The sequence below is a fragment of the Marmota monax genome, unplaced genomic scaffold (assembly GCF_021218885.2).
Source record: "Marmota monax isolate L192 unplaced genomic scaffold, Marmota_monax_Labrador192_F-V1.1 WCK01_AAM20220418_F8-fsc00018, whole genome shotgun sequence".
Taxonomy (NCBI): Eukaryota; Metazoa; Chordata; class Mammalia; order Rodentia; family Sciuridae; genus Marmota; species Marmota monax.
The window spans coordinates 3,434,183-3,505,229 of record NW_026692201.1 but is presented as its reverse complement, the minus strand read 5'-3'; the positions used below and the strand labels follow the sequence as shown (position 1 = coordinate 3,505,229).

General features: G+C 44.6%; 2 protein-coding genes and 1 long non-coding RNA gene across 8 annotated transcripts; 2 read left to right on the top strand and 1 right to left on the bottom strand.

The window, feature by feature from the left end:
• Positions 1-5,725: 5,725 nt before the first annotated feature.
• Tmem171 (transmembrane protein 171) lies at positions 5,726-15,407 on the top strand. 4 transcript variants are annotated; one of them, XM_046427220.1, is made up of 4 exons: positions 5,726-5,844; positions 8,770-9,477; positions 12,671-12,812; positions 15,128-15,407. In XM_046427220.1, the coding sequence occupies exons 2-4, from the start codon at positions 8,838-8,840 to the stop codon at positions 15,324-15,326; spliced, it is 981 nt and encodes a 326-aa protein (XP_046283176.1). In that variant the 5' UTR covers positions 5,726-5,844; positions 8,770-8,837; the 3' UTR covers positions 15,327-15,407. The 4 variants fall into 4 exon arrangements, with proteins under 4 accessions (XP_046283176.1, XP_046283194.1, XP_046283172.1 ...); XM_046427238.2 differs by having other exon boundaries at positions 5,743-6,702; positions 15,131-15,407; XM_046427216.2 differs by having other exon boundaries at positions 5,743-6,702.
• A 17,830-nt stretch (positions 15,408-33,237) lies between these two features.
• LOC124081072 (uncharacterized) lies at positions 33,238-48,219 on the bottom strand. 3 transcript variants are annotated; one of them, XR_006847940.2, is made up of 6 exons: positions 48,014-48,219; positions 45,554-45,672; positions 43,878-44,002; positions 43,559-43,648; positions 43,029-43,155; positions 33,238-36,810 (listed from the first exon to the last, which is right to left on the bottom strand). It is a non-coding gene; the product is annotated as an uncharacterized LOC124081072 (long non-coding RNA). The 3 variants fall into 3 exon arrangements; XR_009225377.1 differs by having other exon boundaries at positions 33,238-43,155; positions 48,014-48,217; XR_009225378.1 differs by lacking the exon at positions 43,559-43,648 and having other exon boundaries at positions 33,238-43,155; positions 48,014-48,215.
• A 6,921-nt stretch (positions 48,220-55,140) lies between these two features.
• Positions 55,141-56,797, top strand: Tmem174 (transmembrane protein 174). The gene is made up of 2 exons (XM_046427196.2): positions 55,141-55,861; positions 56,043-56,797. The coding sequence occupies exons 1-2, from the start codon at positions 55,236-55,238 to the stop codon at positions 56,143-56,145; spliced, it is 729 nt and encodes a 242-aa protein (XP_046283152.1). The 5' UTR covers positions 55,141-55,235; the 3' UTR covers positions 56,146-56,797.
• Positions 56,798-71,047: the final 14,250 nt, after the last annotated feature.

The window sequence follows — 71,047 nt, the reverse complement described above, 5'->3', positions numbered from 1 at the left end:
CCTGCCCAGCATGTGACCAATCAGCTGTCTGAAGGAGGCAAGAAATACAATAAAACTTTCTTTTTATCATTTATTTTCATATTTACTTCAACATGCTCTGTTCTTGGAGCAGAGTAAGCTGGTTTGAGTCCCTCTTGGAATCATTGGTGGCAATCAGGAAGTGGAGGGGCCAGGGCAAAGGGCATAGCAATGAGGCTGAGACGCTGCAGACGGATCCAGAAGATGAGAGGCAGGTAGAACCCTGAACCCTGCCACCCACTAGCTGGAAAATCACCACATGTCCCTTCAGGGACACCACCAGCAGCAAAGGATGTTCTAGAAGCTTTGGGGGCTGCAGGTGTTGGTGGAATGAAGGTAGAACAACAGGACATATGATCCAGGGTGACTATGTGGATGGGCTGGTTTTGAGATCATGTGGGACACACCTTTGGACTCCTCCTTGAGACTGGGAGGGGAACAGCAGACAGAGCACAGCCAAGCTGCCATTAGGAGCCTAACCACAGCAAACTGGGCTTTAGGAATCAACACGGCCTCATTTTGCTGTCATGAAGCCTCCCAACCTCCCTCTGCTCTCATTTCACTGTCTCCGTGGATTTGTCAGCTCAGCCTTCCAGAAGGTCATGGGGGAGAAGCCACAAGTGGAAGATGAGGTGATGAGTCAGGGAGGTTATAGAGCAATATGTTTATTGGCGGACCTCCATTGGCACATAATATTCTCTTCAAGGAAGACATCCTCTGGGGTAGATCTGCTTGTCCCAATTTTATAGATGTGAACACTGAAGCATAGAGAAATTGTTGACTTACCCATTGATGCTTACTGTTTGTAAGCATCAAAGCCAAGATCTAAATTCAGTTTGACTCAATCCCTTTTTGCATTCTGGGGGAAAATAATCTATTCTTTGGGACCCAGTAAGTGGTGGATATTTGATGGGGCAATATGAGATACCAGGAAACCATCACTTTTCCTTAAAATTCTTACTATTACCACACTGGTCTCTAACCTATTGGTCAGATGCTATGGCCACTGTAGAAGGGATTCCTCTCTTTCAGATGTGGAGAAGCCTCCCGCATAAGGTTGTGGGTGCTCCAGGCAAATTCTGTCTTCCTGAAACATCTGCTTGAATTCCACACTCCTGGCTCAGGTTAGAAGCACTCAGGCTGAGCCATTGTCAACCATGCAAAATCAATAACACTATCCCAGGCCATAAAATGACTCTGCACAGGTTTGTCTTTGCACTGAGGGGCTGTTGAGGGGTTCAGTCTACACCTTCAACTCTAGCTTGCCAAGCCAGTCAGTTTCCACCCCTATTCCAGATAAGTCTCTCAGACCCCTTTGGTTTAGGTCTGACATTAGGGTCACAGAGCAAGAAAATTATCCCAGGGACTCTGGTAGCAGCTAATGGGACCAATCAGCTGTCTGAAGGAGGCAAGAAATACAATAAAACTTTGGGACCCAATAAGTTCAGAGGAGTTGCTGAGATTCCTGGGAATATCTGTTGAAATATGGACTCAAACCTGAGCCCTAGAGAGCAAATTTCTATAAGCCAGATCCCAGCAGGATCTCAGGGGACATCAAGAATTGAAAAGAGGGAATGCCTGCTTCTTGGTGCTAAGGTGAATTGGGGCAGAGACTCAAAGAGAAAAGAGAACCAGAGCTTGGCAGCCTTGCTTTCTTGTCCGATTGTCTTTCTGCAATCTTGAGAACTCTGAAACAGTAACAGTGAACTCTGGAAACCCATCCACACCACCTGCCCTGAATGTCTTCCCAGTTTTGGCACAGCCTTGGGGAGAAATGTGGGCTGTCTTGGACTGAAGGACACACATTCCTTGGTGTTCCTGAAGGCCACTCTGACAACAGAGCCCCAGAAGCCCTTGCCCAGTACACACTCAGCACTGGCTGCCATCTGTCCCAGGGGACACATGGCAGCTGCACATGTGTGGGCATCAGTCTGCCCTTGCTTTCCATATGCAGGACTGACTGTTAGACCAAGTATACACAAGCAAACTGTGCCAGAGAAGGGGCTGACTTCCTGATTTTGTCATCAACATTGCTGACAGAACACAGGATTCCTTCCAGAATTCCCGAACTCCATGTTGTATATTCCACTTGCCTGCTCAGCTTCTCCACTCCAGTGTCAAAGGGACAAAGCTAGTGTTCTCCAGCAAACCCTGCAGCTTCCCCTCCACCTTGTTCTCCTCCCAGCCTTACCCATCCTGCTTAATGCCAGAACCATCCTTCCCAAACCTCAGAATCAAAACCACATCCAGTCCATGGAAAATCCTACTGAGTCCATCTTCAAGGTACATCCACAGTCTAATCACTTTAATTGTCTTCAAACACAAGCTGCAGGCTCCTGTCTCCTGGGGCATTAGAAAGCCTCCAAACCAGGCTCCTACTAACTTTTCCTCTTCCTTGGGCTATTCTCACCCGGCCAGTCATCAATTTCTTAAAAAAAATAAATTAGTAGTTCTGGCTACGGGGGAGGCTGAGGCAGGAGAATCACTTGAGCCCAGGAGTTTGAGATCAACCTGGGCAGCGCATTGAGACACTATCTTCAAAGTTGTCGTCATCATCGTCATCGTCATATCACAACATACTCAGCTGACAAACCACCCAAAGCCCCCGCCGTGTATTCACAATATATATAACAACCTCCAAGGCCCTGCACAATCTGGTGCATTTGGCATCATATACACCTTTCCTTTCCTACTTTTTACTCCTTTGCAAACCTATACCAACCACCTGGCCTCTTGTTTTTTTGTTCTTGTCCTTCTCCTTCTTCTTCTTTTTTTTTTTTTTTTGTACCAGGGATTGAACTCAGAGGCGCTTAACCACTGAGCCACATCCCCAGCCCCTTTCAATTTTTATCTTGAGACAGGGTCTCATAAATAGCTGAGGGCCTTACTAAGTTGCTGAGGCTGGCTTGGAACTGCAATCCTCCTGCTTCAGCCTTGAGAGTTCTTGGGATTATAGCCATGTGCCACCATGCCAGGCTGGCCTCTTGTTCTTGTTCTTTGTGTGTGTGAGTATGTGTGTGTGTGTGTGTGTGTGTGTGTGTGTGTGTGGTGTGAGTTACTGGTGATTGAACCCAGCAGCACTCTACCTAAGCTACATTCCCAGCCCTTTTTATTTTTTATTTTGAGATAGGATTTTGCTAAGCAGCCAAGTCTGGCCTTGAACTTTTGCTCCTCCTACCTCGACATTCCAAGTCACTGAAGCTACAGGTGTGCAACACTATGCCTGGCCTTCTTACTCTTCTTTGAATACGCGAATACACGTGCTCCTATTTCAGGGCCTTTGCACTTGCTGTTACCTCTGCCTCAAGTACTCTTTCCGTCCCTCAAATACCACGAAACACATTCACAAATTTTTGATACTCTTTCCTCTAAAAGTGGAGCCTAATCCTTCTCCCCCTGACTTAATGGCTTAGTCCTAAGGGCTAGACTAAAGCAGACTTGTTAGTGTGGGGTTTCAGAGGCCACATCATAAAAGGTGCAGGAGCCTTGGATGGCTCACACTAGAGAAAGCCACTTACCACCTCAGAAGGAACCTTCTGGTAACTCTGTGGAGAGGTGTGTGGTGAGAAAATGAGGCCTCCTAAATCAATAGCCACCTGGAAGCAGATCGTCCAGCCCCAGTCACACCTGCACACACCTGATAAGCCACTCCCACATTCCTGACCCTCAGAAACTGTGAGAGATAATAAGTCTTTGTTGTTCTAAGCTTCTAAGTTTGGGGGTAATTTGTTACGCAGTAATAGATAATACCTTGCTTCCTCATTCCCTTCAATCTTTTGCTGTAGTGTTGTGTCAGCTCTGCAGAGATGCCTTCTGTACCTACTCTGTTTCAGCTGGAATACCACAGCCCTCCCCAGCCCTCTTCTCTGATTTAGTGCTTCCTAAAGCCTTGGAACACTCTGTACCATTTACATATTTTATTGTCTTTTCCTCATTGAAATACTCTTAAGTTCCTAAGGGCAAAGAGTTTTGTCTGTCTTCCTTATTGGTACATGATAAGCATTCAATAAATATTTGCTGAATGAATAAATGAATGCAGGTATCCACTTCATCCCCTTGTTTTCGCTAATGGAATTTGAGGCTCATCCAATTTTTAAACCTTGACCTGATGCCATTTTTCAAAGGATGGTCTGGGCTTATCTTTTCTCACTGCCACACAGGCTAGGGAAGATCTCCTGTTTGGGGGGAGTGACAAAGTCTCCCAGATTCTTTCCTAAGACTATATCTACTATGAAGACAGGCACTTTGAAGCCTGGTGGGTGTGTCTTTCATTTTTGACTGATGATCAGTTTTCAAGGAGTTTAATTTAGCCAAAATGGGCTCCACAAGACACAAGCAATTCAAGTAGCAGATATCCCAACAGGAGGCTAATCTGATTGTCCTTGGTGCCAGGACGCTGAAGTTTGTCATGGGTGGCGAGCCCGCAGTCATGTGGCACCAGAGGGGCAGCTGTATCAACAGGCTTCTTACAGGTCTGCACAGGACTTGACCACAGATTGACTTTCAAATAAGGGAGAAGGGAAGAATGAGTAGGGAAAGGGAATGGAAGCCCTCTTGTGTGATGAAGAGTTGTGAGCCAGCCTGAGACAAATCTTATAATGTGGGCCTGAGTTCTTAGAAAGCCCAGTGCCTGCTGATATTGTGCAATTGCCATTGGGGCTCTCTGCTCATTAGCTGGGTAGATCTTGCTGATCTTCAGAAGGTGGTGTATCTTGATACTTTGACCAGGATATCTCCACCCAGATATGGATGACTGCAATGTCCTTGAGATACAGTGCTTTCATTGTTATAATGATCCATATGATCCCCCACCTGGCATCACCAAACAATGTAATAAAAAACTATTTTTTGAATTCACAACATTGTTTGTCCTCTGGATACCAGGTGAACCCAGGGCGGGACACTGAAGTCAGTGCATCTGGCTCAGGTCCTTGCTCCACATCTACCAGCTGTTCAGGGGCACTTTTTTTTTCCTCCTCCTTATTTGGGCCTCTTTCCCTCAACTGGAAAATGACTGGTTTTCTAGCTTTCCCTGTTCCCTTTCTGGCTCCAACTTTCTGAGTTACTGGAGACATAATAATGCACTCTGGGCTACAGACAAAGTGCAGAACCTGCTCAGAGTCAGGAGTGTTGAATGTCAGTATTATTCATTATGCTAATATCAGTGGTGGTTGTTATTTAGTTATGGCAGGGATTCACAGTGGTCAGGACTCCCTGACTGTGACAAAGTCCACATGTGGCCCTCTAGGCAAGTGTCCCACCACTTCTGTGGCTGGAACTTGTCCAGTATTGCCTCCCCAGTGAGCCTCCATCTCACTTATCTGACCCCTGGAACCCCAAAGCCCAGGTAACCACCTTTCCCTCTGTACCCACCTCTGACCTGTTCTTCACAAGTCTCTCCTTACTCCTGGTAATTAGCTAGATCGAATTCACACTTCACCCGCAGTAATAACTTGCTGTATCAGGTAGGCAATAAAAAGGTTAATCCAATGAGCCTCAGAGCTGCATGGGATCTCAAAAAGTGGACAGGAAGCTAGAGAGAAAAAGCAAGGGTGGGGAAGTCCCTGGGCTCAGGCGCCTCGGTGTTTGGGCCGAGAACATTTGACTCACCTTCCACAGCTCTTTGACCTCTGGTGTGGAAACTAGCACAGTTGGATCCGTGTCACATGTCACTGGACAGGTTACAAATAGCACAGGGATTAGCAAACCCATCCTGAAACTCCCGGTTCAAGGGCAGGGAAAGTTACCAGATTAATTCCGGCAGTTCATTAGAGGCAGAGGACCAGGAAGGGGGCTCTATGGCAAAGAAGGGCTGTGTGCATACATGTGAGTGCCCAAGGGACAGAGGTGACCCAGCAGAGGGCCTGCCGAGAGGCTACTTGACTCTCAGAGATAGGACTTCAGGCCTGAATGGCTAAGGTCTCATTAGAATGGGGCCCTAGTATCTCCATGTCCTATTCATAGGGTTCTTGCTGCGGTTACCCAGTCAAGGTCTCAGGAGCAGCAGGAGGTCCACACGGCTACTGGGTGTAATTGCCCTAGACCGTGCGGTGGCCTCGGCTGTGGCAGCGGGAACCCGGGGGACCCATTGTGCCACGGCCGCGACCACGCCCGAGAGGGGGCTGAGGCTTTCTCTTTCGCTCTGGGATCCGCTGCACTCAGCCCTCCCAGGGATTCAGCGCCTCAGGGCTTGAAAAGGACCGGCTCCCCTTCCAGTAGCCCGCTTTTCGTCCCACGCAGCGCAGCGTGAAGATCGGGCAGACTGGGGGAGACTCAGCTCGCGGGTGCTGCAGCCTGGCGTGCTGGCCACAGGTCGTTGAGCCTTCCCATTCCCCCCGCCCCGACTTCTCCGCGTACACTGTCACACGCGCGAAAGCGGCCAAGTCTGCCAGCCCAAGCGGCACCTGGCTCTCCGCTTCCTCGCGGGGTTCTCCTTAGCCCCCGAAGGGCAGCACCTGGTGGCGGCCAGCTCCTGCCGGCCTGTCCTGCTTTGCCTCGGCCGCTGCGTCCGCCCGGCACCGCCTCCTCTCTCCAAACGGTGGCGGCCCGCCCTCAGCGCCTGGACGCGCAACGGGGTGTGCGGGTGGCCGACGCCGCGGAGACCGCGTGGGGAGGCGGACGCCGCGCCCAGCCTGGTGCCCACAGCAGCGCGTCGCGGCCGAGCGCAGCAGCACACAGCCTCAGGTAAGCTGCCCGGGCCCGCGGCGCCTGCGCTTAGGAGGCAGCGGGATGGGCGCTGGGAGGGCGGCAGCGCGGAGACGCGCGGGACTGCACTAAACCTGCGCCCCTGGGATCCGTGCGACCAGCCACTCCGGTTGTTGGTTGCGCTCCAAGCTCCCCTAAAGCTCACAAAAGTGTTTCCCACAAAAGACAGTTGCTTCTCTTTAGCTCTCTTTACGCACCAGAACTTTGGACGTGGAGAGATGCTGCTGGTTTGGAAATGTCTTCTGGAAAACCTATAGGAGTGTTGTGGGGAGGCAGATTTGGTTTGTGGGATGGGAATTTGAAATCAGGTTGGTATTTGGAAAAGGTCTAATTTTTTTTTATTAGTATGGATGCCCCTGTGTGCCCGTTTGATCTGTAGGAAAAAGTGGAGGCACTGAGACTACCCCACACTTTTGGATCAGGGAGTAACATTTATGCCAGGTATTTATTCTTCTAGTCTGGGGTAGGGGGCGGGGAATCGGTTTTGAGTTTCTTCTATTTTTTATTTTGTTAGTGTTCGGGAATTTGCCTTAATACTGTTGAAACCTTATGACTCACTGCAAAGCCGAAGATACCAAGTAGACAAGGGGTTCCTGATAGGACTTTGTAGCTGATAATCACCCTTATCTCTGAAACCAGCAAGAGGTTGTTTATAAAATAGTGTAATGCTTTCTTTAGATCTTTCTCTTGGCTTGACAGCAACTTCATAAAATAATAGTATTTCCCAGTTTGAGGTGAAAGCTTATTTCTCTCCTATATTTCCTCTTGTCTTTGACTTCCTTCTGATTCTATCACATTTTTTCCTGGAAAAGTTCTTCCTGATATGTGATCACCTGTTAGCTTTCATTACCTGAACTATCCTTTGACACAATTTTGGTTGTCAAGACCGTCTTGGGTTTAGAGCCTCAGTCTTGAACTTCATGTGGCCATGGATATGAGTGACACAAAATTATTTTGCAGGTTTTTTTTTTTGGGCAAGTGACTTCATGACTTTGTATTGTCTTTGCCAGTGTCCCACATAGTGCCCTTACTCCCATTCATTGGAGCAAGACAAGATTACTAGATGATAGAGTCAGTTCTGCATAAACTAAACAACTCTTGAACAACTACTTGGTGAAGTGAATGCAGGACTTGGGTGATTCTGTGAAAGGTGCTTCTCACTTGGTTCCATAATAGTCTTTTAAAATCAAGTTCTGTTGGACTTTAGTGCTTTGTAATGTGATTTTATCAGCCACTTATTTTTTCAGAGTCCAAACCTCTGTGGAAGTGGGTGGCACTGGGGAGGAGGGTGAGAACACCTGCCTTAGGTTACCTTGGAGATGGGGCTGCACTTGACCTGCTGTGCCAGACTCTCTGGGCTCATCCAGGCCCTTTGCAACTGTGTGTGTGTGTGTGTGTGTGTGTGTGTGTAGGGACAGTGCAGTCCTAGTAGGTGTCTCTTGAGAGCCCAAGAATCACATTTTGACAGAATTAACTTCAAAGTTCTCAACCCCAGTGTATTCCTGAGCAGTCGTTCCATTCTCTTAAAACTGCTGGACTTGGGTCTTCTGTAGATACAGTCTTAGAATAAAGCATGAAATGGAAAGCTGCCCAAGCTCGAAACAGGAAATGGAAAGTTAGTTACCAAACAAAAACTTACTGACTTGGAAATTCTCAGAGCAGCTATGATGAAATATGGGGCCTCTGTAAATCAGAAATAATCCCAGTGGTTCTTCCCTCGCTCCCCATTGTTTTTTGCTTTGAGGGAAGTGAATTTGTAAGACTCAGAACAGGAAAAGCCACACCCACTTATTTTATTTTTTTAAAAAAACATACTCTTATCTCAGATGCATGGTAATTGGATTTCCTTTTTTTGACCACCTTCATAAAATCACACATTCATGAGTTTCTGAATGCCATTCTGATTCATCAACCAACTCGATGTGGCACTGTGTAACAGTTGAATGAAGTTCTACCTCCTGTGATTTCTGGGATGGCCAGCGAAGAGCAGGGTTGGTTAGTAACACCTGGACCTACTTTAATTAAGCATTTTTTTAATGTTTGCAGAGCTCTGAAGGCACCGACGGGAAGGAAACACATCCCACGTCACCTCAGGGAAGGGGCCTTTCCTGGCCATGTCTTCAACAGCAACTGCTGAGCCAGAAGGGGACCAGCAGGACAGGCATGTCAGCAAGCTCATTTTCTTCCTCTTTGTCTTGGGCGCTGTCCTGCTATGTGTGGGAGTCTTGCTTTCCATCTTTGGGTACCAGGCCTGCCAAAATGAATCCCTCCCAGACTGCAGCATGGTACTGAAGATCGCCGGGCCTTCATGTGCTGTGATTGGGCTTGGGGCTGTGATCCTGGCCCGCTCCAGGGCACGACTTCAGTTCCTGCAAGGGCGGAGACGAGGCGACCAGGCAGACCCAAACCAAGCCTTCATCTGTGGAGAGAGCCGCCAGTTTGCCCAGTGCCTTATCTTTGGGTTTCTGTTCTTGACAAGTGGCATGCTCATCAGCATACTGGGCATTTGGGTCCCTGGATGTAGCTCAGACTGGGTGTCGGAATCACTGAACCACACAGAAACTGCCAGCATGGAGCCTCCAATCTGTGGGTTCCTTTCTCTGCAGATCATGGGGCCTTTGATTGTGCTTGTGGGATTGTGTTTTTTTGTGGTTGCCCACATCAAGAAGAGAAACAACTTGAGTGTGAGCCAGGATGCCTCTGAAAGCGAAGAGGGACACTCCCACAATATGGAGTCTGTCCAGGTCACTGTAGGTGAGTGGCTGTCATTTGGGCACTTGCTCATGCTAGAGTGGCTGTTGATTTAAGGCTTCACGGGGCTACCCTGAAGTCTGGTCTACATATTTTCTTCTTCTTTCTCACACGTTGTGTACATACATGCGTGCACACACACACACACACAAAAAAAAAAAACCCATGCAAACATACACAATGTCACTGCTGTGGTGAGCCCTGTAGGAATCCTTGTTAACATCATTTCTCCCCAATGACTGTTATTTAGCAAAAGCATTGGGAGACTAAGTAATGAACTTGACTGAGGGCACAGAGAAGATTAAGAGGAAGGTAAGAAAAACCTCTGTCTACCTTAGGGACCCACCAAGTTACCCCCATTTCCCCTGTTATTCTCCTGCTGAGACCATATAGTACTATCAACTGTGAACCGATCCTTGGGTTCTCCTCCCTGGCTGTGGCTGGCTGACTGTCCTTGGTAGGTCCTATAACCTCTCCTGCCTTAATTTGTATATCTATAAAATTAGCACCACATTTCTAAGACTCCTTCCAGCACTAACATTCTAGGAGTCCAGTTCTGTCCCAAGTATGTTAGGATGTTTTAAGGGGACTCTCTGTACTGGTTTCCATATTGTTATTTACTTTCTGTAACATCATCCTTGACTGTGAGCTTGGGGCAAGGTTTACTCATATCAGAGTGGCTGTTGATTCAAGGCTGTCAACGACAGACTGAGATGAAATATGACGGTACTTCTTTCTCCCACAATGCCTAAAAGTTCCTTTTGGGTGTCCTGGGTTTTGAAGAAGAGATGGATTACTATTTTCAGTGTCACCCCCCCCCCCGAGCAAATATCAGTACTTTTGAGCTCAGTTTCATACAACTGAGGAAAACCACATGGTTGCTCATGTGCAAATTTTTATTATTTTTGATAATCTCTTGCTTTTAAAAGGTTAAACTCTGAAGCTACAGCTTTGGCACTAGAGTTATTATATGAGAAAAGGGGTCCCCTGGTGTTATAGATGTTCTCAGCTTTTTTGAGGAACCCACTGGGGTACAAGTAAATTCATTCATTGGATGCTATAATTCCCTACTTGGGAGATTTTGAGGGGTGATCTTTGGGTTTGCAAGCAGGGGAGTTTCTAGGTCCAGGCTCCCACCTGGTGGCTAGAATTGGGTCTGTGCAAGGAACAGAGAAGTAGGTGATGCTCTCGAGTATGTGTCCTTGTCCTGAAGTCACTGCATCGATCAAGATCTTTTCTACTTAACTCTGTATGCCCCATTAAGCCTGTGAAACTGGCATCTCCACTCTGGTTTTTCTCCTTGGAGGCTAGGGAGAGAGTTTATATCTTAGCTGCTATGTCTACCATGGACACTCTCAGTGCTAGATCCTAAACTCAGGAGCGGGTTAAGAAATGGCCCTGCTTCCCTCCAGAGGTGTTTGCTGTGACCTCACAGAGGACATCAAGTTCTGAGAGCCTAGAGGAAGGCGAACCCCAAGGGCGAGGCCTCTTTCCAAGGAGCACAGGTTGCAAGGTGTGCGTGGCAGCGCTGACACTGGGATGGACGTCCTTGGAGATAATAGGCTACTCTGAGCATTTCCTTGTTTGTTTTTGACAGGTGATGGCCTGCCCCGAGGCTTGCTTCACAGGTCTTTTTTTTATTATTAGTTGTTCAAAACATTACATAGCTTCACAGGTCTTTTATTCTGCTTTGTGTAATTAAAGTGAGCCCTGAATCCCAATCCCAGTGACCCATCAAGACCTTGTAAAAAATTAAATGAGAATCCCAAGAGAACCCTGACACTTTATCAAGTTGAGATTAGCAGTATATATTTCAATTCCAATTACCATCTCCTTGCAGAAATAGAGATAGAGTTAATGCATTTTTGAAAGGGTAAATCACCTCTGGGGAAGAGATCTAGGCATCAGGGTACAGCTTGCCAGTTGGGTGTGTTTCTTCATCAGGCAAATAAGTGCCCTTGGCCTGCGAGAGGGAAGGAAGCCCTTTGCTGGGTGTCAGACCTGAGTTTGCTCTCTGCCTGGCCCTGCTGTAACCACTGGACACACATGGTCTCCTCCAGTTCTCCTTCCTGTTTTCTCAGCAGGAGGAGAGCTTGTTTAGGGCCATGTTGGGCTGGTCATTGGCAAATGGGACCCACATAGCTTTTAAAGAATCCTGTATCAATACCAGTACACACTGATTTCCTACCGGTGCAAACAAGTCTCCATCCTACAAGGAAATAAAGTTCTCCCCTTTATTTTGCTTTGGTTATGCCAGTTGACTAGAGGTCTTCATCTGACCTCTCATGGTGGTATTGCCACACATCTAGAAGGTTCTGGGTAATTCCTGTGGTGATGTGCATTGAAATTTGAAGGCATTGGAATTCAAATGCAAATTGGCACTTTCTTGGTCCCTAGTTTCTCTTTCCCAAAACATGGGATGTATGTATTCTAGAGTGAACAGTAGCCATAGGAATACAAAATACAAACTTTTCTTTGCGTTTGACCTTTATCCATACCGCTTAGATGAAATTTTGATGGATTCAGTAATGGGCAGAAAATAGCTTATTGTCATTTGTTCAAAGGCTGAAACTAAGTTTGATTTGAGGAACTTGGTCCTTTACCCAACTTTTGATTAATTAAAACGATCCATTGAAAATGAGAAAGGTTTTACCAGCAGTAGACACCCCCAGGGAGGGGAGGGAGCTTGTTAACAAATGCCTCACACAAATCTTTTAGCTCAAGTTTGCTGTGAAACAGACGCCATGTCCAACCTGCAGTGGTGAGCACTCTGGGCTCTGAAATACTGGCCCACTTTGAAAATAAAGACAAAGAAACAAAGTGTGGTAAAATGTAAAAATATTTACTCTTTTAACAGTTTTTAAATACACAATTCATTGATGTTAAGTCATTCACAGTATTGTACAACCATCATCACCGTCAATTTCCAGAACTTTGAACTTTGCCATTATCTCAAACAGAAACTCTGTACCCACTAAACAGTAACTCCAGTCCCTTTCCCTACCCAGCCCCACCCTGGCCCTGCTAACCTGTTTCACTTTATATATGGATCCCACAGGCCTACATTTTAGTTTTGGAGTAACCAGCAGGTGTTTTGATCTTTTGCTGTATATAAATGGACCAAGTATAGAATTAATTGATTTTGCTCTTGCTAACTTGTTTTCTCTGTCTTCAAACAAATATTGTGTTTCCTCAGGTGACTCTGTGATAATATTCCCACCCCCTCCGCCACCTTACTTTCCTGAGTCTTCAGCTTCTGCAGGAACTCGAAGTCCTGGGGCAAACAGCTTGCTTCCAACCGAAAGCCCGCCTTCTTATTACAGCCTTTTTAATGATGGGTAAGACTTGCCATTTGATCTTGGCGTATAACCTCACAGGCCTAGACCTGAATGGCCTAGCTTTAAGGTTTTGGCAGGAGAGTGAATAGTGTGTTGAGTATCTTTTTACTGATGGCATGTCAGTATTGTTGCCTTGGCATGAATACTGCCTTTCAGGAAATTTTGGGCAGCACCTAAGTTAAATATGTTAAAAGAGGTTAATATGACACCATCTTAGGGCATCTTCCTGTGCTCCTAGCAGGGGCTGTCCTCAAAGTGTCTAATAACTCTCCCATCCTGAGGAGAAATGAATACCAGGGACTGGGAGGGCCCTGCCCTTTTTAGTCTCCATGGTTTTAGATTGTGGGGAGGCTCAGAGGCCCTGGATTATAGGGAGGCTCAGGGGCCCTAGTGATCCCCAACAGGTACACAGTTTTAATATTCTAATGCAGGTGCTTGGGTAACTGGTTAAATCAGCCTGCACCCTGACCTGACCCAATGGTGCCCCTCCTGCTGGGTGCAGTCCTTCCCTGAGCCTCAGAGCCTTATGACTGATGGAGAGAAATGTCAGATCCACACCCTACCTCACACAGGACGGGGGAGTCCCACTCAAATAGGATGGACCTGAGGCAGCATGAGTCTGGAACAGTGTGAGAGGGATGGAAACAGGCTGACATTGAGGAGGGGGAGATAATGATCTCCAGTGTAAGACAGATCCCTGAGGGTGAAGGATATGGAGACAGGCTTCTGGATAGCCAGAGGTGGGCTGGTTGGTGGTGGGGGGATAGTGAGGAAGAGTAGACAGGGCCACGTCCCTGTAGAAAAAGGAGGTGCTAGAGAAGGAACTGCAAAGAGGTTGCTGAAACGAGGAGGCAAGGAGTCAAAGGCTAGCGGACACTGGGTGGGAGGGGAACGTGTGCCAGGAAGGGGTTCTGGGAATTCCCAGGCAGAGGAGGGCTTGTGCAGACCCCGGCTGTGCAGCATTCAGGGAGCAGGGCTGGAGAAAGCACTGGTGCTACTGTCCAAAGGGGAGGTCAGGGAGCAGGAAAGGAGGAAGGGTTGCTGGAAATGTCCAAGCCAAGTGAAAGGCTGGGGCAGGACTCAGAGATCTGTGGTCAGGAGAATGAGATGATGTACATTTTTGAGCGGGTGGAGGAGCAAGAGTCAAAGGACCTGGTGACCACGGCTGGGGACAGGTGCTGCCCTGCCTTCTCATTATGTTTAAGGCAGTGTTCTACCTCCTTGCCTTGACGGTGCATCCTGGGAAGTGAACAGCTCCCAGACCCCACCACCCAGATAGAGCAGACCCAGGTGTGTGGCCCTGGAGAGGACAGCCAGTGGACATCCGCCTTGCCTCCAGGTCCTGGAGAGAGCTAGGTTTTGTGGAGATCCTTTGTTTCACAAAAGAAGGGGGCAGGCTATCTGATGAGAAAGGGAATGAGGTGACTGGTCAGGATCTGGGAGGAAGCCTTGGAGCTTCACAGGTGGTGAGCCGGGACTGGGAGGTGAATGCAGGAGTTGCCCTGCATGGAGAAAGGCAGGTTAGGACTGGCCAGTTAGACAGTACTAATAATGAAATTTGCATTTTTTTTTCCTTCAGTGACAAACTTTCCAAAACCATAAAATCAGTATTTAGAGACTTAAAGGAAACCACTACTGGGCTGGGGATATGGCTCAGTGATAGAGTGCTTGCCTAGCAGGCACTAGGTCCTGGGCTCCATCCCCAGCACTGGCAGAAAAAAAAAAAGATAAATAAAATATTAATACTAAGCCACTGCCGCTGCTGTAATGTCTTGAGTCCCAGGGTCTGGATTTTCTTGCATTACTTCATGTGATTCTCACAACCACCCTGGGAAGAAGGCACCAATATCAACCCCAATTTACAGATAGGGTTAAATAACCAGAACATATCGGAGTGGGATTCCAGCCCAGGTCCATTAACCAGTATGCCTCTCTGATTCCCTTCAAGTCTATGGCTTCATTTATAATTTTCTATGTGCATAAGTTTGACTACTGGCTCCCACGACAAAATACCAAAGGACAGTGACTCAGAGGATCCATACCCCCAACCCTGCAGATGGTACCTCTGCCTTTCTCTTCAGGGCCTCTTCTGTGACAAGGAGGATGGCAGGAGGAAGGGGGCTGTCTGAATGTTATAGACAGTTCTAAGAAAAGTGAGGGGTTGAGGAATCCAAACAGATCTATAAAAAGTAGATGTGGGAGAAATGACTCCTTAGACCCCTGTCGCTACTGCCAAATGCATGTCATGAAACATCGACAGGAACCTAGTACTTAAGGGTGTTGCTGTTTTAGCAACATGGTCTCTTTCTTCTCAGCAGAACCCCAGCTCCTGAGAGCCAGGGCCCGGCCCCCGAGAGACCACGAGAGTTCGTGTACACCATCTCTGGGCCGCCTGCCCGCTCCGACTTCTCCCACACTCCTCATCCTTCATCGGAACCGCCTCCTAGATATGAAGAAAAAGAACACGCCCCAAACGCATCCTTGTCTCCATCTTCAGAGTCTTCCCCACCGTGAACTCAGTGCGGTTTTATATATAATGAATCATTATTTTATTTAATTTGTTTTTTTTAAATAAAAAAACAAAAAAAGACAATAGCATTGACTGTGTCCTCATTTTCCTGATATAACATCAACAGGAGTAATCAGCTTCCAGGTTAAATTCTAATTGTTGGTGCTTCAGGCAGCAGAAGAGGTGTAGTGCCCTCCCGCCAGGCACTTGAGACGGTTTTCTCATTTAGATGGACAACTCTGGGAGACAGGTGCGATTATTTTTATTGGTGGATAAAGAAGGGCTTAGAGAGGGTAACGAATTTCTTCAGGATCACACAGCTTTTAAATGGTGAGGTCAGGCTTTGAACCCATCTTGCTGGCTTCTGAAAGCCAGGCTCCTACCACTGCTCCTGTTGCCAAAGACCAACCAGAGGCAGTTGTTAATGTTTAGCTTGCTCCACAGGGTCTCCAGCATTACTTGCTTCTGGAACCGAGAAACAAAATGACTCTCCTAATTTCTTCTCCTCCTTCTCCCTTGCCTCTCCTGCTCCTCTTTCTCCTTCCCCCTCTTTTCATGCCTCCTTTCTTTAGAGAGACTTTACACAGGGCGGTCATAAGCACATTGATACCCTGGAGTTTCCAACAGTGAAATTTCTTCTACTTGGGGTAGTTTGGCAACTAGTTTCCTCGAGGGTTCCAGAAAGGATTTGGCTTTCTCCATAGTGATATCCTGGTACAAAATGGTCCGAACCATAGGCTTCTATTATAAGGACACTGCTAAACAAGACTTTTTAAAAACAGAGGTGGGTATGGGGATGTGTATTTATTTAATTCTAGATACAGTCCTTAAGAATTAATGACTCAGTATTTCTACCCGAGAGAAACTGATTTGTAGAATAAGAAATCTGTAATAATTTAACCTTTTTTTTTGGGGGGGGGGTAGTAAAATTGGATGTAGCAAAAATATCAACTTTTCAGGGATTTTCCACAATCCATAATTCCCACAAGGTAGCATGATCCAGCACATAAGTGCCTGAGAACAGAGTTCAAGGCATCAATGCTATCCCAGTTTAACTGAAGTAATGACTAGTTTCATGTAAATTGCCACAGCAATAAATCAGGATGGCCTTCTGCACCAGCAGTCCTAATCTATTTTTAAATTGGACATTTATTGGATTGAACTGCTCTTAAACTTTGCTTTTTTTTTTTCTTGCTGCTGGAAGGTTAATTATTCACATTTTAAAATTAGAACAAACAGTGGATTAGAACCACTTCCTTCTGCTGTTATTTGTTTAAAACGACCAAGCTGAAACTTCTAGGTAGAGTTACTTTTAAACATTTATGAGCTTTCTTAAATAATCAAGAGTCTTTATAATTGCTCAAAATTAAGGGCATTTTACATGACAATAAACTCAAGCAGTTAGAAATGCGTAGGAATAAATTTGACCTTCTGGTTAGAGAAGTCCATCTGCCTCCCTTAGCGGGTTGTGCTATTCAGCAAAGGGAGGCCTGAAGCCAGAGTCCATGAACTTCCCAGCAGTGAAAGGGGCCTGGGGTGTGCAGATGTTTACTGTACTGAAACCACACGTGGCACAGCTGGGTGATGCATGCCATCCCAGGAGATGTGGTCTTTGCTCACCAAGGTTCTGGTGGAGGCTGACAGCTTCTGAGAACCCACTTGCAGATGTGTTAACTTTCCTTTTAATATTGAGGTAAAACTTGCAAAACAAAATTGACCATTGTATCCTCACTCCCTGTGTGCGTGCACATTTAGTACATTCATGATGTTGTGGAACTGCCACCTCCCCTAATCCAAAACATTTTTATCCACCCTAAAAAAACCCTCCAAGCTGGTCAGTCAGTCCGCCTTCTCCCCTTTCACACCCTACCTCCAGCCTCTGGATATTTTACATCAGTGGACTCTTACAATATGTGACATATTGTAACATGTTTTCAAGGTTGTTCCATGTTGTAGCACACATCAGTACTCTGTTCCTTTTCATGGCCAAGTGATATTCCATGGTATGTATATACAACAATTTGTACATCCATTCATCCATTGATGGACATCTGGGTTGTGTCTACATTTTGGCCATTGTGAATAGTGCAGGTGTGAGCATTTGTGTGCAAGTATTGTTGGAGTGCCTATTTCCAATTCTTTGGAGGGTATGTACTTAGCAATGGAATTGCTGGGTTATTTGCCAACTTTGTATGTAGTTTTTGAGGAACCCCTAAAGGGTTTTCCACAGTGGTACACCCTTTTACATTCCTACCAGCAATGTATGAGAATTCCAGTTTTTCTTTTTCTTTTTTTTAAGAGTTGTAGATGGACAGAATACCTTTATTTTATTTTGTTTATTTTATGTGGTGCTGAGGATCGAACCCGGTGCCTCACACATGCTAGGCAAGCGCTCCACCACTGAGCCCCAGCCCCAGCCCCTCTAGTTTTTCTAATCCTTATGAACACATTTTTCTTATTTGAGATAGTATTTCACTGAGCTTCTTTTTTTGGGGGGAGGAGGGGTACCAGCGATTGAACTCAGGGGCATTCTATCACTGAGACACATCCCCAGCCCTATTTTGTGTTTTATTTAGAGACGGGGTCTCACTGAGTTGCTTAGTGCCTCGCTTTTGCTGAGGCTGGCTTTGAACTTGTGATCCTCCTACCTCAGCCTCCTGAGCCGCTGGGATTACAGGCATGTGCCACTGCGCTGGGCTTCATTGAGGTTTTAATTTACATTTTCTTAATGACTAATGGTATTGAATATCTTTTCATGTGAGATGCTTGTTTTTGAACACCAAACATTATCATCGGCACAGGAAATCTTACAGATTGTTATGGGTTTGTCCTTCTAAACTCATGCAGGAGTTTAATCCCCAAAGTCATGTGTTAATGATATTAAGTGGCTAGAAACTAATCCTACTATAGATTAGAGGTGGTTAGAGGTGGGACCTTTGGAAAGGGATTAGGTTTAATAAGGCCAGTAGGGTGGACTCCCGTGATAGAATCCCAGTGGCTTTATAAGAAGATAGAGACCAGATACATAGATACACAGAGAGACACACACACACACAGGTACCTGCTCCTGCCTGATGCGATCCAGCGGTGGGGAGGGGAATCTTGCCAGAGCTTATGCCATGCTGGTTGGACTTCCAGCCTCCAAAACTATGAGCTAAATAAATCTCTTTTCCTTACAAGTCAGCCTGCCTCAGGTATTTCATTATAGTAATGAAAAGTTGACCAATATTCAAATCTTACTCCAGATTTTCTTCTTATGGCGTTGGGAAATCTGATGTCCCCACCTTACATAAAATAGGAATGTGGTCTGCAAATTCAAGTGGGATGACCTACCTATGGTGCAAAGTACCACCATGCTACCTCTAGACACTGTAGAATTCACGTCAATTCTTTGTCCTCCTCTGGGATCAGTTAAGAGAACTAACCTGACCAGACAACTCTACTGAGGTAAAACAAATTCTCCCTAGTAAGTTCTCTTTGGTATTTCTTCATCAACATAAAAGTGAAGGAGGAATAGGGCAGATCAAGGCAAGCAGCAGTTTGGAGGATGAGAGCCCAGGGGAAAGGCAAGCAGACATTCATCCAATTTCTACCTGAGATTTTCGCCTGAGAGTGGGGTAGGGCAGGAAGCCATGACGGCTCCCTGAATCCTCACGTGGGTATGACTGTTGGGCCACTATCAGGGGTGTCGTTTTGAGGATTGAGGCGATGTGTCTACTCATCTGAAGGGGGTTATCATCCCAGGGTAGGTCTCAGGAAAGGAGTGGAACAGGCTACCGGAACTAGACCTCAGAATGCAGCCTTAGACATCAGCAGAGAAAATGGGTGGTTCCTTGGATCTTCAAGGAGCTGCCCTTGGGGCACACTGAGCACTTGGGTGGGGTCTTTGCTGGGTGGGGACAGGCCCTGCAGTGTCTCCCAAACTTTCATAATGGTAAGAATGACCTAGGAATCTTGCTGAAAACCTTCAATTCCCCAATCCAGTGAGTTCAGATGGCCATTTACTGTCAGAATCTGGTAACAGCACAAACTGCAGAGGTAGCCTGATTAATAGTTGTGCCCTCTAGGCCTTCTGGAGAGTCCTGTCTACAGCCTCAGCCAGGGCAAAGGGACCTTGAGGGAAGGGTGTGGGTAACAGCTGGTCCCAGTGCTGAGGGGGCCTTCAGAGGCTCCTCTCCCCAGTCTTCCTGGCAGCACTGCTGATGACTCACAAGAATTCCGAGGGAGTAGGGAAACAAAGTCATGCCACCGGCCTGCTCCTTTCCCACATGGGTGGTCCCCTTCTATTTCCAACCACCGAGATCTTGGAGTCATTTATTAAGGAAAATGGAGTTTTATCTTTGCTTTCTCTATCTTGGAAGAGGCCAAGGCTATGCCCTATGGGAGCACCGATGATGCTTGTCAAGACAGGCAGAGATGGAAGTTTGTTGAGTTGCAATGGAATTGCTTGAGGTTATGCAAATGGAAAGTAGCATGAAAACAGCCCCGGCCAGGGCTCCTCCCTACCCATGCCTCCCAGGCCCTGTTGAACTAGCGTGGATGAGTTTCTCTGGTCAGTATGCCCAGCTGTGTTCTGCAACTGTGCCCTGGAACAGGAAGCCCTGATCCTTGGGCCTTGGACGTAGGAGTGTCTCCAGAGGAGGGTGAAGTCAGGAAGCACACTGTGGGGGCAGGGGGCCTGCGGGGAGAAACGCCCGCTGACTGTTGGAGGGGAACCATGCATGGTCTGCCAGCCGTGGTCCACAAGCCTCCAGGGGTCTTGCATACCTGGGATTCCTGGAGTATCATGCATGCTGCCACCAGTCCAAGTACCCCAAGAGGAACAAAGTGGAGGACTGGGGTGCAGCTTTTCCTAATAAGGAGTGCTTTGTGGGGGAGATTCTGAATGGGTGTACCATGTGACTGAAAATGCTTTCTGCCCCTGTGCAGTGACCTCAGCCAGGGAGGTGCGCTGGCCCTGTGGGCCGGAGTGGGGCCAGTGCAGGAGCGTGGTGTGACCTCATCCCCGAGGAGGCAGGTGGCAGACAGAAAACTGGAAGGAGGGCCGTGGGTGGGCAGTCAGTGAACTATTGTGAGTTCTCAAGGTCGCTCAGTGGCTGAAGGGGCCAGAAGCTGGGCAGGCTGGAGGTGAGGGGGGGGAATGAACCACCGCTGCTGTCCTGGGCCAAACCTCAAGGCTTTTGAACTAGTGAGTGACTCTTGCCTACTGGCACTGGCTGGGCCCAAAGGCTTCTCAGGGGTTTTCACAGAGGAGGAAGACTGCCTCCTTTGTCCAGGACCCAGAATGGCAGCGAGGCCTGGGAGATCTTGGGTCTTCCTGTGCCCCGTGCCCCGACCAGGAAGAAGCCTTTTTCCTGGCTGTCTAGTCTCCTAGGACCCTCCATGTACAGGTAATGGTAAATTACTAGACTTCCCTCACCCTGGGTGTTAAGTTGCCTCCAAAAGTCCCCTCCTAGGCTCTGGAACTCTGTTCCTCCCTTGGGGAATGGAGGGCAGTGGAGTTGCTGGGGCTCTCAGCCTTTTCTGTGGAGCAGGAGTATAATCTAGCGGCCCTGTAGCGGGACCAGAGCTCACCTCTTACAGGTGCAAGCTAAGTGTTTTCCTGCTGGGTCTCAGGCACTCCTTCCTGCCGTTCTGGAAAGTTTACAACTCATGACAGCTCCCGCACATGGATTCAGAGACAGCACCTGCCCCAAGGCCTGCCTGACTCCAAGGCTGTGTCCTCCCTGGATGACCATGGGAAAGAGATGTCAGCACCATCATATGGGGTGGCCAGGTAACTGTCCCTCTCCCATCCTGGCCTGTTGCTCATGTCCTCCCGCATGGGTGAGGGAATGGGTATCCATTGGAGGGATGGGCTGGCTGCAAAATAAAAGCTATGAAAGTCATATATTAGAAATACAGACTAAAGGCAAGAATAGTTTTAAAGCAGGGATGTGACCAGTTGAGCCCACCAGAAGGGTCTGGCTCTAACAAAGAAGAAGCCTGTGCTTGCTTTATTTATAGCGGTACAGATCAAAGGGGATCAGTAGGAATAAGGTTTCAGTGTGGGAGGAGTCTTGTCTGGGTGCAGTAAACAGGTTGTTTGGTTCTTGACGGGTCACTCCCATTTACGGGCTGTGCTTAAACTTGAGAGGTGAGCTAAAACAGGGCGTCCATGTAAACTGAGCATTCTCCACCAATGGATTCCGCCTGGGAGTTCCTAAAACCAGGCTTCCCTGCCTAATGGCTGGAAGGTCACTCAGTTCACACAAGGCTCCTAGATGGCTTCTCGCAGTAGCCCATCCCTGGGATGCACTTTGTGTCTGGAACTGGAACTGCAGACCAGCTCCTACAAGGTCTCCCCACCTTTCTCCACAGTCGTCTGTTGGCTTTGGAAACTTCTCTCTCTGGAATCCTTCCAAGTTAAAGAGGAGCTAGAATAGTGAGGGGCCACATGTTCATCAAGATTTCAAAGGGAGACTTCGAGGTCAGAATAAGGTCAGAAGATAAAACAGAAGCAGGATGTCCTTTGCTATTGGGGAGGCAGTTTTGGTTCCCCAACCTGAAATAATTTACTTCAATACGTGATGCCCCTGTTGTAAGCACCTTGAGCAGCAGGCACTGGTAGAACTGATAAGGAAAAGCCACGGTGGATGGTGGCCGCAGGGTGTGGCCCCTTCTGCAGGGGAGGTGGGATGGGCAGATAGCCTGTGACTGCAGGATCCTGTGTGAGAAAGAGCCTTCTGTAAAATCCTGGAGTTAGCTAGGAAATCTGCAGTGACAGCTTCCCCGGGCACAGATGGTGCGAGGGGGCTTGACAGGGTTGGACTGGACACGGAGCCTGCCCACACGGAGAAAAGCTGGAAGCCCGGCCTGGCTGGCAGTGGAGCTCTAGCCAGTACCCCTGTCTCCCACCTGGCTGCCAGCATCAGGGAAGAGTTTATTTAAATAGCATTCAACTAAAAAGATTCTTTTTCCTCAAAATACTGCTGAATTTTTAAAAGACTCCGCGAATGAATATCTGTGGTATTTTATATTGGGGTAACTAATAATATATTTAATCACTCACAGATTTATGAACATTTAGATTGTTCCCCATAAACAATCAAGGGGGAGGGAGAAGCTCTGTGTTGCCACTGCTACCTGGATTCTGACAGGTTCTTCACACCTGGGAAGTCCAACTCCCTGTCCTCCAGCCTGTTCTGCTTATAGCATAAAGCAGAAAGGGCATGAGATCAGGAACCATGGAACAAGAATGAGGCACCCAAAGAAGGTTTATTGGGGGTTACTCCAGGAGAGGTTTACTAGTCCGCGAAAGGGTGAGGGCTGGGGAAGTCACAGGCAGGAAAGACAAGAATAATGCTAATTAGGGAAGCTGGAGGTAGGAGGGCCTAGGCCATCTAAATTGCAGCTACTGACAGCAGGTTGGCTGAGCAGAGTTTAGGGACATCATGTCTGTGGCTGGTTAGTCAGGGCTGATGTGAATTGATAGGGTGATTGCTTCAGACGGAGAGGAACCCGTGGTGGTTGGGGTCCGTGGCCATGTCAGCTTCTGATTGGTCATTTCGGGTCTCCTCAGCCAGGTGGCCACAGCCACCATGAAAGGGGAGGGGGAAGGGAAGCCTGTTGGCCCAACATCCGGACCTCTTTGATGTTATAGGGTGCCATTCTCATCTGGCTACTTTCTGCTGGTAGGGGAGCATTGCTAGGGAAGGTCAGGAATTGGGGGGTCATCAGGAAGGCGGCTGTAGGGGTGGAAGAGCCCGTGAGACTTCGCTGATGTGGTTTTGGATAAATCTGAGGAGACAAGGAAAAATCATTAGCAAGACACAGATCATGAGGATGGGGCCCACAATCAGACCTAACCACATAGTAAAAGGGCTGAGTTCCACCATCCCAGGAGGAGTGAATGGACTGCTGCTGCCTTCATCTCAGTTCCTCACTCAGCCTATGTAGCACATCCATGTTTTCTTCTACTAGGCCGGTCTCGTTGATGTAATAGCAACATTCTTCCCTGAGGAATAGACAAGACCACCTTTGCCAGCGGTGAGTAGGTCTAGGGCCCTCCTGTTTTGAGAGTGACCCATGCAAGTGATATTTATTTGTCTTTGGAGAGATGCCAGGGAGTTGGCAGAGGCTTCGACTGCTAGCTGTAATTTTTCTTCAAGCTCTGTAGTTGTGGTTAAGCTATAGCCCAATGCCCAGGCGCCGATGCCTGAGGCAACCAGGGACGAGGCAAGGGAAATACCCACGACCACTGGAAGAAAGGCGGCCTGCTTATATCTAGTGGGTGGAGGCAGGCTCAACGAGAGAAACTCAGCCTGCCCATAGAGTGTTAATTGGGGAACTAGGGTGACAGGGTACAGAAAGAAGTGGCAGCAGAGGAGTTGATGACTTTCATCAATATCCCATTACACCAAAGAAAAATCCTGGGGGTGCATGGACTTGAGAGGATACCATAACAGTCACGTTGTACCTGGGGGCGGCTTGAGAGGCATAGGAGATGGAACGATTTTGTTGCTGCTTCAGGGGATTGTCAAAGAGGGGGATCCCTCTCAGACGGGGAGAGGCATCACCCCCTTGGGAATTGTTAAAGGGAAAGGTCAGAGGGACTGCCATTAAGGGGGCGATCCAGAGCAGCACACAGAAAACAATCAGAAATATCATTGACCCTGGAGTAGTTTAGGAGTTGTAGCCCCTGATATACAAGGGTCAGCCATGAAAATGGGTTTCCCTTCTTTACCTCGAGTGTCCCTAGTTGGTGAGTGAGGGCAGTTTCTTTCTGGAGGATTTCTTGGTGGAGCTGAGGAATCACTGGGATGTAGGTGCAGAAAATCTTAAGAGTTCCATAGAGGTCACTGTCCCAGTACCAGGTGTATAGTTTTCCCTCCACTCCTGCTGCCCAGTGATTGTCTCAAGGATCTCTGATATTCAGGTAGGTCCTACCTCCAGAATAGGTATACAAAAATTGGATTTGGGTGGTCCCTTTGACCTTGTGCATATTGTAGGAGGAGTAAGGTCATCCTCCATAAATATCTGGTTGGGACTTACAATACTGCTTGGTTTGGTCATAAAGAAAGCAGAGGATAGGTGGCTCTCTACCAAGAAGGCAGAGGCTGGTTAATAGAATGGAGACAGTTGTTTGGCAACCAGCAGGTTGGCAATCACTGGTTCCTAATGTCTGGGTCTTACCATCCCAAGTCCCCTGTACCTGGAAACGACAGCCGTAGGGATTAGGCAGCATTGTTCAGGTGAGGAGCACCTGTAGGAACAGACTCAAGAGGAGAAGTGGGAGTTTAGTGGGTCCCACCAATTGGAATGACCAGGACTTAAGGCCTGGGGCAAGCTTGAGGCGAGAAACATGATACCAAGAGGAGTGGCCTAGTAGTTTGGCTGATGTAGGAGTGGTGAGAATCACCATATGGGATCCTGCCCAGCGTAGTTGGAGTGACCAAGGATGGAGTTCCTTTAGGAGGACAGTGTCCTGGTTGGAGTGGACCCTCAGGAGGAGCTAGTTCTATTGGGGCAAGAAGATGGCGGTTCACACGTTCCTGGAGGAGGTTTTTGAGCAAGGTGAGATAAGGTAGATATGGGGCCAGAAGGGGGGGTTGAATGGGAAGGTTGTGGTCATCAGGAAGGGGCAGCCATACAGCAGTTCGAAGGGGCTAAGCCCTGTGGGAGCTCTAGGGGCAGCTCGGATTCGGGTAAGAGCAAGGGGAACCAGATTGGGCCAGGAGATCCGAAGCTCAATTGGGAGTTTTGTAAGGTGGTCCTTGAGGATCCCCTGCCCAACCTTCCCCAATGGCCTGTAAGGAAAGTGAAGTGGTTTCCAGGAGATGTTGAGGCTTTCTGAAGCCTGTTGGATTCTTTGAGAAGTAAAGGCAGGGGCCATTGTCTGACTGGGTGGATATCGGAAGGCTGAACCTGGGTATGATCTGCTCAATGAGGACTGAGGCCACAGTTTCCACTGTTTCTCGAGAGATAGGGAAAGCCTCAATCCATCCTGAATAGGTACCAACCAGGGTGAGTAGATACAGGAACTTTTTGTGTCTGGGCATGTGAGTAAAATCTACCTGCCAATCTTTGCCTGGTTGGTTTCCTTGCATCTGATGAGTGGGGACCTTGGGTTGTAGGCCCTCTTGAGGTGTAACAGAGGAACATATCGAGCATGTGGAGTGGACCAGTTGAATGAAGTCACACATGCTGGGCAGGTAAAAGAGACGTTGGAGGAATTGAATGAGAGGATGGGGACCACTGTGAAGTGAATTGTGGATGTCGGAGAGGAGATCTCAGGCTTGGAGTTGAGGAAGGGCAATCCTGTCTCCCAGGAAGATCCAGCCCTTATCTCTGATCTGGCCCTCTCGTGCCAGGAGGTCAGTCTGTTCCTGCTGGATGTAGGCTGTTTTGGTGCGCGTAGTGAGAAGGAGAATGGGAGCCATGGGTGGCTCGCTGGTTAAGCTTCTAGCCACCACATTGGCCTTGTTATTTCCCTTGGTTATGGGATTGGAAGTGGCTTGATGACCCCAGCAGTGTATAATAGCAACTTGGGAAGGGAAGGGGAGTGCCTCAAGGAGTTTAGAGGTGAGTGAGACATTGACTATAGGGGAGCCCTTAGTAGTTAAGCATCCTCTCCTTCCAGATGGCTGTGTGAGAATGTGTAACAAGAAAGGCATATTTGGAGTCAGTATAGATGTTAACTGACTTGCCTTTTGAAAGGTGGAGAGCTCGGATGAGAGCAAAGAGCTCTGCCTTCTGAGAGGTCGTAATCAGGGAGGCAGCTGGGCTCCAGGACTGACGAAGCAGTAACCACGACATAGGCTGCTCTGCGGCGCTTGCCTGGCCCGACAGTTGAGCTTCCATCTACAAAAATTGTCGAGTCTGGTGCCAGCAAGGGGTTGCTGAAGAGGCCTTCCCTGGGTGGACGTAAGGCCTCAAGTACTTGAGGACAAGAGTGGGTAGTTGGAGAGGTAGAGCCAGACGTTGGGGAGAAGAGAAGCTGGGTTAAGGGGTGAAGAGGCACAGAGGGAAATGGCAGGGATTTTGATGAAAAGTAAATGAAAATCCTGAATTTGAGAGGGGCCAGGAGAGAGAGAGATTTATGTCCAAGGAGGTCCTGGAGCCTATGAGTGGAAGAGACAGTCAAAGGTTGAAGGAGGGTCAACTTTAGAGATGCTTTGGTAAGTTCTGCTGCCACCCTGAGGGCCCAGAGGCAGGGTAGCCATCCCCATACTGTAGAGTCGACCTGTTTAGAGAGACATGCTACAGGACGGTAGGAGGGTCCAACAGGCTGGGCCAGAAGACCAGTGGCAATCCCTGGTTTTTCATCTGTAAAGAGGTGGAAGAGACGGTTGGGGCTGGGTAGGAAGAGTGGAGGTGAGAAGATCAAAGCATCTCTGAATTTGAGGAAAAATCTAGAGACCTGGACTGGTGATGCCAACAGTCCAACAGGAGTGTCTTTGGCTGCCTGGTAAAGGGGCTTGGCAAGAAGAGCAAAATTGGAAACCCAATGTCAGAAAAATCCAGTGAGCCCCCAAAATGAGAGGATTTGATCTGCTGACTCAGGAGGCTGCAAGCTCCTAAGAGCTTGGATTCTGTCTACAGTGAGGCTTTTGGAGGTCGGGGTTAGAAGAATGCCGAGGTAGGTAACCAAGGGGACTGAGAGTCGCGCTTTGGTTGGGGAAACTCAGCCTCCTCAGGAACCTAAACAGTTGAGTAGGTGGGCAGTGTGTTCCCGAGAAGTCTCTAAAGATGAGCTGCATAAGAGAAGGTCATCTGCATATTGTAGGAGGGGACTGACTCTGAGATCACAGGTAGCTAAATCCCGGGCCAGTGCCCGTCCAAACAGGTGGGGACTATCCCTGAGGCCTTGAGGAAGAACAGTCCAGGTTAGTTGATGTGAGGTGAGGGTGTCAGGGTCCTCCCAGGTGAAAGCTAACAGGAAGTAAGAATCTGGATGAAGCAGGACAGTGAAGAAGGCATCTTTGAGATCTAGAACTGTGAAATGAGAGGTTGTGGGCAGTATGTGAGAGAGGAGGGTATAAGGTTAGGGACCACTGGATGAAGGGGAGTAACCACTTTGTTGACTAAACGGAGATCTTATACTAAACGGTATGCTCCTGACGGTTTGCACACAGGTAGGATCCGAGTGTTGCAGGGAGAGTCTATAGGAATAAGGAGGCGGACTTTAGCTGAATCTGCACTGGTTGATGGTGTGTTGCTATTACCAGTTTGGAGGTGTCCCAGACTTGGGGGTCTACGAGGCCTGAGGGAGGGGATAAGTGGTGGTGGGGAGGGTGTGTCTATAGTGGATTGAATCAAGGGGAGGAGGATTTGGGTAGTAGGGGCATGGGGTGAGAGCTGGAGAGTAGCCCCCAAGAATCGGAGAACATCTTGGAGGGGAACTGGAGGGGAACTGGATAGGAGGGGATAACTAAAAAGGAGTGGGTAAAAGGATGTCCCTCTAGGGAGCACGTCAGACTGGCCATTTTCTTTGGGAAGAACGCTGTTCTTTCTATCCTCATGACTGAGATCTGGGAAGGATATAAAGACCCAGGCAAGACAGAATAGGTGGTCCCTGTGTCCACAGGAAGGTGGTGGACCTACCCACTACCTGGAGCTTGGTGAGGGTTATGGGGGTCCTCGAGTCTGGGCTTCTTCAGTTGTCAGACAGTCACAGAAGCTAAAAAAAAAAGGGACTGCCTGTCTGGCCATACCCCCATGTTGAGGCGCCAGGGAGGGACTGGCCAGGGGACAGTCACTCTTCCAATGTCCCAGCTGCTTGCAACTGGGGCATGGCTGAGAGGGGGGCTGCAGGTTAGGGCATTGGCGGGCCCAGTGGCCTTCTTGTCTGTATTTGAAGCAGGCCCCAGGAGGGGCAGACTCCTGAGGACCCCTGGGAACCCCGGTGGGGGCCGGGGCTGGCTGCAGAGCTGCAACCAGGGCTTGTGTCTGGAGTGCCACCTTTTCTGTAAGCAGGTCTGCTGGCTAAGTTCAACTGTTTCCTCATGGACATTATAAACTTTAAAGGCCATTTTTCCAGATCTCGAATGGGGGTTTGGGGATCATCCTCAGACCGCTTTAGCTTTTTTTATAATATTGGGGGCTGACTGAGTGATAAATGAGTGACCAGAATGGTCGCCCCAGAGGGAGATCCAGGCTCTAATCTAGTATAGAGCGAGGGCCTCCATTAAGCGGTTAAGGAACATTGCAGGGTTCTCATCAGGCCCCTGAATGACTTCTGTTAGTTTATCAAAATTAACAACCTTATTAGAAACTGCCTGCATGCCTGCTAGCAGACATTGTATCATCTAGGCACAGCGGCGTCGGCCCTGTTCTCCATTTTGATAGCCCCAACCAGGATTAGTGTCGGGGACTGCGGCCGCGCCTGTAGGCATGGTGTTATCGGTCAAATGAACCTGGTCTGCATGGTACTGTGCAGCTACCTGGACTGCGTTCGTCCGAGTAAGGGTGGAGGTGAGGATGACATGGACATCATGCCAAGTAAGGTCAAAGGCTTGGGAAAGGTATTTAAATTCTTTGATATAGGTAGTGGGGTCAGCAGAAAAGGAGCCTAAGTGCTTTTGGATTTTTGAAAGGTCTTATAGAGGAAAAAGGGACATGAACCTGAATGATGCCTTCAGATCCTGCCACCTCGAGGAGAGGACAGAGAAGTTCAGGATCTTGGGTTATTTGGCGAGACCTGGTATGGGCACTCACTGGGGAAGAGACAGGGGAGGGAGGGTGGTCTAACTCAGGTGGAGTTGGTTCTGGATAAGGAGGAGGGTCAGCACAGGAGGGTCTAGAGGGTGGTAAGGAGAGTGGCTCTGGAGGTTGAGTAAGCAGAGAGGGGTCAGGGTCAGGAGCAGAGGGGGCTTGGAAGGAGAAGTTTCTTTAGCGAGGAGGACTTGGAAAGTGAAGGTGGAGCAGAAAGAGGGACGGGAGCCCAAGTCCCCAAAGGCCTGAACATAAGGAAACTCTAACCACTTTTCCATCTGTCCGCAGAAATCGTCCAAATCAGTGAGGATTTTAAAATCAAAAGTCCCCTCAGGAGGCCATTTAGAGCCATTATCTAAAGTGTATTGTGGCCAGGCCATGGTGGAATAGAAAAATAGATGTGTACAGCATAAGTCCTGAGCGAGTCCCAATTTGGAAAAATGTATGTATAAACACCCCAAGGGAGTTTGGGGGTCCAGAGTGGACTCTATATTTCCCATGATGTTTCGACACCAGGGGTGAGCAGGGAAGAAAAAGGCGTCCCAATTATCTACTCTGCTCACCAGAGAATGGAGTGGCCTGGCCAGGGACCGAGACATCTATATAGTCCCTGGGGGCCTGGACTGGTTGGGAGGGGAGTCTGACAGGACTTGAATTTATGGGTAGAGTCCTGGCAATCGGGAGGGAGTCAAAAGAGCAAAGAGAAAGGGACTTACCTCACGTTCGCTGGGTCGGATGAGGGCAAGTGGTCTAAAGATCCCTGGTCATTCTGGTGGCAGAGAGGAGTAGTGGCTTTCCCTAAGGGGAAGCTTTGAACTCCTCCCGGGTTTCAGCACCAAATGTAAAGCAGAAAGGGTGCACGAGATCAGGAACCATGGAACAAGAATGAGGCACCCAAAGAAGGTTTTTTTGGGGGGTGCTCCTGGGAGAGGTTAACAGGTCCACAAAAGGGTGAGGGCCGGGGAAGTCGCAGGCAGGAAAGGCAAGAACAATGCTAATAAGGGAAGCTGGGGGTAGGAGGGCCTAGGCCATCTAAATTGCAGCTACCGACATCAGGTTGGCCGAACAGAGTTTAGGGACATGGTGTCTGTCGTGGGTTAGTCAGGGCTGATGTGGATTGATAGGGCGATTGCTTCAGGCGAGGGAAACCCATGGTGGTTGGGGTCCATTGCCATGTCAGTTTCTGATTGGCCACTTCGGGTCTCCTCAGCCAGGTAGAAGGTCCCTGGCCACAGCCACCATGAAAGGGGAGGAAGAAGGGAAGGCTGCCGACCCAACATATAGTTGTTCTTGTTTTGCAAATCAGAAAATACATAAACATTAAGAACAAGAGATCAGCAAAATTCACTTGGTCACTAGATTTCTCCTGTCAAACACATGGATTCAAGAACTTATCACAACGACTTTATTAAGTGACATAGGGTTGGGATATCTTCAGGGGATTCTGCCCAGAAAGGAACCACATTCTTGCTCCAAGATGATCCTTTACAAGTGGGTGTACTTTCCCCCAACAGTTCCCTTTTGTTTGATACTATTTCTAATTTTTTTGTTGTGAAAAAAAAATGCTAGAATTAATGTTTTTATTTTTGTCTGGAAGATTTTACATTTTTCAATGGTGTTTATTTTGAATGTATATAATATGGTAGGATGGTTAGTTTTTATGCCAACTTTACTATGCTATGGGATGCACAGAGAACCAGCAAAACATGCTTTCTGGTTGTGTCTGTGAGGATGTTTCTGGAAGAGATTGGCATTTGAATCAGTAGATGTAAAGTGCCCTGACCAGTACAGATGGCATGGTACAATATCTGTTGAGGGCCTGGATGGAGCAAAAAGGCAATAATGGGGTGACTGCACTCTCTTCTTGAGATGGGACATGCATTTTCTGCTCTCAAACACCAGAGCTCCCTGTTCCTGGGTCTTTGGTGCAGGAGGTCTCCATATCCCTGCTGTTTCTCAGGCTTTCTGACTCAGGCTGAATTACACCACCAGTCTTTCTGCTTCTCCAGTTTGGAAATTGCACATTGTGGGACTTTTTGCCTCCATAGTTGTGTGAGCCAATTCCTACAATAAGGCTTTACTGTAGTTGATCTTCAATGTCTCCTGAAGGCCCAGGCTTTGGAGGCTTGGTCCCCAGACTGTAGCACCATTGGGAGGTGGTGGCGTGTTTGGAACGTGGGCCTAAGGGAGGAATTTAGATCACTAGGGGCAAAGAAGATCTGGAAATCTGGCCCATTCTGCTTCCCTTTCTCTCTCTGCTCCCCAGCAGCCATGAGGTGAACAAGCCCATAAGCTCCCACCATGGAGTACTGTGCTACCACACATAGTGACAGGGCCAAGCAATCATGGACTGAAACTGGGGGCCAAAATAAACATTTTCCTTTATCGAGTTGATTTTCTCAGGTATTTCATCACAGTAACACAAGACTCCATCCCTCTTTCTCTGCATACACATGCATGTGTGTGCATGCATCAACACATCTCCTATGGTTTTGTTTTTCAGGAGAGCCCTGACTAATACAATATTATTGTTTTAATATTGAACCACTTAAAAGTAAACTATTAACATAATTGTTTGTTCCCAAATACTTCAGCATTTAAAATTTTTTTTTAAAAAAATATTTATTCTAATTAGTTATACATGACAATAGAATGCATTTTGACACATCATATATATGCTTCAGCATTTAACTCCTACAAATAAGAACAGTCTCTTAAAAAAAACTGATAGTACAATAATACAACTATCAGATTAAGAAAATTTAATATTGAAAAAATATTATTACCTAATATTCAGGTCATATTGAAATTATCCTTTTTAAAAGTTTCTTTTTTTTTTCTTTTTTTAATTAATACTGACTACTACTTCAGTCAATTTTCCTTTTCATTTCACTACTGGCCAGGGGTGCTATGAGTTGCATTCCAATCCCTTCACAGTGTTGGTTAACATGGTCCACTATTGCCTGTGTTCCTGGAAACTAGAAGTTAGACTCAAAAGCTTGAGCAGATTATTCTTAAACAGTTACACTTCATCACATTTCAGGGTACCTACCAGGAGGTTGCTCCACATTTAGGGATGCTATGTTTGAACTCTAAGGTGGTGACCACCACAACTTGGGGTGATATTTTGGGACAGTGCACATCCCTGTTTGTTCCCCAGTGAAGCTTTACCTAATGGCTTCCTTATCTGGGTGATCCTTATCTTTCATGGCATCCTCCTATAAGGAAGAGCGAGGGTTCACTCATCAACCAGGAACAAGTTACAGTTGCTCCTAAAAAAAGGCAAGATGAGGGACTACTTCCTTCCCTTCAATCACCCATTTTCAGAGTGCATTGGTCTGCCAGGGATTCCACAACAAGGTCCCATAGATGGGGAGGTTTACACAAGAGAAATTCATCTTCTCACAGTTCTGGAGGCCAGAAGTTTAAGATCAAGGTGCTAATCAAAAGGGAAAATACTGGGGAATGATATGGACCAAAGTATATTGTTACATTGTGTTTGTGTACAAATATGTAACGAGTTCCACATTTATGTATAATTATAACCCATCAATTCAAAAAAAATAAGAAAAAAGAAAACGTGCCGGCAGGACTGCTCTCTGGTGAAGCCTCCCTTTGTGGCTGCAGATGCCGCTTCTCTCCATGTTCTCACATGGCTTTTGCTTTGTGCAGAACCTCCCTGTGTCTCCTTCTGTTCTTGTGAGGACACCTGACCTATTGTGTTAGGGGCCCACCCTTAGCACTTCTTTTATGCTTCATTGCCTCCTTAAAGACCCTGTCTCCAGATATAGTCACACTGAGGGTTAGGACCTCAGCCTATGAATCTGGGGATTAGAGGACCCAATTTAGTTCATAGCACAAATTAAGGAGTTGGCGTGTAAATTTCTTCTGAGACTCTGACCCTTCTCTCTGTTTGTCCTTTTGTCATGTCCCCAAGAGTCTTTGAGAACTATCTTGCTTCCTGTCACAAACTACCCCACGCTCACTCAGCTTCTACTGCCCCAGACTCAAAGTAGCCACTTCTCCAGACCTGGGTCCATTGAAAAGTAGATTTAGGGGAAAAAAAGAAAGAATTTAGATACAAGATCTGGAGAGTCAGAGTTTACTCATTGCTGTTAGAGTGACATTGTTTCTAGCACTTGCAGTAGTACTAAGGGATTTTTTTAAATCATAAATTGATGTTAACTTTTATTCCCAGTTATATTCAATATTAAGGCAAAATTTGGGATTTGATTTAATTTTATTTTGAACATACAAAATACAGAGAAGTCTTGGTTCCATTCTTTCTCTCCTCTCTCTTCCACCTGCCCCCAGCAGGCCATCATTATTTTTTATTAATTCCAGGTCTTTCCAGTGTGTCTTTTGGTAACACACACACACACACAAGCACACACACAATTATGCTGCTCTGCACCTTACTTTTGAAAAACACATTAATATCTCCTGGCAATCATTCCATATGTAGACATTCTCATTTCCCTTACATACCTGTAAAGTACCATAATATGTGAATATCCTGTTGTTTATTCTACCAGCCTTTTAAAGATGGGTGTTGAGGTAGTTTCTGATCTTCTAATATTACAAATAATGGCAGAATGGTAACTTCATCTTATATTGTTTTTATTTTGTGAAGGTATATCTTCAGTGCAAATTCTGAGAAGTGTCACTGTTACTTTAAAATGTAAATGCACGTGTGATTTTCTTTGATATTGTCACATTCTACTTCATAAGTGCCATTTTGCATTCCCACTGGTGACATACAAAAGTGCCCACTTTACTTGAAGTTTCATCAACATGGAGCATCATCCAGATCCAACTTTTGAATTTCTGCCAATCTTTTGAGCAGATCATAACTCAGGACAGTTTTAACGGGCTCTGTGGTCCCAGTCACATTTACATTTCTCTATGCGTGAGGTGGAGCACCATTTTAAATGTAAAAAGCCTTTTGAATCATTTTTCTGTGAACTGTTTAGCCATGAATTTACTAGATTGAGTCTATTTTTAAAAAATAATTTAACATAAATCTTTCCTGAAGCAAGCACTGTCACTTTTAACACAGATGTACTAGAGAAAGACATATAAAATATAAGATAAAACCAAAGAAATAAGACAATACTGTACTTGACTCCCTCACCCCTAAACTCATTCTCATCAAAAAGTATTAGTGATCCCTTAAATTTTAACCTTTCTCCTTTGGCTCTATTGAGTCAACTGGAATATTCTGGCACCAAACCATCATTTTATTATTTTTCAAAATCTTGGCCAGTCGACTGGTTTTGTTAGAACATGGTGTTAATGAAAGAAACATTGCCGTCTCTACCCAGATGTGCTCTTGGCTCTCCACTGGGAAAAGCTGTTCCCCAGCCAGAAGTGGGGCTGCCCAGCTGTCTCCCATTCAGACAGAAGTCTTAAAAGAACACCCTGTGTGGAAGGAGTGGCAATGGCGTCATCTCCAAACATAGTTCACGCTGGGGGCGGATGCCACCACTCTTGATTCTTTGGAGGCCTGGTGTATTTCTGCCTGGGAATTTCACTGTGAGGTCAGCCGCCAGTCGGGAAGACACATGTGTCAAGCAGGGAAGTAGGAAGAGCCCCCTCCACACTGCTCTACAGCTGGCTGCCCCAGGTGGAGGGGGAGATGGCGCTCACCCACGTGAGCCCAGCACTAGTCCTTACACTATGTGCAAAGCCCCTGTGTTTATGATCTACTGTTGCATAAAAAAACTACCCCACAATGAGGGGCTCGAAGCAACCACAGATATATATTATCACTTTTCGGCCACTTGGGAGCCACTGGGCTGAGTGGTTCTCTCATGAGGTTGTGGTCAAGACGTCAGCCAAGGCTGCAGCCCTCTGAAGATGTGACTGGGGCCACAGAGCCTGCTTCCAAGATAGTCACTGCTCTGCACTGAAAATTTGTGTCCTCCCTAAATTCATAGGTTGAATTCTAATCCATGAGATGATATTTGGAGGTAAACCATCGGGAAGGAATCAGATCATGATCGTGGAGCCTTCAGGGATGGGATTGGTGCCCTTCTAACAGAAAACCCTAGGGAGCTCCCTCCCGTCTTCCACCATGTGAGGACACAGAAGGAAGCCAGGCATCATATGAGGACCAGGAAGTATGCCCTGAGCAGATACCTTGCTGGTACCTTGATCTTGGACTTCCCAGACTCCAAAACTGGGGAGAAATAAATTTCTGTGATTTAGAAGCCCATCAATCTATGGTATTTTTGTACAGCAACCTGAATGGACTAAGTCAGGCATTCACATGACAGCAAGTTCATGCTGGCTGTAAGCAGGAGGCCTCTCATGGGGCTTCTGAGTGCCTTCACAATCCTGTGAGCCTGGCTTCCTGAAGAGCAAGAGATTTGAGAGCCAGAAAGTGCTGCACTGCTAAGGGTCAATGCTTGAAGCCATGCACCATCACTCTGCTATTCCGTTTGTTAGAAGGACTCAGTCTGGTTCACACTGAAGGGAAGAGGAATTAGCTGTCACCTTTTGAAAAGAGTTGTCACAAAAAATTTATGGGCACAATTTTTTTTTTTTGGTACTAGTAATTGAACCCAGAGGCTCTTTACCACCAAGCTACATCATCCACAGTCCTTAATTTTAAATTTTGAGTCAGGGTCTCGCTAAATTACTTAAGACCTCACTAAGTTGCTGAGGCTGGCCTTGAATTTTTGACCCTCCTGCCTCTGCCTCCTGAGTTGCTGGAGTTACAGGTGTGTGCCACCATGTCTAGCTATGGACAAACTTTAAAATCACCCTAGGCCAGAAAGCTTTTTTTCTTGTAACTGAAGTGTTGCCTCATGAAACCCTCTCTGGTAGACTCATGAAAGATGTCACCTCTTTTCAGTTTTCCTCATAATAAAATGTCTTCATCACACCTGCTTTCAGTGTTCTTTGACCTATTATAACAATGGAACCAATTAAAATGCAGTTTTCTGAACCTCATCAAGATTTTCATTTCATTGGCCCAACGGGCTAGTGAATCTTCATTTTTACAAGAATTGCTGATACAGTGAATCCTTTGGTCCTGGCCCAGAAAGACAGGTACTGAGTTTTTTTAGCACTGTGCTTCTATGTCACCAACAATCCCATCAGCATTCCACTGAAAGCAAGTTGGAGCACATCACTGTAGCTTGTTGAGCACACAGCACCACACCTGGCAGAGATAACTGCATCACAAATCCTCAATAGATGGATGATGAACAGGTGAACGAATGAGTCATGATCAAAGCTCAGTTGCATCGACTTTGATGATGCTTTTTCAAAAGTTAAAATTCCCAACATCGCCTAAGATGTTATTCTTGCTGAGAAGTATCTAACCTGCTTCTCATGAAGCCTCTCAACCTCAATCACAGTTTATAGAAAATATGGGTGATAAAGGAATGTGTTATGTGATATCTTGAGAAGATAATCAGATGAATACAGAATTTGGGGCATTTAATAAGACAGCTGGGCTGGAGTTCTGACCAGGTCGATGGCATAGGGGAGAAAAGGGTAAGGGGGATTGTTCTAGATCAAAGATTGATGAACTATCGCTAAAGGTCAGTTGCTAGTTTCTGCAAATAAAGTCTTATTTGAACCTAATCATACTCATTAGCTTACTGTTACCTCTGGCTGCATTTGTGCTATGATGACACAATTGAGAAACTGTAACTGGACAGTGTTGGCCGCAAAACAAAGATATTTATTACCTGACCTTTTAAGAAAAAGTTTGCTGACCTTCATTCTGGATTAAAGATGCTTGATGACTCTTCTGCTTCCATCAATGACAGAGTGGTCATCCTGCCACATGCAACCAGAAAACTGAATAAAATCAATCCAATAGCTGTTTTCAGACACAAGATATTTGGCAGCACAGGGCTGTACTCCAAGAGGTAAAGAAGAAACTAGGTGAGCCTTACAATTACCCAGACTTTCTGCCAGAGCCATTTGCACATCCTAACACAGGGAAAGGGCCCCAAACTAAGTGCAGTGGTCTCGCTGAGCCGGAGACACAGATGTTGGCACCTGGGGAGGCTAAGGCAGAGAAACTACATAGAGGGAGTGTCAGGCTTAGGGGTTTCCCTGGAGTCTCTGGCTGTGTACAAGCCATGCAAGTGGACAGTGAGACGCCAGGAGGTCCATCAAAGCACAGCCTCCAGGGAAAGAGAGGCTACAGCACCTGGAAACTAAACTGCCATTGGAAGCCACAGAGTTGGGAGACCCCTGGATTTTGACCATCAGGATGGAAAGACCGCACTGAACACTAAGGGAGTTGACAGCCAGGAGGCCACATCTCCTAATTAGGACTAAACCAGAAGCAAGTAAAGGCAACTCTAGATCTGCTTTAGCAGAGAACAAATTCATGAATAAGTTAACTGTCTTCCAAAGCAAAACTCAACAGTCCTTAAAGGAAGACAGTACAAATGCCTTTAATGTTGGATTCCAAATGCATTTTGGATTTTGAGATCAAGAACAGGATATAGTCCATATACAAAACTCAATAGTGTCTCTGTATATTAATACAAACAATTGGAAAATAAAGTCAATAAAAATACTATTTGTAATATCAAAGATTAATGTTTTAGGATAAATTATATATATTTATATTTATATTTATATATGATTGAAGTATAAACATTTCTCAGCCAGATGTGGTGGTGCATGCCTGTAACCCAGCTGCTTGGGAGGCTGAAGCAGGAGGATCACAAGTTGGAGGCCAGCCTGGGCAACTTAGCAAGGACCTTGTCTCAAAATTTTCTTTAAAAATTAAAAACAGCTGGGAATGTAGCTCAGTGGTAAATCACTTGCCTAGTATACCCAAGACCCTGAGTTCAATCCATAGCATACCACACACAAACACACACCCATGAGGTCTTTTAATGGTCTTTTCAATAAATGATGTTGGAACAACTTGGTGTGTGTTTGAAACAAAACAAAACAACCCTCAGCTTCTATCTCCATGTAAAAAAAAATTACCCCTAAATGGTTTATATGCCCAAATGCCAAAGTTCAAACTACAAAACTTCTAGAATAAAACACAGAAGAAAATCTTTATAACCTTCAGATAGGTGAAGATTTCTTAGAAAGTACCAAACATAAGTGAAAGTATCGATAAGTTTGGCTTCCTTGAAACAAAATCCTTTTGCTCTTCAAAAGACAATATTAAGAAAATGAAAAATCAAGTCACTGAGTGGGAGAAATTATTTGTAATACATAAACCTGGCAAAGTACTCATATGAATATCTCAGTAATAAAAAGACAATCTGCTGGTTTTTTGTTTTTGTTTTTGTACTAGGGATTGAACCCAGAGCCACATCCCCAATCCCCACCCCCACCTTTTTTTTTTTTTTTTTTTGAGACAGGGTCTTGCTAAGTTGCTGAGGCTGGCTTTGAATGCGCGTTCCTCCTGCCCCAGTCTCCTGAGCCATTGAGATTGCGAGTGTGCACCACCATGCCTGGTGACAACCTGCTTTTTAAAAAGCCAAAATATTTGAACAGACACCACAAAAAGAATACATATCTCCAAATGGCCAGTAAGCACATGAAAAGATACATAAAACATCTCTAGTTATCAGGGACATGCAAAGCAAAAACACATAAAGATGCTACTGCCCATTCACAAAAAATAATAAAATGTAAAGGACTGATCATAGAAAGCATAGGTGAGGAGGACACATAGAAACTACAACCTTGGGCTGGGGTTGTGGCTCAGCGGTAGATCGCTCACCTACCATGGGCGAGGCCCTAGGTTCGACCCCCAGCACCACATAAAAATAAATAAATAAAGATATTGTGTCCAATTACAACTAAAAAATAAATATTAAAAAAAGAAACTACAACCTCATATATTGCTTGTGTGTAGAATGTTATTAACACTTTGGAAACAGTTTGGCCATTTCTTTTTTTTTTTAATTAAAATTTTTTTTTTGTAGTTGTAGATGGACAGAATGCCTTTATTTTATTTTTATGTGGTGCTGAGGATTAAACCCAGTGCCTCACATGTGCTAGGCAAGCTCTCTGTCACTCAGCTACAGCCCCAGCCCAGTTTGGCCATTTCTTATAAAGTTAAATATATATTTATATGATCCAGAAATCCTACTCACAGATTTTTACCCAAGAGAAATGAAAACACATGTCTACAGAAAGAGTTGTACAAGAATTTTCATAGCAACTTTGATCATAATAGCCTAAAACTGGAAATAATCCAAATATCTGTCAGGGGTGATGGATAAGCAAATCATAATATATTCATACAATGGCTCACTGCTCAGCAATACAGAGAACAAGCTACTCACGTTTACAACATCCTGGGTGAATCTCAAAGATATACTGAGTGAAAGAAGTGAGACACAAAAGAACATAGGCTGTATTCTTCCATTTATGAAGTTTCTGAGCTGGCAAAACTATTTACAGTGGTTGACAAGGTACGGGATGGGGCAGGGCTGGTGATAGGTTTTGAAGAGAAAAGGTCTGAACTTTCTATATTTTGATAAAGGAGTAAATGTCAGAGTAGATACAATTTAAAATGCATTAAATCATACAGTTTAAATGAATGTATTGTACTTAATATTAGTTTTACTTATTTAAAAAAGTTTAAAATAGACTAAATAATAGAGAATAATAGAGACATAATATCGAAACTCAAATGGGTGATCCTCAGTTATCTACTGACTTGGAGAAAACAAAGCTATTAAAGATATTTTTAGGATGAATAGGCAATTTTGATTATGGCTTGGTTATTAAATAATATTGTAGAATGTTAATCTTAGCTATGATAATGATATGAAGATTAAAAAGAAGCATCTAATTTCCTATTCTTAGACCTATACTGGAATATTTAGGAATAAAATCTCAAGTTCATCTACAACTTACATTTCAATGGTTTAGTAGCAACCAAAAAATGATATAATGTCAATAAAAACACATCCAAGACTCTGAGATGAAGCAAGTCTGGGAGGTAGTACCATTGTTGAAGAAGGTGGTATATGGATTTTCATTGTAATTTCAACTTTTCTGATTTTCAACATTTTCCCACAACTTTCTATGATAATTATGAAAATTGGAGGAGAAACTGTTGACTCCAGCTAACTGTGAAGTCTACAGATTTCCTTAGAAGATGGCATTTATGAAAACATGGCTAGAGTCAGAGTTTCCTCCAAATTCTTCTAAGCATGGTTTTGAACAGAACTCCAGGGACAAACGGCATTAGCAATGTTAGCAGTTGGGTTAGCTGCCATGGGCCCGCTGGGTGGAGCAGATGGGCCTCCTGGCTTTCTTGACTGGGGCAGGAGACATCTCTGTGTTGGGTCAGGGAACGACAGGACCGTGGCTGGGGCCACCTCTGTGCTGTCCTTTAGTCACACACCCTTGGCATTCTTCAACCCTTCTCTGTGCCTACCCAGGGCTCTCCCTGGCTGAATTATTCCAGCCAAGCTAAAAGTTTCATACAATGACACAGGACACATAACGCCCATGTGACTCTATTTGCTAAACAGTGAAAACCAGGTTCACACAGAGGCTTCACAAAAGGCTACGTGCACACATGTGGAAACATTTGCCTGCAGATCTCAGGCTCACTGCTACTGAGATGCTGCCCCGGGCCTTGGCCATCTGGGGCCCTGGAGCTAAGGAGGGAAGGGTAAGAAGTGGGCAAGGGCTTCCTTGGGCTCTATACCTTCAGCAGGTAAAAGAGGAGGAAGATGAGTCAGCTGGGGTGAGGAGAGAGAGAAGCAGCAAGGTTGAGGTCCCACCTTGCCAGCGAAGGAGCCGAGTTCCAGAAGAATATGTGGCAGCAGGTGTGAGATGTTACAGAAACGCCCTGAGGTTAAGAGCTGGAAAAAGTTCACAAAATCTGGGCCCTTAGTGGGTCTGGGGGATCAGGGTCAGAGTAATTCTCAGGGCTTGGAAGATAGAGGGAGAGGACTTAGGGATTGCCCCAGAAAGGAGACAATGGAGGCACAGGTGCAAACAATTTTGCCAGTTAGTTTTGGCGCAATGCTGAGATGGTTGAGGAAGGGGCGCCAGGCACGGGAGCCGGGGAGAGGGGTTTGCTTGTCTGGAGACCTGAGTATGCTTGGAGCTGAGAGGAGAGGAAGGGAAGGAGGGACACCCCTGTTAAGGGTGGCTCAGCACAGAAACTCAGATGTCAGGAAGGAGAGAGGAGAGACAAAGCCGTGGAGATGTTCTGAGGTCCCCAGAGAAACTCCAGTGCCACACATTCTCCTTACTTGTCTTTAAAAATAAGAACAGAAAACATAAACCTCTTTTTATGTGCATGGATATAATCTAGACAGACTTCTAATTATATTTAATTAAAGGAGAAAGTCAGAGGGAGGGACATGAAGAAGTGGATGTTGGATAGTCTGAGGTGATAAGGAAAGCGAGACCATGGAGTCATGGAAAGACCTGGAAGAAGTGGCACCGCAGAGAAAGACACATAGGGGAAAGCACAAGAACACACCGAGAGATGGGCAGTTAAGGTCACAGACCTTGTGGTGACAAAACAGCTGTGGCCACCCAGGGTCAGACAGACAGCTCACACGATGGCCAGTGTGTTCCATGGTGAATGTTCAGTGCACAGAGCGGAAACTGTGGTTTATACCTGAGCTGTGACAGTCGCCACACTCTGAGACAGTCCACCAGTTTTAAGGGCAGGGGACGTCCACCCCTGGTTCTGGTGAGGGAAGTATCAAAGTCACAGTGAAAGAGGAGAAAGTGAAATGGCACATGTTGTCACAGTTACCTTTGGAAAAAACAACCTGCTACATCAGCTTTGGCCAACTGAGATCCTTAAAAGCTCTAGAAAACTTGAAGTGGGAATCAGCAAGGGTAACTCTTGGGTTTCCCAACTTAAATTCCTGCATGTTCTGGATTATGATCACTTTTTTTTTTTAATTTGAAAAATAAGATGCATTGGTCTGGTGAGCAACCAGCTTTATTCCAGAGAAGAGACTTCTGCCCTGACTCTCTCCTTGGCAATGTTCTATGGCACTGCCCCCACGGGCTTTCTGTTCTTTGTGCCCAGATGAGGCTCACCAGTGTGACTACATTTTAGGAAAACTGGCTTTCAGTAGCTTCTCTCTTAAAAACCACCATGGCCAATTTCAGATCCTCGCAGACAGTCTTTCCAGATGCTTCTGTCTGCTGTTGCTGTTGCTTCTGCTTTCATTGCCAAGGAGAAGGTCACGCCAGCAGACTCCTCTCTCTGGAATAAAGCTGATGCTCTCCAGACCAAGGCATCTCATTTCCAAATCAAAAAGAAACCACCAAATCCAGCACACTTAGAAGCTAAGTTGGAAAACCCAGGAGTTACACATACAGATTCCCACTCCACGTTTTCTGGAGCTCATAGGCTCTTGAGTGGTGTGACGCATTGACCACAGAGGAATCTGAGGCCATTCACAGATGGACGTGAGCATTTTATCTCGTCAACTGCATGGTCAGTCTCTTAGGGGTGGGGCTCTGCTGTTCTCTTGGTCACCAGTGTTTACTACTTACTCAGAGTATCTTTTCTTTAGGTTTGTTTAGCTAGGGGCCCGCACAGCCGTTCCTAACAATCCTTGCTTTCATTTCACACCATGGCATGTCTACTCCAGCCAACAGCTTCTCTCCATTCGTTTCCCTGTTTCTAAATGAGAACCTGATTGTCCATGCTTTATTTTTGAACCCAGCAATATAGGCTCTAAATCATTTCCTGCTAGGGTGACCAATTTGTCCCATTGACGCAGTACTTTTCTGGTTTTAAGCTGAAAGTCTCGCATCCCGGGAACCACCTCATACCCAGACATACTCTGGGTAAGGAAGGGCTGCCCCTCATCAAATGTCAATTCCAACCAGTCACTCAAGAAGAGGCGAGCTGGGGGACCTGGCGTCCTGCAAGACCCCTGACCTTAAGCAGAGGTGGGGAGCCTCCCCGAGGCCAGGGTATGAGTTGGGCCAGCAATGATCAACCTCTTTAGTTAAAAGTATACTTAGACGAATTACCCATTAGGACGGAAGAATCGAGGTATCATACGTACATGCACAGCAGTTAGATTCAGTAGAAAGAGCAGTGAACTTGGAGTCAAGATGCCTGGCCTCTGCCACTGAGCAGCAGTAGAACCCCAGAGCCAGACCACTCAACTTTCTGAGCCTCTGTGTGTCCATCTGTAAAATGAAAGAGTTAGACTGGGGTTTGCTTCCTTTTATTTTATTTTTGTTCTAGAACTTCAGGTCCAGAGGGCAGAGTTACTCAGACTCCTCAAGACACGGTCTTGCTCTCATCATTGCTAAATCCTTCCCTCGACCTCTTCCTTCCCGTCCTTCCCTTTTTTCTTCTTCTCTCTCTTCTTTCCTTCTCCATTCCCAGCACTGACCCCCTTCCCCCCCAGAGTCAATCGCATCAATAGGAAAGGTATCTCTCCTAGAGTAGGTATGTAGTTTTATGAGGTAGGTAGGAGTAGGTATGTAGTTTCATGAGGTAGGTAGGAGTACTATTTTATGTCTACATTCTTAGTTTATATATATCCTATTAGACTGTAGCCCTCATTTGGTTTCTAACATTACTTACCTAGAACCATTTTAAAAATGTCTCTGGGACTGGGGTTGTGGCTCAGCCATAGAGCACTCGCCTCTCACATGCGAGATCCTGGGTTCGATCCTCAGCACCACATAAAAATAAATAAGTGAAATAAAGATATTGTGTCCAATTACAACTAAAAAATAAATATAAATTTTTTTTTTAAATGTCTCTATGGTGTTGGCTGTTGATTTTTTTTTTCTCATTTAGTACTGGGGATTGAACCCAGGGCCTCGCTCTACTACTGAGCTACACCCCCCAGGCCTTTTATTTGTTTGTTTGTTTGTTTATTTTTGAGACAGGGCCTTACCAAGTTGCTCAGGCTGGCCTCAAACTTGCGATCCTCCTGCCTCAGTCTGTAATCCAGGTTGCTGGGATTACAGGTGTGTACCACTGCACCTGGTCAGGCTCTTGTTTTTTGTTTTTTTTTTTTAACTGCAAGCAAAATACAACATACTTATTTATAGTAAATTTTTTTTTAAAGTAGAAGGAACCTACACTCAAATAATGACAAAAGGTAGAGTATAGCAAATACATAAACCAGTAACATAGTTGCTATTTTCATCATCAAGTACTATATACTGTTTGTGATTGTATAAACTTTTTAAAATTTTTTTATTATTATTATTTTCCTTTTTCAGACTCGTGATTTCTAAGGCTCCTTTCACATTTCATGAGCATTGTTTAGTATTAAATATTGATAATAATTTACTATTTTCCAGAGTTCTTGTTAATCTGAATCAAATTATTGGTGGGCTTTCTGGAGTTACCAAGCAGACAAGAAACTACGGCTCCAAAGTTGTGTCACTTGGGCCTGCATTCAGGAAATCAAATGGATTCATAGATTGAGGATATCAAAGGGGAATGAATATAATATTGGATGGCAAAAGCAGTTGTGAGCGCATCTTTGGTCTCTGACTCTGAGCTAGGAAGCCTTTCCAAAACCTACCAGATCTGCAATCCCATGCACTCTGCTCCTCTGGGGGCCAGGGAGCTTCCCTCTGTGAAGCTGGTAGACATTCTCCAAGGGGAGGCAGAAGGAGAGTTCCTGGCTCACACTCATATTTCATCAGGCACAGAAACGTCTGGCAGCTGCTTAAGACCGCAGCCAGAGACTGACCTCAAATCGTGCGTATGTCTGCAAGGCTTTGCTCCTCTCCCCTGGGCCACCAGGATATGTGGCTTAGAGCAGGGAAGACCCGCCAGCATCCGCCCAGAGAGTCCTGTGGTTGTTAGCTGAGCAGTGTCTAGCAAAGCTGAGCAGCTCTCTTGGTGGCATTGGGGCTTAAGGAGCCATGTGGAGCCTGGGAACAGGACTGCGGGTGGGGAACAGCTGTGGGGATCAGTCCCTCTGTCACTGCCTGCCAGCGCCTGGGAGAGTGGATTCCATTTCAGGCAGCAGTGATTCACACTGGGTGGCCTCTGCTATGCCTCTCACATCAGTACCACAGACGCAGAAGGCTGAGGAGAGCAGAGCTGTCGTTGGGGGAAGAGGCCCTGCCTTTCTCCTCCCATGTTTCTGGCTCAACAGCATCTTAAGCTCCATTTGGGCCTCTCAGCAAGCCCTGGCAAGATCTCTTGCATCTTGAGGGGTAAGGCCTATGAAGTCAAGGCAGCAGGTAGCAGTACTGATGTCCCCCAAGTGACATCTTCCTCACCTAAACTTTATAGAAGCACATCTTGACTCTATTGTAGGCCAAACTAGTTTTGTTTCTTTGAAGATGCAAAACAAACAAAAGCAACAAGAATATATAAAACCCCTAAATAACAAATAAAAACACACAGCAATGGCCCCCAGGTGTTTCCAGTCCCACTCTCCAAATCCCGGCTAACTCAGCATTCAGATTGGATAGTTCTACCTAGTTCTATGAACTTCCCAGAGGAGGAGATGAACACGGCTCTGGGGTCATGCACCCACTACAACCAGGAATGCCTTTCTCTGTAGTGTCAGGACCTCAGCTGCACTCAGAATCAGAGAAGGCTCACCTTTGCTTGCAGGTCCAGGAGCAGCTGATCTTCAATACCCAGGTAGTGGTTCATTGGACAGCCTTCAGGGCCTCCTGACCAGGACCCAGGTGTTCCAGCCCTCCGTGCACCCGTGTCCTCTGGAGAAAGTTTTAAAAAACTTAGCAAGGTAAAATAATTACATGCAACTGATAATCACGGATGCTAAATGTTCTCTCTGTCATCTTACATGATCCTCATAACCTTATGGAGTAAATGCTATTATTCATAAATGGGGAATCTGAGACTCAGAGAGACTAAGCAACTGGCCCAGTCCGACTGCTAGTAGTTGTTGGAATCAGGATGTAATTGCAGAAGACTCTAGAGTTTGAGTCTCTGTGTTTAACCACTATATGGGTATAAGAGCAGGCATGCGCGGGGCGTGGGTGTACACACACACACACACACGTGATGATGTACTGTGCATCCTTTGGTTTAGACAGTGTAATCACTTTTTATAATATTCACAGAATCATAGGTTGTTAGAAATAAAAGTCATTTTCAAGATTATTGACGTTTTCCCTTCTTTCAATTCCCCCCCCCCCAAAAAAAAAGCATATACTGTAACTTACCTTAGAGAAATAGTTCTCAAATTTGAGCAAGTATCAGTCACCTGAGAACTGGCCCAAACACAGATCTCTGGGCCCTGCCAGTAGAACTTCTAATTCAGTATATCTGAGTGGGGTCTGAGATGTGTCTTTCTAACAAGTTCCCAGAGGGTGTTGATGATGCTAATTCTGGGACCCCCCACTTGGAAACTCAGTCTGTTTTCTGTTATTATAATAAAATACTTGAGGTAAGGTACTTGAATAAAGAAAAGAGGTTTAGTTAGCTCACAGTTTTGGAGGCTGATATTCCAAGATCAGGCAGCACTATTTGTTTGGTCACTGGTAAAGACCTCATGATGCCTGGCATCACAGTGGTGGGAGCATGTACTAAAGAGACCACACAATGAGGCAGGAAATCAGAGAGCTTCAGGGGCCAGATTTGCTCTTTTGATACTAATTTTGCAAGAACTAAAATACTCCTACAGACCAATGTTAACCTCTTCTGAGGGATGCCCCCAATGACTTACCCACCTTCCATTAGGCCCCACCTCTTACAGGCTCCACCCCTTCTTAACATCATCAATTGGGGCTGGGTTTGTAGCTCAGTGGTAGCACACTTGCCTGGCACGTGTGAGGTACTGGGTTTGATCCTCAGCACCACATAAAAATAAATAAATAAATAAATAAACAAACAAATAAATAAATAAATAAAAGTTCATCAACAAATAGAAAAAAATATTAAAAACAAATAAACATTATCACATCGGGAAAAGGCTTCCAGCACATGAACCTTTGGGAGACAAACTGAAACTGCAGCCAAATCATAGCAGAGACCTGCTGCCTGCTGCTTTAGAGTGCACTGGACTTGATGGTGTCATAAGACACACTGCAGTTGTCACTTACACTTTCTTAGCAACGTTGATGAAGCCCGGGTGTTTTAGTCAGCTTTTTTCACTGCTGTTGACTAAAGGACCTGACCAGCACAACTATAGAGGAGAAAGAGTTTATTTGAGGGCTCCAAACCATAACACCAGGCAAACGTGCCCAGGGATCACTCTTAACAGTCACTTATTCTTTAATAACTCCTTTTTTTTTCAAATATATTTTTTTAGTTGTAGACGAACACAATATCTATTTATTTATTTCTATGTGGTGTTGAGGATCAAACCCAGTACCTCACACGTGTGAGGCAGGCCCTCTACCACTGAGCTACAGCCCCAGCCCTAATAACTCATTTTTGATTCCCAGCAACAGAGTCAGAATGTGGTAGACAGATTTCTAAAAATGCCCTCTTCCATGAAAAGATTCCACACCCCTTAGTTCTCGAAACCTGGGAAGGTGTGCTGATATTGTCCCCAAGATTGTGTTATGTTATACAGCACAGTTGACCTAAAAAGGGATTCAGCAAGGGATTGTGGTGTCATTTAATCATGTAGGTCCTTGAAACCAGAGAACTTCCTATGGCTGTTAAGGCAGAGAACAAAGCAGAAAGAGGAAATCTGAGAGGCTTGAAGCTCAAGAGCCAGGGACAGTGTGGAAGAGCTGCTGCTGGTCTGAGAAGGAACGTGGGTGGCTGCTCGGAGGTGAGAGTGACCTTCCTTCAGGAAGAAATCAGAACCTCAGTCCAATAGTTGCCAAATGCTGCCAACAGCCTGAAAGAGCTCAGAAACAGACTCTTCCCCGAGCCTCCAGAAAACAGAGCCAGGTCTGATCTCCCAAACCGTGAGCTCATAAATGAATGTAGTTTTAAGCCTCTATGTTGGTGACTGTACTGCAGTAGAAAACTAACACGCAAGTTCACAAAGTCCCAAGTTCAGAAGGGAGCTATGGCCCAATGCAGACCTACCTGCTCTAGAAGATCTAAGACCAGGAGCTAGCCCCCTGGGAGGCTCACCTTATCATTTGCTGGAAACAGAGTGGCTCTGACTTGAATTCCAGTCCCTTCGGGATGATGTTCAGTTCAGTAAGGAAAAAAAAAATCTAAAGATTGTCACACACCTGAGAATTGCCTGCCTGGCTGATCCACACCAGCCTGGCTGGCTCATGAACACAGGCAGATCCCTTGTCAACTAGCACATGCCCTTCATGGACGAGCAGTTTAAAAACAAGTTAGGAAAACAGATTGTCCTCCTGCGAGGCTGCTAAGCCAAATGCCCCACTTCCCTGTTTTTGAGATTAATCATCTATAATGCGGAGGCCCTGCGCCTCACCAGGATGCGGAGAAACTGAAGTCAGAGGAAGGTATAAATGTCCAGAATCCATCCAGCAATGATCCTCACCCCAAATGTTTGTGTTATCCTGGAAACAAGGTAAAATCCAAAAATTGAAGGGAATTCTTGATTTTTAACATGATGGTAGTTATACAATAGGATAGCCAAGATTCAACCACCTGATCTTTTTATTGTAGAAAGTAGAAATAACCATCTATTGCCGCAGTCGGACACAATTCAAATAAATAAAAAAGTTAGTACATAATGCCTACTATTGAGGTTTCCCCCCAAATGTTCTCTTCAAAATGAGTTCTGACACCTGATATTCATGTAGGTGGATACTCAGTTATGAAGGCTGAGGCTCCACGTCTCTTTCATCCTGGGTCCTTAACTGTGCATTGATCCTCTTGCTGAAAGCCCTGGAAGGGTGGAGCCGAGTAGCCAGGTCCTGCTCCCTGCAGGTCTTCATCCTTGGCCCTCTGAAGACACAGAATAGGGCAGGGCATGGTTTTCTGGCCCTGGTCACCCTTTTCTATGACATCTGCCTGCTTACACTGCGTGACCAGGATTGCCATGGAGGGAGCATCTGCCTTATGCAGGCAGGTTTAGCTCCTGGGTTTCTGAGCAGGCTCATGAGCCATGTATTCAGGTCCTGTGTGCCTCTCACAACAACCCGGAAGCAGAGCTGCACCCACAGACTGGCTTTCTCAAGACTCCGAGAAATTCGCTTCTTCCCACAAGATGTCTAATCAAATGTTTGTTCAGAAATACATAACCACATTAGGTTGCACTCCCACCACGGTTCTCCAATAACTTCTCAAAATTCTCTTTTTGTGGTTTCACTGTCATTCTCGTTTGTCTCTTTGAACTACTATCATTTCAACTATAATTTTTATTTTATGTTTTTAATATCTTTATTTTATTTTTATGTGATGCTGAGGATCGAACCCAGTGCCTCACGCATGCCAGGCGAGCGCGCTACTACTTGAGCCATATCCCCAGCCCCTCAACATTATAATTTTTAGACAGAAATGTGCCATGCATACCTTTCCTGATTTTGTCTCCCAACTTCAGGGTGTTGTTGGTCACAGGCAGGACTCTACTGTGCGAAGCAAAGTCTCTGGCCCTTGCTGCTGCTTAACTCCCCAATCTCCATCTATTACCCTTCCACCTCCCACCTTGTACTGTGTGTAGCAGAAGCTACACAGTAACATTTTAATGAAATATTTGGGAAGACATTCTTTTCGAATATTGGAAATCTTGAAGGGCATTGAGACATATTTGCCTGAAAAATGAGCAGATTCCAGTTTTCTATGTCATCCAAGCTCATGGCTTTATCTTATTTTACATTTTATGCAGTACACGTGGTTGAAATATATGGTGCTTTTTTGTTATCAGAGAGCGTGGTGATGGTATTACATCTGGAGTCAGATCAAAGCGAGTATTTTCCCTGTGGCTATGAGAACAGATGGCACTACAAGGGTCATGGCTGGAGCAACTAGATTTTTGAAACATAAATTTGTCACTTTACAAAATTTTTTAAAAAGGCATTCAAACACACACATACACACACACACACACACACCTTCCAAAAAAAACAATGTACTTCCTCCCACAAGATGTCCAATCGAATGTTTTGTTTGTTCAGAAATACATAACCACATTAGGTTTCATTCCCACCTGGTTCTCTGATAACCTCTGAAAACTCTCTTTCTGTGGCTTAACTGTCATTCTCATTCACCTCTTTGAACTATCGTCATTTCATTTCAACCTTATAACTTTTAACCCGAAATGTGGATTGGTGGTTAAATATAGGAATCCTGAAGTGTAAGTCTGAAAAGCAGTAAAAATACACAGAAAACTCAAGAGCCTGGCATTATTAATGATTGTGACAGTGTTACCCCCTAGAAACCAGACCCATTAAGAAATTGCCAGTGAAGTGTGTATATATATATACACACACATAAAGTTGATTTGAAATCTTGGGATGCCCTTGAATGTCCACATGGACAAAAAATATCCAAGCAATATAACAGACTGAATAGTGAAAAGTAATTACCTCTTGAAAATTATATTTTGCAAGGAGACAGGCAATAATATCTCCTGTCCCACATGTTTGTCTGCAGTGTGACCTTGACATTCTCTGAGTTGACTTAGTCATTTGTTTGAGCAATAGAATGAAATGAAAGTGATTTTCCTGGGACTTCCAAAGCTAGACATCTTGCACGTGTCCCCTGGGAGCTCTGGAACACTGCTCTTGAAACCCAGTTTTCATGCTGGGAGAATCCACAAAGAAAGATGCGGTGGAGAATCTGTTTGATAAGCCCGGCTGAGCTCCAGGCATGCATTATCAGTCAAATGAGTGAACCATCTTGGACATTCGACTCTGTGGAGCTGTCAGATGATTGTAGCCCTAGCTGACTGCTGGAAAATGCAGCTCACCATGGAACTCTGGTTTAAGATCCAAAGTTTTGTATGGCTTTTCATATGGTAATAGATACCTGGAACACCTTACCAGTTCTCTTTCCCAATATTTTTGTGTATGCCTTCAATCATATTTTCAGCAAATGCATTCAATGAGAGTGTGTCTCTTTCCTTGAGCAAGTGCAACATAGCAACACACCACTCCCTTTGCTTTCTTTTCTTTTCTTTTTTTCAGTCAATAACATATTTTAAGAGTTTATTCCGCTCCTGTTTATGTAGACCTGAATTGCTTTGAAATAGTAGCAGAGTACCTGTGATAGTTAATTCTGATTATCAACTTGTCTGGATTGATGGATGCCTAGAAAACTGGTCAAGCATACTTCTAGGTGTGTCTTTGAGGGTTTTTGTAGAGAAGATTGGCATGTGGGCCAGCAAACTGAGGGGGGAAGACCTGCCTTGAATGTGAACAGTATTGTCCAGTAGGCTTGGGGTCCAGGTGGAATAAAAAAGCAGAAGAGGAACCTCCTGTGGGCCCACTCTGGACCCTCCTTGAGTGATTATCATCTGTGGACATCAGACTCTAAATTCTCCAGCCTTTGAATGTGGCCTTGCATCAGTGACTCTCCCAGAAGCTTCTAGACCTTCAGCTTCAGACTGGGTCTGCATTGGCCCCTCTTGTTCTGAGGTGTCAATATCTAAGATTGAGCAGCTCCTGATTTCCTTGACTCTCCAGCATACAGATGGCCATTGTAGAACTACCCAGAATCTTCCATTCATGTAAGCCAATGTAAGTCCACTCCTATGATTATATCTAGTCTATTGGTTATGTTCCTCTGGAGAACCCTGACTAAAAGAGTACCCATCACTTATCACTATAATATATTTAACCAGTTCACTATTGATGGACATTTAGGGTTCCCTTTTGCCAACCTGTATTTTGTTACCACCTTGATTCATTGTCTATTCAGCTAAAATACTCTTGTGCAAGTGTCTATCGTATGTATGCATGTATCAATCTATTGGTTACATTCCCAGAAGAAAATATTTGTATCTTCTTTAATACAATTCTATGTGCATTTTAAATTGTAGTAGAAATTTCCACATTGCCCCTCCCCAACAAAAGACATTATACCAAGTTATATTCTCTCTAAGCAGATTTAGGGGTACCTACTTTCCCACATACTTGCCAAAACAGCATGTTACCAAAGTTTAAGAAATTGTTTATGCTGAATTCTTATTCAAATTAGATGTTTTTATTATTGTGGAAAACAAATGAGCTACACTCATGATAGCTAGTTGATATTTCGATGGCTTTTGAGAAATTCCCAGCTATAACTATATTAATTGCATAAATCATTCTTGTCAAATTGTTAAAAACATAACTGTATAGATTTGGGAAGTAAAAAAAAAAGAGTTAAAGAATAACAAAGTTGAATACAATTCAATTTTTATGATATGTTCAAGCTAAAGCCTGAAAGTAGATATCTGAAGTATTAATAAAAAGCGAGGTCCATCCTTATGATTAATCTGTCAATCCAGCAAATAAAACACTCTCTGAACTGAGCGTTTTGTCACACACCTGTAATCATAGCTACTCAGGAGGCTGAGGCAGGAGGTTTGCAAGTTCAAGGTCAGCCTGGGCAACTCAGCAAGATCCTGTCTTAAAAAAAAAAAAATTGAAAAAGGGCAAGAGATGTAGCTCCCAGGTTCAATCCCTAGTATCTTTCCCACCAAAAAAGAGGCAGCCAAACCCAAAAGGATGTTGTTATCAAAAGGTACATTTTAATGTGCTAAAAAGCCAAATTGAATAATTAACAAGAGACTGAGATTAATTTTTAATATTTTGCTAAAAGCACAGACTGAAAAATAAAAAGCAAAGTGAATAGTATGTTTATACAAACATCAACGATGCAACCACTTTATAGGTTTTTTATTTATTTATGTAAAATGGATCTAGGTCAACTTGCAGAATGACTAATTTGCTAGATGACCATTCATCAGCCTTAGATGTTTCTTCTGAGTACTTATTTTTAGCTGACTAGTTTTCATTTGTCATTGTAACTGCATCTTCAGGAATGTCACTTTGTCTCTAATCCCTTGGTTCCACAACTGCTGCAGCTGGAGATGGAGAGGAGCCCATCTCCAATGGGACAGCTTTCCAGGACCATGTCGTTTTCTGCAAAGTAGGCCCAGTCCTTGATCAGATAATAATGAATGCAGATATTTTCATAGTGTGAAGTCCTGACCATAGATCTTTTTTTAAATAAACATCAGGGACATTTGCCATTACATTATAAATTAAACATATAATTAAATTATATATATATATATATATATATATATATATATATATATATATATATATATATATATATATAGTTAAAAGCCTGTAAAGAATGTCAGTCCAGCTGGCCAGAATTTTTTTGATTAAGGAGAAAAGTTGGCTTGCCTTGCTCTCCTAAGCCCACTCAAGCCTTGCTGCTTGAGGACACACTAGGAGACAGATGAAGGGTCACCTGCTTGCTTTTCCATCTATTTGGCAGTGAAACTAGAGATGACAAGCCTTATCCTGTAGCAAAGAGAGGCATTATGGTGGGGAAAACAGTCCCTGGTCACCTAGCAGTATTGGGGATTAACTTGGGGTAGGGTTTCCCAAGATTCCCTAATGATAACAGTCACATAGGTCACTTTCTGACCATCTTCCTTGAATACTTTGGTTCTGTTGGATATTTTGGTTTTGTCAGGAGTTCAGACTATGCCTTTTAACAAAGCGGTCCCAGAGCTGGGTACTGTGGCACATGCCCATAATCTTGGTTACTCACAAGGCTGAGGCAGGAGGATTGCAAGTTTGAGGTCATCCTGGGAAATTTAGCAAGTAAGCCCCTGTCTCAAAATAATATTTAAAAATAAAAAGAGAGAGAAAAAGGGATGGGGATGAAGCTCAGATGTAGAATGCTCCTGGGGTCAATATCCAGTGCCAATTAAAAAAAAAAAAAGATGATTTTTGTTATCAAAGGAAGTTGAGGAAGCCCTGCCTTGGGCAAGGACACAGCTCTCTCATTCTATGAGAGGAAGCAGATGTAATATTTAACCACCAAAGAGAAACATCTTCTTGGACAAAATCCAGGAAAGAAAGAAGGCCACAGTCACAATTCTGTGGAGGACGAAGTTCACAGGTCATTTGGAAGCTTTGCAGTCATGAATGACAGGCAATGTCCCTGAAGAGCATGCTGCCTTCTCTAAATCAGCTTGGGTTTGAGAACAAAACATAGAAGGCTCAAAAAGGCAGCTGTTTGTCTCACCTTGGAGATCAGAAACTGGGGAGCCACCTGGAGGGAAGACCCTAAGCATGTGTCCCCGCTACACTATGACACTTTCACCTCTGATGCTCATGCAGCCTCTACCAGTGATGTGGCATATAGAAAGCTTTCCCTCTCCCTCAGCTGGAGTTACTTCCCAAACATGCAAAGCAAAAGGCACATGGGGGTGGGGCTGGGGTTGTGGCTCAGTGGTAGAGCACTCGCCTAGCATCTGCAAGGTGCTGGGTTTGATCCTCAGCACCACATATAAATAAATAAAATAAAAGGGTAATAAAAAAATGGGGGAAAAAAGGCACATGGTCCAGCCAGGAAAGAACAGGACCTCAGAGCTTTGTAACTCTGTTAATGAAGTTTTAAGTATTGCTATGATTTGAATGAGTCCCCTCCCACCCATAAATAAATAAATCAATAGAACAAGAGGAAGAGAGACCTGAGCTGATACATTTTTGAGCTCTTATCCACAAGATGCCTTCTGTCATGTTATGAAGAGAGAAGACTCTCATCAGATACTAGCACCTTAGTGTTGGACTTGCCAGCCTCTACAACTGTGAGAAATAAACTCCTGTTCTTTATAAATCACCCAGCACATTGTATTCTATTAGAGCAACAGAAAATGGATTATGACAAATACATCATGACTAGAGATTTCTAAAGTGGCTGGGAATACACATACAGCCAAGAAATAGTGTCCACCTATTTGTAACTAGTTGATTCAGTAGCAAAGTTCGGTTAGGCTCCCAGAACATGTGGTGGATACATCAAGGGTCCCCTGGAGGCAGCTTTGCCATTTCTACAAACCTAGCTTTGGGAGGTCAAAAACAGAGCTTGGAGCAATAACTTGTCTGGTTCTAGAAGAGCACCTCCAGGCCTAAGGGCAGCTTGAGAAGTGTCTTCTGAATGAGTGAATGAATGAATGTGAACCCGAGAGAGAGCTCGTCATTGGCTTGCAAAACACAGACCTCCACTTGCTGGTGATTTATGACAAAATTTCAGGCTTCATTTCTCAGACCTTTATTCTTCTAAACAAAGTTCAGCCCTCAGCGTGTTATACTCTGTTAACCACAGAAGCCCAAAGTTCTTCTATAACTAATCTGAACCTGCGATTCCTCGGCTTTCACAACCCCTTTCCCCTCTGAGAAGCAGGGACCTTGCGTGAGGGACCATGGAGCACGGCAGCAGCCGCTTGGAGGACTTCCCTCTCAATGTGTTTTCGGTCACCCCTTACACACCCAGTACCGCTGACATCCAGGTGTCCGACGACGACAAGGCGGGGGCCACCTTACTCTTCTCAGGCATCTTTCTGGGACTAGTGGGGATCACGTTCACCGTCATGGGCTGGATCAAATACCAAGGCGTCTCCCATTTTGAGTGGACCCAGCTCCTTGGGCCCATCCTGCTGTCAGTCGGGGTGACGTTCGTCCTCATTGCTGTGTGCAAATTCAAAATGCTCTCTTGCCAGTTGTGCAAAGAAAGTGAGGAAAGGGTCCTGGACTCGGAACAGACATCAGGAGGACAATCCTTTGTTTTCACCGGCATCAACCAACCCATCACCTTCCACGGGGCCACTGTGGTGCAGTATATCCCTCCTCCTTACAGTACTCATGAGCCGATGGGGATGAACACCTCCTACCTGCAGCCTGTGGTGAACCCCTGTGGTCTCATACCCTCTGGAGGAGCAACTGCCACCATGCCAAGTCCCCCTCAGTACTACACCATCTACCCTCAAGACAATGCTGCGTTTGTGCAGGGCGCGGACTGTCCTTCTTTCATGGATGGCGGAGATGACAGGTATGGGGTGTGTATGGGGATGGCCCTCTCCCACCTCTCACGCTCAGGATCTACAGCTGCATCTGGTCTATAAGACAGGGGTGGGGACTACAGTCTGTCGTCTGCTGCTCAGGGTGGCAGCACTAGTTCCGTGAGTAGGGTCCTGGGCTGTAACACATCTGTGTTTTCTGTCACATTTCAGACGCAGCCCTGACGCTGACCAGCTAGAAGACACACAGCTGGAAGGGGACAGTGCTCGCTTCTCACCTCCGCCCTATGAGGAAATATACATCCTCCCCCGCTAGAGGCTAGACTATCATGCTAAGGGAATGAGTATTTGAATTATTGTGACCTGACAACTGGCATGTTCTGTGCTGTGACCTTCAGAAATTAGGCAGCAGTGCAGCCAGGCAGCCTGACATTCAAGGTGGGAAGTTAAATGTTTCAGGCTGGTAAAGATTACAGTGGCCCAGGAAAGTTCCCCTTTAGTACAGCTTCAAATCCTCTCAGGTGAGCACCTCTCTGTGTAAGATCCCCAAGGATTTCACCTGCTCCCCTCCCCCTTTCACTCTGCAAAGGCATTGGTGTCTCAGTTTTAACTCCAGCAGCCAAGGGAAAAATCACTGCTTCTGAGATAATCACTGCTTCTCAGGGAGCTTCCACAGCAGTGCGAGTGGGGTGGGAAGGGAGCAGGGGAGAGAAAAGAGGTTCAACTAAAGATTTCCCAGTGCTTGTCCTGGGCCCCAAAGTGGACTTGTATATCCCAATCAACCCAGTTGCCTTCTGGTTTCCCTTGAGGACTCTGAATATGTTAAAGGCTGAAAAACAGATGCATAAATACAGTAAAATAAGATAAAATAATGTCTCCTGTTGGAATAGTGTTGGAGAACTGGCCAAACCATATGGATGAAATGATAATGAGATAATGATGTGAATAAATCTGTAGGTTATCCCTGAGTCACACTGACCCTGGGCTGCTGATGTTCTCTTCTGCCATGCTGAAGGTTGATTGATGTGTGATGCACGTGAATGGCCATTGGTCCACCCCAGACTGGGGTCATCCTGGGCATGAATGAGCTCTGCCATATGGCTGACTGACTACAGGCACTTCCCCAAACCCTAGGGATCTGTTAAGTTAGAACAGAGCTAGCATGTCAACACCTGGGAAGTCATGGGCGGTGAAAAGAATCTTTTGGCTAAGATAAGCTCACCTTGTTCATAACAAAACTTTGATATCCTTCATTCCCTGAATCTGAACTGTGTACTAAATAGCAGACTTTACAAGAGGCAGTTTAAAATCATTAGGTGTCAGAAGAAGATATTTTCCTTGGGCTCCAAAGGTAAAGCCAATCAAGGTGAGGGAATATCCCAAAGAAAGACACAGGGTATAGCAATGCTTTAAAGTTTTGATACCATGTCTGTACATGGAGGAATTTTTACTTTCTATAAGAAGCACTTAGTTTCAAGAATAGAAGTAATATAGCTGGCGCAATGGTGCACACCTGTGATCTCAGCGGCTCCAGAGGCTGAGGCAGGAGGACAGCAAATTCAAAGCCAGCCTCAGCAAAAGCAAGGAGCTAAGCAATTCAGTGGGACCCTGTCTCTGAATAAAATACAAAATAGAGCTGGGAATGTGGCTCAGTGGTTGAGTGCCCCTGAGTTCAATCCCCAGTACCCCAAAAAAGAATTGGACTAATATAAGCATAGTATATTATGGTTGTGATTTATACTATGACTCAAGGAATACCTCTTTATATTCATTTTCATTTTGGGGAATAGAAGGTGGAGAAACATGATTCTGTTTATAGACTGAGTTTATGAGCTTCACACTCAATGTGTTCGTGAGAGACTGGAGTCCAAGCAAGGAGTCATCAGTTCTAGGGAAGAAGTTAGGTGACATCATGGAGCATCACTAGTGACATGCTGACTGCCAAATGACAAGTTGAGTGGCAATGAACATCAAAGGAAGCTCACTAGAGGAAAAGATGTTAGGAAAGGATGTTGTGTGTGGAGCCAATTTGGGCAAGACGGCCAACTAGTCTTGGTGATGTCAAGAGAGGGTCACCTTGCAGAGAAATGACCTTGGGGAGATTTTAGCTCCAGGAAGCAGAGTCGTTCAGCACCACTGTTCCCATCTCAGTACCAACTAGAGTCGTTTATGGTCCTAAGGTCTGGAATCAGGACTTCAGGGCTAATAGCTTCAGGAATCCATGGTGCAAGTATAGACTGTAACAATCAGGGCATCAGAAAATGGAAATGTGTTCATTCCACATTTATTTATTGAGCATCTACTCTGTGCCAGGACCAGGGCCATCAAGAGGGAATATAACTGTGAAAACATAAACCTAAAATAGAGCGGATAAGGCTCTATACTTGTAGAACTTCTAGTCTGGTGGAGAATCAAGTATTGAATATCTACTTTATCTATTAATTATTTCTGATACTTGTGAGGGGTCCTGGAGCTCTGGGTGGGTGGGGGGGAGTTGTACTCACCAAGGAGTCACAACTTGCCTGGGAAAGTGAGGATGGGGCCATTGCCTTGTATAACTCCAGGGAGTGCTTTTCGCAGGAACAGCCACCCGTGGAGATCATGCAGGGACCCAAAGGGACAGGAGCATCCACTGAACAAAGAAGAGAGGGCAGAGCTCATGGGAGAAGCCTGGTGAAGTGCCACGTGGAAGGCAGTAGGAGGAGGTGTCTTTAGGGCTGTGCAGGCCTTTTCCATTCCTTGCTGCTAAAGTGCTCAGAAAAAAACTGCCCTCAGTACCCAAGACATTGCACCTACCACCTTTTCTTGCTGAGAGACAACCCCACCAGGCTCTCTTTATTTCTTCACTGGGAAGTCAGAGGGGCCAACCCACTGGGGGGCTCCATGCTTATAACCCTCAGGTCCTTGCTTGGTCTCCTGAACACTGTGCCTACAGAATTTCTGGTTTGTCCTCTGGATAGCTGCCTTTTAGCATCCTCTCAGTCACTATCTTATCAGGGCAAAGAAAGAGATCTGGAGTCAGTCTCCTGGTCTGCTGTTTACCCTTAGGTGGTGTTCAGGGACACCAGGCGTGTTTCAGTGGAGAGGGAGCTACAGTCAGTGGCCAAGCTACCTTTCCCTCCCTCCCCTCCAACCTTGGCCTCCAATGGGGCCATATGTAATTGGGCCATCTATATAGAGTTAAAAAACAATGCTAAAGGTCTTGTTGATAACAAATAAAAATAGGTTTCTTAAGAATTTGAACTGGGATTGTCCAGGTTTGAGAAATGAAGCCCAAATACCAATGGAAAAACACTTCCGCAAAGCTCTGGGGGCATCTTCTTTGGTCCCTGTCAGCCCTTGTAGGGGCCTGTATCTTTTGCAACATGGGACTGTTTGTCACAGTGGAGGCTCCCCAGAGATTTTAGTCACTTCCCCTTCTTCTCCATAGAGTTCAGTATGTGTCTTATGTTTCAGATTCACCATGTGGTTCTCTGCTACAAAACCAGCCCTTTCAATACTCTCCTCTTTTCCTCCATTATAAAAATAAAGGCTGTTGTTTGTGAAGAGTGGACCTGGGGTGTCTGTTTTCAGGTTCAGACCTCTGGGGCTCCTCCTGGCCTGGTTTACTGTTAGATCAGTGGAGTAAGATTTCACCGAAACTGACTAAGCGCAAGGTGGCTGTACCCCAAACAGAAGCCCCTCACAGTGACCATGGGGCACACACCTTCTCCGCCAACCAAGAGGAGAGAGGTTCTGACACATATCTCAGAGGTGCATCCAGATCTTCCTAGTGTCCCTGCCTGTTACAACCGTCGGCCCATCTCATATTGTCTGGTGAGATTGCCTAGTTCAGAGCCCTACACACAACCACCTCTCAGATCCTGTTGAATAACAAATGGAGAATACATGAAGAACTTTCCAAATGGATAATAAATGACCATTCTAGCTTATTGGGTGTTTTGTTGTTTTTTCCATGATGAACAGTTTCTAATGTATACAAGAGTACAAGGGACAGTGTCTGAGACTCTATGTAGCCATCATCCACTTCAACTGTCAACTCAGAGCCCACCCACAATCAACTGGATTTTTAAAAAGCAAGCAAGTCATCAGATGATTTCCTCATAAAATATTTCACTGTGTATCTTTAAAAGATGAAGACACAAAAACAATTACAGTGCCATTATTAAACTAAAAATTTTACAATGGTTCCTCAATGTCGTCAGATATCCAGTCAGTATTCAGTTTCTCCAGTCCCTCCCCCAACACTGCACACACACTTTTTCCCCCTCTTTGTTTGACTGAGATCAGGATCCAAACAAAATTAGCTTTTTGCTAAATGCATCATAAATTTCTAGCTGTTTTATACTGTATTTTGGAAGGTAGACAGTTGGTAAGTTACCTATGGCAGCAGATTCATACCTGATAAAATTCACTTTCCAAACAAAAAACTGTTTTTGAGATTTTTTCAACTTCATATCTCCATTTCTCTCAGCCCCTTGAAGTGCTAGGACTCTTCTATAACTAGTAGAATTTTTCTTACTATTAGAATATTATTAGAGATTTTTCCAAATACAGGCCTGAAAAAAATAACACATGAAAAGAGAAAAAGACCTTTGACTGGCTAAGAATTATCTGTCACAGAATAGCTGCAAAACTATCAGAAAGTTGACAACCTTCAACTTTTTTGGTTAAAATGTTGAAAAAAAATATTTTTCTTCTGTTAGGGTCATAAAAACTCCTTTAAACATCTCAAAAATAGGAACCAAAGTCTTTTTTTTTTTTTCTTAGAGTCTCCTTTTTAAAACATAAAGAATCAAAGCCTTTTGCGTGCTCTACATTAAAATATTACCTGGTACAATTTAACCCTCAGAGGTTATTTCCTGGGCCTTTTACCAATGAATTTTCAATGTTCTTCAAATTAAAATGAATATATTTTCTGCACATGCTACAACTCTTCTTTTGAAGGTGGAAATGTCCCAACGTGTGTATTCACCTACACTCTCTTATTATGGAATATGATTTATGGATTTCTTCCCCACGTACTACTTGTAAATCATCGAGATTTTTATGTCCTGAGCAGTCAGCAGTTGGTTATAAAATCAACAGAGGGCTGTACTAAATAAACCTTTGCCGGACGGCTCTGAAAGCATTGATGACAAATCAGAATGTGAAGACAACACCATGGGAATGATTCTCACCTACCGGTGGGAAGCCACAAGGTCTCAGGGAATTTTATTTGCCTGGAGACTTTAAGATGAATTACTAGAAGAACTAGTAAGGGAATCTGTTTCCTAGTTTCTAGAAGTTTTCTTATAACAAAGAATCTGCCCTGTATTGTAAAACATATAGAGGTGTAAATCATAGAACCAAACACATATGTTCTGGAGTCTGTGCTTATACACAGGTATTAGAAGATAGATATTTTTTCTGTTCTAACCTTCTCATTCATTATTTTCAAAGGTGGACATACATATTTGAGTATGTATGTGCTCAGCATTATTTCTGTTTGGGGTGTTAGAAATCAATTCCAGGTCCTCACACATGCACTCTAACACTGAGCTACATCCCAACTCATCTTTTTGTACTTGGGAAAATCTCTTGAAGAACACAGAAGAATTGGTATTAATTATTTCTGGGGCGGAGGATGATAGACTCATTTTTCACTTTATTCCATGGTAATGAATGAACATTTTTACTACAATTATATATTACCTGTTTATAAAATTATTTTTAGACTAGAGGGGGAAAAGAAGGCAATAATGATCTCTCTCCGTGTCTTCTATGTCTTCTATGAGTCTCATCTTCTCGAGTCCTGGTATAAATAATCTCCATTGCCACTTCTGTTATAGATGTAGTACATAAACATACATGATAAAGACTCTATGTGGTGTGAGTACATTCATGGATGTGGACACACATCCATAGTTCATTGTACTATGAACTCTTGCACAGGGACACATACCATTGAAGTCCCTAGAGCAGGAACAGAACTTTCACATATAGGAAAGGTTTTTCACATACGCATCTTGTTGCTAAAGTTCCTGCTAGCAGTGCCTGGGGTAACAGTAGCACACACTCAGAAAGTCCCCGATCAGATTACTGCACATTCTTTCCTTGATTGTTTCCTCAACCCAGTTCCCACTGCCACACCTTGGAAAACTGTTTACAGCGAACAGAAACTCACTTACACAAGAGCTCCCACCTTTGCACCTTGACAGGAGAAACCGGGAGGAACCTAAGTAAAGTATTCCTCAGCAGGAGGAGGAGCTGCAGGGATTAACTAAGGAGAAGGGGTGTGGGGTCAGTGCCCGCAGCCCTGGCCCCTTTGTCTTCTGGTTCCTCCTTCTTGTCTGGCTTGGACTCCTCCAGGATCAGCTGGTTTGATTCCATCTTGTCCATGAGCGACAGCTGATCCTTCAACAGCCCGAATAGGACTCACAGGAACCTTCTGGCCTATTGAACATCCTAACCTTGCTGATAACTCTTCCCCAAATTCATTCTCATGCTCCTTGCTCACTTCTGGTCCCCAGCTCTGGTTCTGTTGGGCCCAGGCTCTTCCTCTTTCTTCTTGTAGGCACCAGAGTGCTTAAAGAATCTGATTCCTCCCCAGGACTGTGGATCCCAGGCACACCACTCTTAAGGAAACCTCTCCTCCAAAGAATGAAGCAGTCCTGTGGGAGTCTTATATCTCCTCCGTTCCTATTTTCTGGACATAAAAGACTATCTTTCCTTCCTGGGCTGTTGTGGCAGAGAGTTCTAATGGTACAGCTCACATTTATTCTCCTATGGCAGCAGTTATCAAAATATACTCCATAGGTCCCTGGGACTCCCTGAGACCTTTTTGTATTTTGAGGGGATGGGGGTGGGGGAAAGGGAGAACTGCAAAGTGAACATTAATTAATAAATACTTCTAAAACCTTTATTTTTTAAATTGTGTGGACATTTGCACTGATGTTGCAAAAACAATAGTGAGTCAGATTTTTAGAACCCAGCAAAGCAGTGGCACCACAGTGTACTGAAGAACTCCTGCCTCCCAGAGAGAGCAGCTTCTAACTCTGGAACCTGTCAATATTGCCTTATTTGGAAAAAGGGTCTTTTACGGTGTGATTAAGGATCTTGAGATGGGGGAGATCATCTTGGGTCATCTGGGTGGGCCCTAGATGTGTCCACATGTATCCATCTGCAGAGGGTGGTTCTGCAGATGGAAGAGAAGACCATCTGAAGATAGAGACAGATATATTTTCCAACTCTATATCTGCCACAAGCCATCAGGAGCGAAAAGAGGAGAGAAACAAATCCCTCAGGATGCTCCAGAAGAAGTGTGGCCCTACCGCCATCTCAATTTCAGGCTTCTGACCTCTGGAACTTTGAGAGAATAAATTTCTGTTCTTTTAAGTATCCCAGTTTGTGATCATTCATTACAGTAGCCACAGGAAACTAATACAGGCACCACTCTCCTAGTAATAATTCTATTCTTTGCCACTGCTCACTCACAGTAAAATAAGTAATTAAATAATTGTAAAATGCCAATTTCACTTTGAAATGTCCTATGGAAGCAGTAAAAAAATAATTTTACTAAATCTCAACCCTTGAGTCCCTATCTTTTTAATAGTCTATGAAATGACAAGTATACAGAACACACTTCTGCTGTATGCATGACCGTGATGGTTGCTTGGAGGGAATGCATTTCTGCTACTGAATTGCCAGCTGAATTCGTTGCATTTTTTTATGAACACCGTTTTCACTTAAAAGTATGACTGACAGATGCATCAGAGTTATTTAAACATGTACGATAGGCAGGCATTTTTTGAAACCAAACAAATGGATCTGACACTTCAAATGAAATAACTGACAGTATTAGTTGCCAATGATAGCATTCAGCCTCTTAAGTAGCATAAAAACTTTTGAAAACATATATCTGTCATCATGAGCTTGACTGCTTCCCAAAAGCTGACTTTTAAAATGAGTAGTGATATTTAAGATGTGTGATTTTAAAAATATTATACAATGAACTGTGTCAGCATTTGAAAGATCAATATAACTCAATGTACAAATACTTTCCAAGTGATTATTACATGATATTTCTATAACACTTATGGGTAAAAAAAAATCATTCAATCTTCAAGACAGACCAGTGGATTTTAATGTAACAGAGTACAAAATATTCACTAATATGATTTCAGAGTCCACATTGCAACCTGTTTTTAAATAGCTACCACATGAATTTTAATGTCAAATAGAATAAAAATATTCCTAATTATCTGGAAAAGTTTTAAAAGTACTTCTATATTTTCCAACTCTATATCTGCATGAGGTCAGACCTTGTTCATATAATTCAACTATAATAACATATCACAGCAGATTAAATGCAGAAGCAGATGTATGAATCAGGTCATCTCCTGAGCCCAATGTTAAAGAAGTTTGAAAAAAATATAAAACAAAATCACTTTTCTCACTTTTGTTTTTGCTTCTGAAAGAATATGTTATTTAACATGTTAAGGGTTTATAACTGTTATTTTAAATAAATAATAAACATATGTTCTAATTTTTTAATTTAATTCCTAATATGGTAAATACTAATAGATAGTACTCACATCAATAAGAGTTCTTTGGGGTCCTCAATACTTTTCAAAGTTGTAAAGAATATCCAAGATCAAATGATTGAAAACTGTTGGCCTATGACATTGGGGTGAAGTAGCGGTGGGTGGGCAATGTACCAGTTAAAAGACTACATTTCCCAACTGCCTTTGCAGATAAGTTCAGCCTTGTGATGAGTTCTGCCTGATCAGATGTATACAGAAGCTTTTGTAAAGGGTTTCCTGATTTCCTGCCTGAAAGACAGATAGCTAGAGAAGTCCTTTTCTTGATTTCCTGCTTATCCATGGCCCTGCTTATCCTTGAAAAGTATGGGATCTTTGAAGCCCCAGTAGCCACTTTGAACCCTGAGGTTACCTTGAGGATAGAGGTGACTTGTTACCAAGATGGAGCCAAAGAATAAAAAAAAAAAAAAAAGAAAAGAAAAGAAGGAGGAGAAGGAGGAGGAGGAGGAGGAAAGGCTGGATCCTAATAACTGTGATGGTGTCTGATTATCTACTCCATGCTTCTTTTAAATGAGAAAAAATAAACTTCAAAATCTTGTTTAAGCCACTATTATTTTACTTTTTGTGTTACCCATAGCAGAACCTAATTGTAATGTTTTCCTTAAATGTGACAGTGTGCTAAAGCCAACCACAAAAGACCTAGCTTTATGTGGATTGTGTAATTATTTCTTAAATATTTTTTAAGATTGGGTTTTAGTCCTATGCCAACCTTTGTCTTAACTTGTGATGTTGAAAGAAGCATTATTCTTCAGGGTTAGCATCAAAGGCATTCCAATTTGTTACACTGTTTGGGCCACAAACATTTAGGGAGTCCAGGCCATCAGTAGACAGTGGGCCAGGCTCAGGGCACACGTGCCTTCAGAGCTCCGTGGTCATGGAGGGATCTACCTCCTTCCGTGGCCCAAGCTCCCTCACAGTTTTGCCACAGGCCTCTCTCCAATATAGCAGGCTATTTTCAGTGTGGAGAGAGACAAACAGTTTGGCTATTTAACTGGTTTTTCCAGGGCAGGACTTAAAATTCTCTTGAGCTAGGGGTGTAGCTCAGTGGTGAAGCATATGCTTAGCAGTGCAAGGCCCTGGGTTCAATCCCCAGAAACTCTCCACTGAATTCTTCTTTTAAATTTTTTATTCTTTTTAAAATATATATTTTTTAGTTGTAGATGGACACAATATCTTTTATTTTATTTATTTTTTATATGATGCTGAGGATCGAACCCAGTGCCTGACGCTTGCAAGGCAAGTGCTCAACCACTGAACTACAACCCCAGCCCCTTCCCCCCAATTCTTTTGAGCAAATTTTATTATCACCCATACGCTGAACCAGAATAGCCCAAATAAACAGAGAAGCCTAGCTCCTTCATTTGACAGGTTGGCACAGTTGATTTCTCTGATTAGCCATATCAGTTGTGGAATGCTCTCTTGTCTCTCATGCCCCCATTATCAATATGATAATGTACTGAATTTGAAGGGATGTTTGCAGAAAGTCAACTCACTTTGTGCAGGGAACCACTCTGTGACTAAATCTGCTAAGCAAAGTAGGATTCTGTAGAACATAAGGAAGTCTTGTCCCTCCTGTTATGTAGAATCAATTACTGTTTCTGGAGGAGGGTGAGAGAAAGAAGAGATTTCCAAAAGCCTTATTCATAAAGGCCTGGCAGATTCTAGAAGGGTCAGCTTTGGAGTAAGTAAATGTCTCCCAGAAGCCTAGGGTTTAGGATAGATTCAAGCTAGACCTGACCATTCCACAGCCTCCTGAGGACTAAACCTAATATGTGTTGATCAAAAATTTCAAATTCAGCAGAGGGAATAAATGTCAGCTGCAGTTACTAGTTCACATTCTCTCTCTCTCTCTCTCTCTCTCTCTCTCTCTCTATATATATATATATATATATATATATATATATATATATTTTAATTTATGGTGCTGAGGATGGAACCCAGTGCCTCACATGTGCAAAGCAGGCACTCTACCACTGAGCTACAGCCCTAGCCCTAATTCATGCTCTCTTGATAGGGGAAAGAAGATTTGAGGCCAAATTAGGATATTAGCTCTGCCACTTATTAATTGGGTGACTTTAGGCAAGTTGCTTACAGCTACACAAATGCAGAGGTGACTGATATGCTGGCAAACCACACTTTCTGAATACAAGCAATAATTACGTACACCTTTTCAAATAATGCTAATTGTTCTAGAAGATGGACGAACATGGATAGATACGTGCTAACAGTTTGATAAATAACTTTTTAAAACCAAAGTAACTCTAAAATAATTATTTACTAATTAGTAATGGATTTGTTTTCATACAACTAAAAACCCCAAATAACTTTAACAGGATAAGTTTATTTTCAGTCACATGTAAGAAGCCCAGAGGTCGTAGGCATTTCAGGGAAGACCCCTCTGTCATCAGTGGCCCAGGCTTCTGTCTTTCTGTGTCACTATCTTCATTCAGCACATGGATTTCCTCTTTAAAGTAGTCTCATGGTTTAAAGTGGCTGTGGAAGCTCCAGCATTAGGTCCACATCCTAAGTTGAAGGAAAGAAAAACAGGTGAGAAAAAAAAGGCTTCACACCTAATTCAACTCTCTAAAAGAAAATCTTCCAGAAGTTCCACATTGTCCACGTGTCCCTCTGTATCTATGGATTTCACACCTTTGAATTCAACCAACCAAGGATCCAAAATATTTGAGGAAAATTTGTGTCTGTAGTGAACATATGCAGCTTTATTTTGCCATTTTTCCCTAAACAATACAGTATAACAGTACAACAATACAGAATAACAACTACTTACATAGCATTTACTTAACACAATTACAATGTGTTAAGTATTATAAAATGTAATCTAGAGATGATATGGGTATATCATCCAGTATCCCACCCAGTATATGGGTGGGCCTGCTTAGGTTTGATGTAAATACTATACCATTTTGTAAAAGGGGCTTGAGCATTCTTGGATTTTGGTAACAATGGGAGTCCTGGAATCAGTGCTAGATGAATATTGAGGAATGATTGTATTTCTGTCTCACTGACCAGAATTCGTTAGTTCTTCTATTGTGGCTGTTCTGTTACAAAGGGCAAGTGGTAAAGTCTGTATTACACAAGCAACTAACAGACCCTTCCATACTTGGTTTGTGTATTTTTTCCTCTCTCCTCCTCCCTTTCTCTAACTTCACTCTGGATTCAAATATCTGCTCAAGAATTTGGAACTTGAAAAAACATGTTTGTTTTGAATCCTCCTGCTGAACCAAAAATATTAGCTTTGAAATGCCAAGTATAAGTACACATGCCAGACACAAGGTTTTGGCCAAAGAAGTTTGACTTGCACTTTTAGAATGACAGATGCATTTATCAGCAGGAGAGCGTCAAGGAGTCACAAAGCATTGAAGTTGTAAAATAGGCAAGCTTCGGACTAAACCGCAGTACCAAGGATATTTGTCACATATTTGTCTCATTTCACTGGATTTTTGTGGGATTTTTGGTCTTTCCCATCTTCTCATTGAAGGTCATTAGTTGTCATGGGAATGGTGAGATTGAACTCATATAGCAGGATTTGATGGTATTGACATATGCAGAATAAAGCCAGTTCATTCCAGAAGCTGTGATTTAATAAGCTTGAATTTTCCAGAGTTTAATTTATTCCCTGGGTTTGGGAGGGTGGAAAGGAGAGGAAGAGCAGGGAAGCCAGACACCTTGGGGAACCGCCATAACTTCTTTGGGGCATTAGAGCTATATTTGGTGCAATTAAGTTGCTAATTCAGTAAAAACTACACAGTTCCCTTGTGGCCTGAAAGAGAAAAATGCAGCTGCTAAAGGTGGCTGATTTATAATCAGGGAATGACCTGGGCACCAGGGGAAATGAGCCAGGTTCTTCCGAGAGCCTAAATCACTCTCTCAGTCAGGCGATCAAAACAGCATGCTCACCCCGGGCAAGCACCAAAGTTGGGAAGACTCCAAGACAGGGCTTGAAAAGATTCCCAAATTTCAGCAGGATTAGACCCTTGCCTCTCCCTCATTCCTCAGGAGGAAGCAGGAAGTTGAAGAGATCCTTCAAAGGAACAGGGTTTGGTCCCTAGCCTTTCCTCAACCCTTGTCCCAGACCTAGGAAAAATAGGACATAAAATTCAGGGCAGTATTGTTTAGTCTGTGACCTTTTTACAGTACGGGTGATCAATTTGCAGGGTTATTCAGGTTATATGCCACTTGTGCCCAGTGGGCACTTTTCACAGTGTGGTATGACTCAGTGGTTCTCAGACATGACTTATATTAGAATTGTCTGGCCAGCTTTTAAAAAAAAAAAATCTCAAACCAAGATGCAGTTCAGACCAATTAAATCAGACTTTCTGGAAGAGGAACACAACACTGTGTTTCCAACATGCAGCTCAGTTTAAGAACTAATGGTCTGATTCACGAGGACTTTGATGTGAATGGCACCCCCTTTAGTTGTGTCAGGTACAACCTGCACAGACATACATGCAGCCCAGGGTAGTGGTGGAGAAGCCAAAAGTTTGCTGAAGACAGTAGGAGATAGAGTTCCTTCTAGAAAGAAAATAAGTTTAAAAGAAATCTAGAAATTGGGCCTCCAGCCAGCATCCTATGACGAGGGTGCCTCAGGACTGGATGAAAAATTAAGGCATTGTATGATTTTGGGCTCTGAATGGCTTCTATTTCCCCTTTCTCAAAACTGCTCCAGTTCTGAGTTCACTTCTTGGATATTTTCTAAGATATGTAATTTATGTAACTGAAATAACATCCAACACTCAAGCACCACTGTAGAATTTGCAAGGCACTTTTTAAAACCTCTGTCCTAATTGTGGAGCTCACTTCATGGATCTAGATGCTGTTAGAACTAGAAGACTCGTTTTCCATGAGCTTCTAAGAATGACATCAGTATTTGTGTTGTGGCTACACGCTTGCCAAACTTCATCTTCAAGGGTGCTCCAGGTCAGGTGGCCCTGCTAATCAAAGGCCCTGAGTTTAGCACAAGGAAAACATTCAGCAATGATTTATGGGACAAATGGAAAGGTGACTGATACTCTGGCAAACCACATCAGGAGGCCACTGTCAGAAGGACGGTTCTGGGTGCTGAGAGAGAGACTGTGGCCACAGAGAACAATGGAGCATGCTGTGTTTATATAGTTTTAAATTTGGCAGAGGGTTCTTCTGGCCTCAGCCTGCCTTGGCCTTGTCAAAGGCAATTGCCAAAGGCTTCTCCACGCTGTCCCACTGAGCCTGATCCTCAGTGGCCTCAAACTCACAGTTGCTAGATCTTGGCCCACATGCAGTAGAGCAAGGCAGACAAGTCCTGACTTTTTGTAGTCAAAGGATTTGGTTCCTTACTAGCTGGGTGATTTGAAGCAAGTCCCTGATCTGCAAGTAAAATCAAGAGTCCCCGGTGCTTTAAGGCTCAGTGTGGTGCCTCCCACAGGTCTGGAATCCTGGCAGGAGCTCCCTAATTGTGGCCATGGTATGGTATCACCACGGAGGCTGTGGTTTCTGAATTTACTGCCATCACCAATGAAAACCAGCAGAGGGAGCCTGGTCATTCTTCTATTCCTGGGAACCTTGATTTGATGTGCCCTATGTCATCAGGCTATGATGGATGTAGGTTTCATGGATCTAGTGATAACAAACTCTTTCAGTCCAATGGATTGAAATTGCAAGGTTTCAAGTCAATCTTTTTCTTTAAGGTCAATCTTTCTTAAGGTGGTTGAAAAGAGGTAGATTTTAGAGTCAAAATAAGTTCAAGTTTTTAATCTACCACCTTGTTATGGCCTTGAGCAGGGTCTCCCAGTCCTAAAGACTTCTTCTGCCTCTGTGAGATGGAGTTAACACTATCACTCATGGCATCCATTTGTTGGGAGAATCAAAGGATAGAATACTTGGAACAGAGATAGTGTCTGATTTAAAAAAAAAAAAAAGATAGCTGATATCATGGGGCAGTCCTGTTTGTATCTCCCCACCCCATGAACCCTGACTCTCTTTTAGCCTCATGGGCCCCACCAACTTCAGTTCTATTCAACTCCAAGGACTCCCAGAAAGCCTCAGAAGTGACCAAATGTCAGAATGATTGCATGGTCACTCATCTTACTATTCCACTCTAGGTTACCTCCCTTGTCTGGTCTCATTGTTCCTACAGGCAAATCACTTCTTACTTTGGCAGGAGGAATATACTTATTCCAGGATACTTGTGCTATTTAAAACAGACACTTTCTTCCAAGTGTGCCACCCCATAGCCTGCCAGACTGCTCGATCCAAAACACAGGGCTTGGGAGGGGTGACCCACACAGCTGGCCATTCCTAAACCTAATAATAACTTGCACCCTGTGGGACGAACTATTTTGTGTTTATTCAGGGCCCTGAGCCCCACCCACATCAATTTGACATCACTGTTTCCATAGCAAATAATAATCTCCAAATGGAATAAAGCAGGAGCTGAAATTCCCACAAAATGCAACCAAATGAGGTAAACATGTTCCTTCAACAATGGATACAATGGTGGTGCAGCCGATAGCCTGTGTATTTATGCTCCAGATGACTTCCGTATCTCAGCCCATGGCTCCTTGGCTAGTGAGAAATGAGTAAAACTTGCAACCATGAATACTTGACAATATACCACGACAGCACATATCCTGTGGGAAT

Coding starts and splice junctions, on each gene's coding strand:
- Tmem171 (XM_046427220.1), top strand. CDS start 8,838: ATGTCTTCAACAGCAACTGCTGAGCCAGAAGGGGACCAGCAGGACAGG. Junction 9,478..12,670: donor GTCTGTCCAGGTCACTGTAG/GTGAGTGGCTGT, acceptor GTGTTTCCTCAG/GTGACTCTGTGATAATATTC. Junction 12,813..15,127: donor TACAGCCTTTTTAATGATGG/GTAAGACTTGCC, acceptor CTTTCTTCTCAG/CAGAACCCCAGCTCCTGAGA.
- Tmem174 (XM_046427196.2), top strand. CDS start 55,236: ATGGAGCACGGCAGCAGCCGCTTGGAGGACTTCCCTCTCAATGTGTTT. Junction 55,862..56,042: donor ATGGATGGCGGAGATGACAG/GTATGGGGTGTG, acceptor GTCACATTTCAG/ACGCAGCCCTGACGCTGACC.